The sequence below is a fragment of the Lolium perenne genome, chromosome 3 (genome assembly GCF_019359855.2).
Source record: "Lolium perenne isolate Kyuss_39 chromosome 3, Kyuss_2.0, whole genome shotgun sequence".
Taxonomy (NCBI): Eukaryota; Viridiplantae; Streptophyta; class Magnoliopsida; order Poales; family Poaceae; genus Lolium; species Lolium perenne.
In genome coordinates, this window is record NC_067246.2 from 5368516 (window position 1) to 5440604 (window position 72089).

General features: G+C 44.8%; 1 long non-coding RNA gene across 2 annotated transcripts; it reads right to left on the reverse strand.

Annotated features, from left to right (window-relative positions):
• Positions 1–37585: 37585 nt before the first annotated feature.
• LOC127325556 (uncharacterized) lies at positions 37586–40526 on the reverse strand. 2 transcript variants are annotated; one of them, XR_007867230.2, is made up of 4 exons: positions 39882–40526; positions 39701–39790; positions 39120–39204; positions 37586–37810 (listed from the first exon to the last, which is right to left on the reverse strand). It is a non-coding gene; the product is annotated as an uncharacterized lncRNA (long non-coding RNA). The 2 variants fall into 2 exon arrangements; XR_011754488.1 differs by having other exon boundaries at positions 39701–40522.
• Positions 40527–72089: the final 31563 nt, after the last annotated feature.

Genomic DNA, 72089 nt, shown 5'->3' on the forward strand with positions numbered 1-72089 from the left:
CATAAGCATAGTCATTATATTAATTTTAGTGGGAGCAAATTCAATAAGATAGCCTTCATTATTATTCTCATCACCATAATCATCATATATAGGAGGCATATTGTAATCATAATTAATTTTCTCCTCAATAGTAGGTGGACTGAAAATATCATATTCATCATTGTAATCATCATAAATTGCAGGCATGGTATAATCATAATAAACTTTATCCTCCATAGTAGGTGGCACCAAAATACCACTATCATTATAATCATCATAAATGGGAGGCAAAGTATCATCAAAGAAAATTTTCTCCTCAAAACTTGGGGGACTAAAAATATCACAACCAGCTTCCCCAAGCTTAAATTCTTCCATAGCATTAGCAATAATAGTATTCAAAGAGTTCATGCTAATAACATTGTTACAACTATTTTGCAAACAAAGTTCCATGGGTTTTTTAATTCTCTCTTCAAACACATCATGTCCTAATTCAATATAAAGTTCATAAAGATCTCTATTTTTGTTGTTGTTTTCCATTAAGCCTAACTAGTGAAAATAAAAACAAGAAACAAAAAGATATAATTGCAGGATCTAAAGGAAATACCTTCGAGCACTCACACACCGGCAACAGTGCTAGGAAATAGCTTAGTAGTCGGAGGATGTGAATACCTTTTACCTTACCTCCCCAGCAACAGCGCCAGAAAATAGCTTGATCTCTACGTGTGCTTCTATTCTTGTAGACAGTGTTGGGCCTCCAAGAGCAGAGGTTTGTAGAACAGCAGCAAGTTTCCCTTAAGTGAATCACCCAAGGTTTATCAAACTCAGGGAGGTAGAGGTCAGAGATATCCCTCTCAAGCAACCCTGCAATTAAGATACAAGAAGTCTCTTGTGTCCCCAACACACCTAATACACTTGTCAGATGTATAGGTGCACTAGTTCGGCGAAGAGATAGTAAAACGCAGGTGGTATAGATGGTGGTAAACGGTAATTGTGATCTCAAATAAATATTGCAGGAAGTAAAGATGCAGTAAAACAGTAAATAAGCGATGTTTGCAGTATTTGGAAACAAGGCCTAGGGATCCTACTTTCACTAGTGGCCACTCTCAACATTGAAATCATAATTGAATATAAATATAAGCACTTCATCATACTACTCTCCTGTTGGATAAAGAACTCAAATTCATTGGGCAAGTTTGCAAAAGCACACCTCAAAGGCGTATTCCCAAGTACTAATAAACACCCCACACTGTCACCGTGAGCATTCATAGGAGGTACTAACACACCACAATTCATAAGGGAGTTACACACGGCGCACACACTGTCACCATTACACCGAGGTCACAGTAACTCCAAAGTTCACATAATAAAACACTTGAATAGCATATGACATCTAGATTGCAAAGCCTATGATCACATAGATGAACAAATAAGTGCTACTCTCAAACACTCTCTTGTTGGATAACAAACACCATTCATTGCGTAGGGCTACAAGAGCACACCTCAAGCCGGAGTAAACAATCTCCACAACATCCGGAGTTCATATTAAAGTAACCTCTAGAGTGCATAATAGACAAGAGTAACATCTACATATTCATAAAGATCACACCATGGGAAAGAGAGATGAACCACATAGCTACCGGTAGAGCCCTCAGCCTTGGGGGAGAACTACTCCATCCTCATCATGGGAGACAGCAACGACGATGAAGATGGAGATGACTCCGGGGGCAATTCCCCGTCCCGGCGGTGTGCCGGAACAGAGACTTCTGTCCCCCGAAACGGAGTTTCGCGATGGCGGCGGCTCCCCTGGAGTCTTTCTGGAGTTTGATCGATTGATTTAGGGTTTTCCGTCGCGAGGGAATATATAGGCGAAAGGGCGGCGCGAGGGGGTGCCCGGGGGGCCCACACCATAGTGGGGCGAGCCCCCCTCCTTGGCCGCGCCGCCTGGTGGGGTGGCCCCCTCGTGGGCCCTCTCCGTATCTCCTTCGGTGTTCTGGAACCCTCCGAGGAAAATAAGAAGTTCGGCTTTTGTTTCATCCAATTCCGAGAATATTTCCTGTGTAGGATTTCTGAAACCAAAAACAGCAGAAAACAGGAAGTGGCGCTTCGGCATCTTGTTAATAGGTTAGTGCCGGAAAATGCATCAAAATGATATAAAATGTATATAAAACATGTGAGTATTGTCATATAACTAGCATGGAACATAAGAAATTATAGATACGTTTGAGACGTATCATCCGGCCACCCCAAGACCACAAGTTGGCCGCACCCCCTTGCCGGCGCCCCAAACCCTAGCTGCTCCCCAAACCCTAGCCGCCTCCTCCTCCACCACAACTCCCGCAGTGCATAGGTGAAGCCCTGCCGGAGTTCTCCACCACCACCGCCACCACGCCATCATGCTGCCGGGATTCCGAGGAGGATCTACTACTTTCGCTGCCCGCTGGAACGGGGAGAAGGACGTCGTCTTCATCAACACCGAACGTGTGACCGAGTACGGAGGTGCTGCCCGATTGTGGCACCATCAAGATCAAGATCTTCTACGCGCTTTTTCAAGCGGCAAGTGATCGAGTACATCCACCCCGAGATCTAATCTCGTTAAGCTTTGCGAATCTTCGAGGGTTAGTCTCTTCATCTCCTCGTTGCTACCGTCTACTAGATTAGATCTTGGCTTGTGTTTCGTTCTTGCGGTAGGAATTTTTTTGTTTTCTATGCTACGAATCCCATCATTGATGTTGTTGAGTGTTAAAATGGTATAGGGTAGTGATCCAACCATTCACACCAAGTCCTAGGATCAATTCTCAAATTCATCAATTTGGCTATCTACTCTCATATGCCTCTATGGACATTTTTATTTTCTTTTGTTTCACCTTGGATTTGATTGGTTGAGTACTAGGTAGGGTTTCTTAATAGTATCAAAACATCTAGCAAAGGTAGATCATGTCCTAGACCTAATTTTCAAATATAGCCATAGGCTCATATGTACGTGAGGCTATTTCTATTTTCTCTTTTTCTTAGTTGTTTCTCTTTGATTTAAATGATCATGGTTTAGGGTTTAGTGGGGTCTAACGATGGTTCAAAACCATGTGATAAAGTAACTAGGGCCAAGGTCAAGATTTGCATACTAGGGCTTCATGCCCACATATGTCTTTTTATTTTATTTTAGTTTCATCATATTTGATCCTATTTGGTTTTGAGAAGGTTAGGGTTTAGGGTTTTGGAAATATGTTCAATGCAATAAATAAACAATCATGGCAATAACACAAGGATTAGGTATGAGCACTAAGCATAGCACATGATGTAATAAAAGTTTTTGTTGGTTCTCATTTTTGGAAAAAGGAAATTTATTTTCTTCTTTGTTTGAAAATTTGGGATGTTACAGTTTGGTAGACTGAGCCTGATTTGAGGCTCACTGGCGCAGTGGTGCGAGAACACCTTTGCATTCGGAACGAGCCACGGGCTAGAATTGACGTGTTGTTTCGTAGGTCGGGCTGCATGATTTAGGCCAAAAAGGACTTTTCGGTTGTTTGCCTGCAGCTAACCCTAAATCTCGATGGAGATGAAACTACACATGTTTATTACCATCTAGACAAGTATAAGGCCACTTCTTCTCTATAACGGGTAGCCTTACGAAGCTAGCAGTTCACGAAATCAGTCCTAGTAACTACAAATGGTATTTCATAACGATGCTCTCTAGCTACTACGAATGACAGTTTATCAGCATGGGGTAGTCCAACATACGGGGATCAAATTGGGGTTCGACAAATAGGGGATCAAATGTGGTTCTTCTTCTTCACTCTTCTGCATTTCTTCTTCAGTTTTTCAATTCACTTCTTCACTTGTTCGTCTCCTTCTCAAATGGTGGTGTTGCCTCTGGCTTCTCACATAGCGTATGCCCACTCTTTCCTCTTCTCCTTCTAGGCTTCATTGTAGCCTGCCTCCATGCCATGGCGTATCTCAACTTCATCAAAAGTGATAACCTCTGGGAAGAAGTCATCCTCGCCCCAACCTAGGATCCAGTTGTGAAGAATGCAGCAAGCAAGAACCAGCTTTACTTGAGTGTCAAAAGTGTGGAATGGTTTTTGTTCAAGGGCCTTGAACATGTTTTTTAATGCATCAAAGACCCTCTCAATGGTGACTATATGGACTGAGTATCTCAGATTGAACAACTCTTTCGTATTCTGAGGTCCAGGGGCGGAGCTAGGAAATTTTGTCGATGGGTTCACTCAGTATTTGAGCATGCGCCGGGGCGAAGGACCTTTAGTCCCTGTTTTTAACACGAACCGGGACTAAAGGCTATTTCGAGTTAATTTTTTTAATTCATTTGGGTTTCTAATTATTTTGCACTCCCTCTTTTTTTTTCTTTTTTTTCAGAATTTCTACTATTTCAGTTATTTGCATAGTTTAGTCTCTATCTCTAACTACACTTATCTCTAGTCAAATTACATACTCGTGGTCAAACTTCCCGCTCGGTCACCCATCCTCCCACTACTCTAGCACTAGCACGCTTAACTTCCGAGTTCCATCCCGTTCCGCATCCAAGTGCTTCGCGCGCATGTATGTGATAGTAGTATCATATCAATCCTATTAACATGTTGTTCGATGTCACGTTTCTTTATTGTTTGAATTTCAAATAATTCTTTTAATAAACAAAAGTAATGATGTAATAATAATATTGAATAAATAAATAAACATTAACTTTTTAATTTGTATTATTTTTAATTTTATTAATTAAATAAATATTTTTTTGCCAAACCTAAAACCTAAAATTTTGAAAATCTAAAAATTGGGTAAAAATGATAGTAATCTTTATGCAGGATGCAATTATTTTAATTTTAGGTTTTAAAAAAATAAAAAATATATAAAATCCGTAATTTATAGCAAAAACTAAAATCTTCCTGCTTTTGTATTTCCATTTGGAATTTTGAGAATCTAAAAATTGGCTAACCGGGTAAACCACGGTGAATTCGGATGTAACTTTTTCCCACGATGATTTTGATATATTATACGTTTTTTCCGACGTCGTATGCAAAAGTTAATACGGTTTTACCATTTTTCAAAACTTTTTGCAAAAAAAGTGAAAATTCGAATTTCTTAATTTTCCCTAACAGTAGGTTGCGTAACATACAGGAATCTCAAAAGATTTTATTTTTTGAATTTTCTATCATTTTTGTTTCTATTTTACAGAGTTAAAAAGGCGATCCAGGGGGTGTGTGAAGGGTGCGTGGGGAGTAAAAACCAGAAAATAACCTTTAGTCCCGGTTGGTGTTACGAACCGAGACTAAAGGGTACTCTTTAGTCCCGGGCTGGAGCATTAGTCTCGGTTCACGAGGAGAACCGGGACTAAAGACCCATTAGTCCCGGGTCAAAATATTTGGAGACTAATGGGTTGGGATGGAGGGCATTTTTTCTACTAGTGAAGTAACTATGCTATTGTAAAAATTTAAACCATGTCAAAACAGAACCATACCATTCAGCAGAACATAAGAAAATGAATAGTTTGTGTTGTACTTCTATTAAAACTAAATGGAGGAGACATACCGAGTAACGGAAATCCAAAACCATGTGTTTACATATTTAATATAGAGTAGTAAAATACTTTATAACTTTAGAAGCAGCTTCCGTCTTCCTCTGAAAAGTAACCAAAATGACAAGTTAATTTCAAGAGTTCTAAACAAGTACAATTAAGTGAAACATGTTTAGTCACTCACATTTCAAAGTTTCCCTTGTCCATCTTTCATCTTCTTAAAAATATTAAACACTTCCACATTAGTAATGGTAGAAAACATGTCTTTCTCCACATAGAAAATTAGACAATCACTCATAAACTGATCACTCATTTTATTGCTTAACTTTTTTCTTCGCAACATTCATAGCTGAGAAGCATCTCTCCACCGATTCCGTGGCGACCAGCAATATAAATACTAGTTTCAGAAGATGTATTGGTCAATAGAAAAGTATAATATACTTATTTGTCTACACCATTAATTCTTGCAAGAACTAAGGGAAAATGGATGGGACTCATTTCTAGAGAAGACATCTGATTGCTTGTATCTACTGGGTGGCTGTGAAGTACCTTCATCTTTATCTGAATTTAATGGTCGTTTTGCTTTTCCAAAATACCGTTCCATCACCTATGATGAATCAATGTTCAGAGAAAATAAATCATGACATTAGGGCTAGAAAAAAATATTTACAAGAGGAGGAGCCTCGAAAGGATTTGATCTCGTACCAAAATCGTGGACAGTGATTGCCGGCTGGAGGCGCGATGTCGAGGGTGCTCCTCGGCAATGCCCTCCGATAGGGGCTTGATGGCGTGTATTTCACACGTTCGTTGGGCAACCCCAAGAGGAAGGTATGATGCGCACAGCAGCAAGTTTTCCCTCAGAAAGAAACCAAGGTTTATCGAACCAGGAGGAGCCAAGAAGCACGTTGAAGGTTGATGGCGGCGAGATGTAGTGCGGCGCAACACCAGGGATTCCGGCGCCAACGTGGAACCTGCACAACACAACCAAAGTACTTTGCCCCAACGAAACAGTGAGGTTGTCAATCTCACCGGCTTGCTGTAACAAAGAGTTAACCGTATTGTGTGGAAGATGATTGTTTGCAGAAAACAGTAGAACAAGTATTGCAGTAGATTGTATTTCAGTAAAGAGAATTGGACCGGGGTCCACAGTTCACTAGAGGTGTCTCTCCCATAAGACGAACAGCATGTTGGGTGAACAAATTACAGTTGGGCAATTGACAAATAAAGAGAGCATGACAATGCACATACATATCATGATGAGTATAGTGAGATTTAATTGGGCATTACGACAAAGTACATAGACCGCCATCCAACTGCATCTATGCCTAAAAAGTCCACCTTCAGGTTATCATCCGAACCCCCTCCAGTATTAAGTTGCAAGCAACAGACAATTGCATTAAGTATGGTGCGTAATGTAATCAACAACTACATCCTTAGACATAGCATCAATGTTTTATCCCTAGTGGCAACAGCACAACACAACCTTAGAACTTTCATCCTTTGTCCCAGGTGTCAATGCAGGCATGAACCCACTATCGAGCATAAGTACTCCCTCTTGGAGTTACAAGCATCTACTTGGCCAGAGCATTTACTAGTAACGGAGAGCATGCAAGATCATAAACAACACATAAGCATAACTTTGATAATCAACATAACAAGTATTCTCTATTCATCGGATCCCAACAAACGCAACATATAGAATTACAGATAGATGATCTTGATCATGTTAGGCAGCTCACAAGATCCGACAATGATAGCACAATGGGGAGAAGACAACCATCTAGCTACTGCTATGGACCCATAGTCCAGGGGTAGACTACTCACACATCACACCGGAGGCGACCATGGCGGCGTAGAGTCCTCCGGGAGATGATTCCCCTCTCCGGCAGGGTGCCGGAGGCGATCTCTGGATCCCCGAGATGGGATCGGCGGCGGCGGCGTCTGCGGAAGGTTTTCCGTATCGTGGTTCTCGGTACTGGGGTTTCGTCACGGAGGCTATTTGTAGGCGGAAGGGCAGAGTCGGGGCCAGACGAGGGGGCCACACCATAGGGCGGCGCGGGCCCCACGGGCCGCGCCGCCACGTGGTGTCGCCACCTCGTGGCCCCACTTCGTGTGTTCTTCGGTCTTACGGAAGCTCCGTGGAAAAATAGGCCCCCGGGCTTTGATTTCGTCCAATTCCGAGAATATTTCCTTACTAGGATTTCTGAAACCAAAAACAGCGTAAAAACAAAGAATCGGCACTTCGGCTTCTTGTTAATATGTTAGTTCCTGAAAATGCTCGTTTATGACATAAAGTGTGGCTAAAACATGTAGATAACATCATTAATGTGGCATGGAAGATAAGAAATTCTCGATACGTCGGAGACGTATCAGCATCCCCAAGCTGAGTTCTGCTCGTCGTCCCGAGCAGGTAAAACGATAACACGGATAATTTACGGAGTGACATGCCATCATAATCTTGATCATACTATTTGTAAAGCATATGTAGTGAATGCAGCGATCAAAACAATGTGTATGACATGAGTAAACAAGTGAATCATATAGCAAAGACTTTTCATGAATAGCACTTCAAGACAAGCATCAATAAGTCTTGCATAAGAGTTAACTCATAAAGCAATAATTCAAAGTAAAGGCATTGAAGCAACACAAAAGAAGATTAAGTTTCAGCGGTTGCTTTCAACTTGTAACATGTATATCTCATGGATATTGTCAACATAGAGTAATATAATAAGTGCAATAAGCAAGTATGTAGGAATCAATGCATAGTTCACACAAGTGTTTGCTTCTTGAGGTGGAGAGAAATAGGTGAACTGACTCAACATTGAAAGTAAAAGAATGGTCCTCATAGAGGAAAAGCATCGATTGCTATATTTGTGCTAGAGCTTTGATTTTGAAAACATGAAACAATTTTGTCAACGGTAGTAATAAAGCATATGCATCATGTAAATTATATCTTATAAGTTGCAAGCCTCATGCATAGTGTACTAATAGTGCCCGCACCTTGTCCTAATTAGCTTGGACTACCTGGATTATCACCGCAATACATATGCTTTAACCAAGTATCACAAAGGGGTACCTCTATGCCGCTGTACAAAGGTCTAAGGAGAAAGCTCGCATTTGGATTTCTCGCTTTTGATTATTCTCAACTTAGACATCCATACCGGGACAACATAGACAACGAGATAATGGACTCCTCTTTTAATGCTTAAAGCATTCAACAACAATTAATTCTTTTCTCATTAGAGATTTGAGGATGTTTGTCCAAAACTGAAATTTCCACCATGGAACATGGCTTCGGTTAGCGGCCCAATGTTCTTCTCTCACAATATGCATGCTCAAACCATTCAACTCAGAGTAGATCGCCCTTACTTCAGACAAGACGAACATGCATAGCAACTCACATGAAATTCAACAATGAGTTGATGGCGTTCCCCAGTAAACATGGTTATCGCACAACAAGCAACTTAATAAGAGATAAAGTGCATAATTACATATTCAATACCACAATAGTTTTTAAGCTATTTGTCCCATGAGCTATATATTGCAAAGGTGAATGATGGAATTTTAAAGGTAGCACTCAAGCAATTTACTTTGGAATGGCGGAAAATACCATGTAGCATAGGTAGGTATGGTGGACACAAATGGCATAGTGGTTGGCTCAAGTATTTTGGATGCATGAGAAGTATTCCCTCTCGATACAAGGTTTAGGCTAGCAAGGCTTATTTGAAACAAACACAAGGATGAACCGGTGCAGCAAAACTCACATAAAAGACATATTGAAAACATTATAAGACTCTACACCGTCTTCCTTGTTGTTCAAACTCAATACTAGAAATTATCTAGACCTTAGAGAAACCAAATATGCAAACCAAATTTTAGCATGCTCTATGTATTTCTTCATTAATGGGTGCAAAGCATATGATGCAAGAGCTTAAACATGAGCACAACAATTTCCAAGTATCACATTACCCAAGACATTTATAGCAATTACTACATGTATCATTTTCCAATTCCAACCATATAACAATTTAACGAAGGAGAAACTTCGCCATGAATACTATGAGTAGAAACCAAGGACATACTTGTCCATATGCTACAGCGGAGCGTGTATCTCTCCCATAAAGTGAATGCTAGGATCCATTTTATTCAAACAAAACAAAAACAAAACCAAACCGACGCTCCAAGAAAAAGCACATAAGATGTGATGGAATAAAAATATAGTTTCAGGGGAGGAACCTGATAATGTTGTCGATGAAGAAGGGGATGCCTTGGGCATCCCCAAGCTTAGACGCTTGAGTCTTCTTGATATATGCAGGGGTGAACCACCGGGTGCATCCCCAAGCTTAGAGCTTTCACTCTCCTTGATCATGTTGCATCATACTCCTCTCTTGATCCTTGAAAACTTCCTCCACACCAAACTCGAAACAACTCATTAGAGGGTTAGTGCACATTATAAATTGACATATTCAGAGGTGACACAATCATTCTTAACACTTCTGGACATTGCATAATGCTACTGGACATTAGTGGATCAAAGAAATTCATCCAACATAGCGAAAGAGGCAATGCGAAATAAAAGGCAGAATCTGTCAAAACAGAACAGTTCGTATTGACGAATTTTAAAATGGCACCAGACTTGCTCAGATGAAAATGCTCAAATTGAATGAAAGTTGCATACATATCTGAGGATCATGCACGTAAATTGGCTTAATTTTCTGAGTTACCTACAGGGAGGTGGACCCAGATTCGTGACAGCAAAGAAATCTGGAACTGTGCAGTAATCCAAATCTAGTACTTACTTTTCTATCAACGGCTTAACTTGGCACAACAAAACACAAAACTAAGATAAGGAGAGGTTGCTACAGTAGTAAACAACTTCCAAGACACAAAATAAAAACAAAGTACTGTAGGTAAAAACATGGGTTGTCTCCCATAAGCGCTTTTCTTTAACGCCTTTCTTCTAGGCGCAGAAAGTGTGTATCAAGTATTATCAAGAGATGAAGTGTCAACATCATAATTTGTTCTCATAATAGAATCAAAAGGTACCTTCATTTTCTTTCTAGGAAAGTGTTCCATACCTTTCTTGAGAGGAAATTGATATTTTATATTACCTTCCTTCATATCAATGGTAGCACCAACAGTTCGAAGAAAAGGTCTTCCCAATATAATGGGACAAGATGCATTGCATTCAATATCCAAGACAACAAAATCAACAGGAACAAGGTTATTGTTAACGGTAATGCGAACATTATCAACTTTACCCAAAGGTTTCTTTGTAGAATGATCAGCAAGATTAACATCCAAATAACAATTTTTCAGCGGTGGCAAGTCAAGCATATTATAAATTTTCTTAGGCATAACAGAAATACTTGCACCAAGATCACATAAAGCATTACAATCAAAATCTTTAACTTTCATCTTAATGATGGGCTCCCAACCATCCTCTAGCTTTTTAGGAATAGAGGCTTCACGCTCTAGTTTCTCTTCTCTAGCTTTTATGAGAGCATTTGTAATATGATGCGTGAAAGCCAAATTTATAGCACTAGCATTAGGACTTTTAGCAAGTTTTTGCAAGAACTTTATAACTTCAGAGATGTGGCAATCATCAAAATTCAAACCATTATAATCTAAAGCAATGGGATCATCATCCCCAATGTTGGAAAAAATTTCAGCAGCTTTATCACAGGCAGTTTCAGCAGTTTTAGCAATTTCAGGCAGTTTTTCGCGCTTTGCATTAGAAGTGGAAACATTGCTAACACCAATTCTTTTATTAGTATGAGTAGAAGGTGCAGCAACATGTGTAGCATTAGCATTACTAGTGGTGGTAATAGTCCAAACTTTAGCTATATTCTTCTCTTTAGCTAGTTTTTCATTTTCTTCTCTATCCCACCTAGCACGCAGTTCAGCCATTAATCTTATATTCTCATTAATTCTAACTTGAATGGCATTTGCTGTAGTAGTAATTTTATTATGATGATTCTCATTAGGCAAAACTTTTGATTTCAAAAGATCAACATCAGCAACAAGACTATCGACTTTAGAAGCAAGTATATCAATTTTCCCAAGCTTTTCTTCAACAGATTTGTTAAAAGCAGTTTGTGTACTAATAAATTCTTTAAGCATGGCTTCAAGTCCAGGGGGTGAACTCCTATTATTGTTGTAAGAATTTCCATAAGAATTACCATAGCCGTTGCCATTATTATAAGGATATGGCCTATAGTTGTTACTAGAATTGTTCCGGTAAGCATTGTTGTTGAAATTATTATTTTTAATGAAGTTTACATCAACATGTTCTTCTTGTGCAACCAATGAAGCTAATGGAACATTATTAGGATCAATATTAGTCCTATCATTCACAAGCATAGACATAATAGCATCAATCTTATCACTCAAGGAAGAGGTTTCTTCGACAGAATTTACCTTCTTACCTTGTGGAGCTCTCTCCGTGTGCCATTCAGAGTAGTTGATCATCATATTATCAAGAAGCTTTGTTGCTTCACCAAGAGTGATGGACATAAAGGTACCTCCAGCAGCTGAATCCAATAAATTCCGTGAAGAAAAATTTAGTCCTGCATAGAAGGTTTGGATGATCATCCAAGTAGTCAGTCCATGGGTTGGGCAATTTTTAACCAGAGATTTCATTCTTTCCCAAGCTTGAGCAACATGTTCAGTATCTAATTGTTTAAAATTCATTATGCTACTCCTCAAAGATATAATTTTAGCAGGGGGATAATATCTACCAATAAAAGCATCCTTGCATTTAGTCCATGAATCAATACTATTCTTAGGCAGAGATAGCAACCAATCTTTAGCTCTTCCTCTTAATGAGAAAGGGAACAATTTTAGTTTAATAATATCACCATCTACATCTTTATATTTTTGCATTTCACATAGTTCAACAAAATTATTGAGATGGGCAGCAGCATCATCAGAACTAACACCAGAAAATTGATTGTTCATAACAAGATTCAGTAAAGCAGGTTTAATTTCAAAGAATTCTGCTGTAGTAGCAGGTGGAGCAATAGGTGTGCATAAGAAATCATTATTATTTGTGGTTGTGAAGTCACACAACTTAGTATTTTCAGCGTTGGCCATTTTAGCAACAGTAAATAAAGCAAACTAGATAAAGTAAATGCAAGTAACTAATTTTTTTTGTGTTTTTGATATAGCAAACAAGATAACAAATAAAGTAAAACTAGCAACTAATTTTTTTGTATTTTGATTTAGTGCAGCAAACAAAGTAGTAAATAAAATAAAGCAAGACAAAAACAAAGTAAAAAGATTGAGAAGTGGAGACTCCCCTTGCAGCGTGTCTTGATCTCCCCGGCAACGGCGCCAGAAAAAGAGCTTGATGGCGTGTATTTCACACGTTCGTTGGGCAACCCCAAGAGGAAGGTATGATGCGCACAGCAGCAAGTTTTCCCTCAGAAAGAAACCAAGGTTTATCGAACCAGGAGGAGCCAAGAAGCACGTTGAAGGTTGATGGCGGCGAGATGTAGTGCGGCGCAACACCAGGGATTCCGGCGCCAACGTGGAACCTGCACAACACAACCAAAGTACTTTGCCCCAACGAAATAGTGAGGTTGTCAATCTCACCGGCTTGCTGTAACAAAGAGTTAACCGTATTGTGTGGAAGATGATTGTTTGCAGAAAACAGTAGAACAAGTATTGCAGTAGATTGTATTTCAGTAAAGAGAATTGGACCGGGGTCCACAGTTCACTAGAGGTGTCTCTCCCATAAGACGAACAGCATGTTGGGTGAACAAATTACAGTTGGGCAATTGACAAATAAAGAGAGCATGACAATGCACATACATATCATGATGAGTATAGTGAGATTTAATTGGGCATTACGACAAAGTACATAGACCGCCATCCAACTGCATCTATGCCTAAAAAGTCCACCTTCAGGTTATCATCCGAACCCCTACGGTATTAAGTTGCAAGCAACAGACAATTGCATTAAGTATGGTGCGTAATGTAATCAACAACTACATCCTTAGACATAGCATCAATGTTTTATCCCTAGTGGCAACAGCACAACACAACCTTAGAACTTTACATCCTTGTCCCGGTGTCAATGCAGGCATGAACCCACTATCGAGCATAAGTACTCCCTCTTGGAGTTACAAGCATCTACTTGGCCAGAGCATTTACTAGTAACGGAGAGCATGCAAGATCATAAACAACACATAAGCATAACTTTGATAATCAACATAACAAGTATTCTCTATTCATCGGATCCCAACAAACGCAACATATAGAATTACAGATAGATGATCTTGATCATGTTAGGCAGCTCACAAGATCCGACAATGATAGCACAATGGGGAGAAGACAACCATCTAGCTACTGCTATGGACCCATAGTCCAGGGGTAGACTACTCACACATCACACCGGAGGCGACCATGGCGGCGTAGAGTCCTCCGGGAGATGATTCCCCTCTCCGGCAGGGTGCCGGAGGCGATCTCCTGGATCCCCCGAGATGGGATCGGCGGCGGCGGCGTCTCTGGAAGGTTTTCCGTATCGTGGTTCTCGGTACTGGGGTTTTCGTCACGGAGGCTATTTGTAGGCGGAAGGGCAGAGTCGGGGCCAGGCAGGGGGCCACACCATAGGGCGGCGCGGGCCCCCCCGGGCCGCGCCGCCACGTGGTGTCGCCACCTCGTGGCCCCACTTCGTGTGTTCTTCGGTCTTCTGGAAGCTCCGTGGAAAAATAGGCCCCTGGGCTTTGATTTCGTCCAATTCCGAGAATATTTCCTTACTAGGATTTCTGAAACCAAAAACAGCAGAAAACAGCAACTGGCACTTCGGCATCTTGTTAATAGGTTAGTTCCAGAAAATGCACGAATATGACATAAAGTGTGCATAAAACATGTAGATAACATCAATAATGTGGCATGGAACATAAGAAATTATCGATACGTCGGAGACGTATCAGGGCTTAGGGTTGATGGAATCCTGCAAGCTGACACGAGACATCGGTACACAGACAAGCGGGGAGAGCGATTTACCCAGGTTCGGGGCCCTCGATGAGGTAAAACCCTTACGTCATGCCTGTCTGTTCTTGATTATGATGATAATGGGTTACAATGGGGTGCCGAATAGTTCGGCTGAGATCTAGTCGAGATGGCTAAGCGCTAGGGTAACCTAGGTCTAAGCTTCTGTTGGCTAAGTTCGCTAAGATTGATCGTGTCCCCCGATAGCCCCTCTCCTGGCCTTTATATAGGAGGTAAGGTCTCGAGCGGTCTAATCGAGTACGACTAGGTTTACAGTAGATCTATCTCTAAACTTTCCTTGTTCGGCTCCTTCCGCGTCTTGTACTTCAAGGAACCTTCCGCCGCACCGTCCTAGTGGTCCATCTTGCCATCGAGTACCTTCATGGGCCTCCAGCTGGGCCGTATAGGGTAGAGCAACATTGGTTACCCGAAGGGTAATGCCCACGACAGTAGCCCCCGAGTGTCTAGCCGAACATAGTTCGGGTAGAGACTGAAGCATGTCTTCTTCCGATGTCCTTCTCCTTGATCATTCTTGCTTTCCTTTTGTCTGTACCATTTTCTTCTATCGGGTGCGCGTCTAGCGATCCCGATGGGAGTAGCCCCCGAGTCTAGGTACGGATGCTTGCAATTCGTGCGTAGACTCAAGTTGTACCACTCGAACGTTTTCCTCTGCCGAAGGTTTTCCTGCAAGCCTTTGTAGGTCATCCGATATATTTTCCTTATGCAAGGGATAATGAATAACGTGCCCAACTTTTGTTGGTTAACTGCCGATGGCAAAACAACGTTACCCTACACAGAATCAAGTCCCCGGGCATGATCCTGGAGTGCGAAAAAAGTTCTGTCGGGTGCGCGTCCAGCGCTCCCGATGGGAGTAGCCCCCGAGTCTAGGCATGGGCGCTTGCGCCCGGGTGCAGGCTCGAATCAAGTTTTTCCTTTGAGTCCTCATTCCGTCGGGTGCGCGTCCAGCGCTCCCGATGGGAGTAGCCCCCGAGTCTAGGTGCAGATGCATTGCAGTCTGTGCATAGACTCAAATTGAGCATCCGATAGCTTTTTTTTCTTCGTATGCAATCATTCCACATGACGTCATTAATGACGTTTTTCTGACACCTCGATTCTGACTGATAAGACGCGACCCGCCGGCCCTTTTTTCGAGCAATTCCTGCTCCTTTTACACAGTTACCAAGGCACCTCCTCGATTTCTGCAACCATTAACTGAAGAAAAGGTCCACTAGAAGTACGGGGTCTTCCTTAAATTTTCCAAAGGATGAAAATCCCCAATCTTCTCCTCCATTCGTCATAACATCCCTTCAGCGCTCTTCCTCTTCTCCCTTTTCGCAACTGCTGCGTCGCCACCACCGCTTTCCAGTTTTTTCCCAGATCTCGCGATGGTGAAGAAGAAGAACCCTAGCGCCGCCACCAATTCCACGAGCGGTGGTGCCGCCGCCAAATCTTCCTCGATTGCTCCAAAGGAAGGTGCCCCAAGCGCTCCTCCCCCAGCTCCGGCGCCGCCGGCGCCACCAAGCTCAGTAGCTAGGCCTGGAGATTGGATAGCATCAACCGTCACCAAACGTGACGAGAAGAGATCCCGAAGCCTGGGATTGATCTCCTCCGATGAGGGGAATGTGATCTTTCCAGGTGCGATTTCTCGGCCTAATCCCCCTGCTGGCTTTACCGTGATGTTCTTGTCGTTCTTATACCGTGGTCTTTCGCTTCCCGCTCATGAATTCCTCCTCCATCTCTTGCGGACTTACGAGATCCAATTATGGCAACTTACTCCCAACTCCATCCTCCACGTTGCTGTGTTTATCACCCTTTGCGAGGCGTTTCTGGGCATTGAGCCTCATTTTGGGTTGTGGAAAAAGATCTTCTATGTGAAGAGATACAGCAATAGTAATGGATCCTTTGTCACCGGAGGAGTAGGATTTGTAGCTCGTTCGGATGTCAACTACTTCAATTTCCCAATGAGAGAATCCGTGCAAGGGTGGAGATTGAAGTGGTTTTACGTCAAGGATTCCTTGTCATCCGAATCCCAACTTCCTTGCTTTGTCGATGTCCTTGAAGCCAAGCCGAAGAATTCCTGGAAAAATATTCTCTCTCCCGACGAAAAAGTAGCAGCCGATGAATTATTTGCCAAATTTCTTCGGATCAAGGAAGCTGATGGCCAAACCATGGTCGGCACAGAGGTGGCGGCGGTGTTCCTGAAACGTCGAGTCCAACCAGTCATGGCCAGAGTTCACCCGATGTGGTTGTATTCAGGCCAAAAGGATGAGACCAGGATTAATGCTGCCGAACTGTCGGAAAAGGAACTGCTCGATGAAGTCCGTCGCCTTACTTTCTTTAGCCAAGAGGACTCGATTCCATTGACATCTTCTTACACTCCTTTCGATGTCGAACATCCACCGCCAGAGGTAACTTCCCCTTTCAAATTCTTATTATGCTACTCTTGCTTAAACAACATGAGTACCATTGTTCTCATTTATTTTTCTTCGACAGGTCGCCATAGCCTTTGGAGACTCGCACGACTCACCAAACGACATTTCTGAGGGGAGAGGCTCCTCAGTACCCATTGACTTTCAAACTGTCGATCATATAAGCCCGGAAAGCGATTATGATGATCCGATAGATTCAGAAACTGCTCACACCAATCTCCCTCCTTCAGCCGATGGTGCTTGCGACACAGAGGGATCAGTGCGTGATGATGACGCTGATCGTGATGCCTTTGTTAATGCAGCTGTGGAGGAGGCCAGGGTTCCGCCTGTGAAGAGATCAATCGGTGGTTTTGCTGACGAGGACGATCTTCTCGACATGTAAATAACCTTCTTCTTCTTTACTATATTTTGTCCTCTTGTTTCTTGCATTCTCTACATAACTTCTGTCGACCGTTCCCTTTTTGTAGTGACGAAGGTTTCATCGAGCCTCCGTGTAAGAAATCCAAGTCCTATGTTGTTCCGCCGGCCGTTGCAGCTTCCGAAGCTTCGGCTCCTAAGGCAGCTCCCACGGCCCAGGCGTCGACTGCTTCCTCCCTTTCCAAGGGGAAAAGCATTCCTGTCACCACCACAATTCCTTCTTCAGTAAGTCCTTTTTGAACACAGCGCGAGTCTTTTGGAGTACGCCTTGCCTAATGATTCTTTGTAAAACATCCTTTTTCCCTTAAGGACCTGCATGGTGTGATATCTTCTTTAGAGGCCTTTGCCTCCCAATTTACCTCTCTGGGGGCGGACAACGTTCGACTGCAGGAGGAAGTTAAATCTTCCTCTTCAAAGTTGGACGGCACCATTAAAAAGGCCGCCACAGCTCGCCAGGAGGTTGACTCCCTGAAAGAGGAGCTGAACAAACTGAAGGAGAGGCTGAAGGAGGCACTAGTAGGAAAAGCCTCATCAGTGGCGCACGAAAATTCGATTCTGTGGCGCATGGAGGGTGCGCCACAGAAACGTCGCCACAAAAATAAGCTTTCTGTGGCGCATCTGGCCGTGCGCCACAGAATTAAGGTTTTTGTGGCGCACTTGGGCCGGTGCGCCACAGAAATAAGTAGTTCTGTGGCGCATGTGATATAGCCGCGCCACAGAAATAGGTGCGCCACAGAATTATTTTTTGGTGCGCCACAGAACTATCTACAGGTATACTCGATTTTGTGCTCCCTGGTGTATTATACAGGTTTTATACTGGTTTTATACACAGTATACAGGTTATATACTGATATAATATAGACAGATATAATATGGACATATATAATCATCACATCATCATCACATTACTTAGAGCCCGATCGAGTTATACATATAGCTCCATACAACTCATAATCCATGCAAATTAAGAAAGTTCTCATCATCTCTAGATACAAACGAAGTGACACCGGCCGCCGCCTACACTAGGATGAAATAGAGTACCGCCGCGACGATGGTGAGCAAGAGCGAGAGCACAAGGAAGGCCTTCATCTTGCTCTTGTTCGCTTGGTGCGCCCTCCACTTGGCAACCGCCTCGTGTCTAGTCGGGTACCCTTTGTAGCAGTTGCCGCTGAACTTGTGCACCTGTTTCTTGCACTCCTCCCACTCCTCGTACACTCCTGGAACCCGCCCCTCGAACACGACGTAGTACGTCATCTCTATGGACACAAGGCATATTAGTATATAACGCAATGGAAAGAGTTAGAGGGTTCACATGCATACATATTCACAAGAATTAAAGCAAGGAAATAATAATAAACCTAAAAGAAATATAGCATCGGTATCACATAAGTAATATGGTTCAACGATAACGACTACAATAGAAATTGAAGTCCAACAACGACGACCACCGTTTCGAGCAAATTAAGCAAGTTTAGTTTACAACACGGTACAAATTGTCTATCGATTCAAAGTAATGCTAGCTAGGCACACCGGCCTCGGTCAACGAGACGTCTGCTTGTGCGGCTCCGGGAACGGCTTGTACAAGTCCTTCGTCGTCCACGTCCTTCCATCACCCTGCCTATGTAGGCGTTCTTCGATATCCCTCTTAGGCAATGCTCTGGCTGCGTGTAAGAGCCCCGATCCGTTGGATACATCTTGTAAGATAATTTCCGAGAGCTTTACTTGGATGCGATGGAAGTCTTCTCTAAGATCATCATCACTGATTTCCCCCGACATTTTAATGGTGTCTCGCTTACTAGGTGGCAGAGACATCATCTCTGCATCCTCGACAAACCCTTTAAGGTGATGGAGGACATAGAAGGCCTCCTTAATGCTGCCAGCTGGCTGCTTGATACAAGGGAAGTTGATCACGTGCTTGAACCCGATCTTTTAGTGTCCGGCCTGATATATTGCCCATTCTTGTCGAAGGTGCCTCCACTTTTGGAGTAGCCAAGGATAGCCTCATCGAGAACACCCCTTATTCTCGTGTAGTCTTTCTTCGTCGTCGTACTCGACGAGTCGAAATACTGGGCTAGTGACCACTTTGGATCTAGGATGATGAGTGTGCAGTCGTTGTCCCTGCTCAACACTGGCCCTTGAACTGGACTGTTGGACATGATCGGCAAGGGAAGAAATATATAAGAAAGCATAAGTTACGACGGCCGTGAGCGGATGTGTACTTACTCGGGAAAGACAGGCGAGAAGAATGGTGTTGCTCTCTTTGTGCATGAGCATGAAGTTACGGAGGTACCGCACCGCCTTGGTCCGTGTCCTTGAGCCGTCCTGGAGCTGGCTATCGCGCATGTAGTAGGGATCCGCTACCGCGATGTGGCGGGGTCTCTCTCTGTTGATCTTCATCTGAAGATTGATCGCGTATAGGCGCACCAAGTTATAGTCGAGCCGTTTCGAGTGAAATAGATTGAAGACGTCCTCGAACGCTATGAAGAAGATATCCGCGGGGTCTTCATTGACGAAGCTCTGGTCGGACGGCACCTTGTCCGAGAACACCGGGTAATTTGGATCCTTTTCTTTAAGAAGGACGCTCTCTTGATAATGAATAGAGTGCTGCAAAGGGAGCATTTGTCCACTTGCGAGGTGTTCCATGTCCGGAGGCAGTATAGGTTTACCAGCCTCATGACACCGGGGCAAGCCATCCGGGGTAGGTGGTACCATGTCGTCGGCCCGGATCCTCTTAGGAGCAGGCTGGCTCGAAGATGCGCCCTTCTTGGCTCCTCTCTTCCTTCCCTTCTTCACCTGACCTACTGGGGGTGCTTGTGGTGCTGATGGTGGTGCTTCGGGTGCTGGTGGTGCTTCTGAGGTTGCTGGGGTTGATTTGGGTGGCTCCCCGATGATCGTCTTACGCAGCGTGTTAGGGCTGAAAACGGTAGCAGGCTTGACTTGAGCTGGATTGCCAGCCTCCGGAGGAGTGTCTTGAGAAAGACCCGTGAAGACCAGGCGCTGCTTCGTGACTGTAGGGGGACGAGTAAGTTGATCGCCGTGTGTGCGGAAGGCTTGTTCATCCATAGGAGGCATGTACATATCTTGGCTGCAGGCGCCAGTGTTGATGTAGGCATCGATGTCATCATCATCATCTACATCGTTGCCATCAAGTGGCGCCATGTCCTGGACCTTAGGTGGTGGCGGTTGCGATGCCGCCGCTTGGCGTACCGCGTGTCTAGTAGACGGTCGTTGCGGTAGCGCTCCCAACAACTGTTTGTGGTGTCTGGTGGTGACGGCGATCGTCGGTTCCTTCCGGGTGGCGGCGGCGACCGCCGGTTCCTTCAGGGTAGTGGGGGCGGCGACCGCCGGTTCCTTCAGGGTAGTGGGGGCGGCGACCGCCGTTTCCTTAAGGGTGTCGTCGGCGCTGGCGATCTTGGGCCGGATGATAGGGGAGGTGGCGCCGGTGCTTTTCTTACCACTCGGAAGACCCCCCCCCCCAGACGAATCTGGTTCTTCGGCCATGTCATAAGCCATGAGGTGCAATCCCCAAGGGGGAAAACGTCGCCTTCGTCTGTGCCCGGAGGTTGAAAGGGGGGGATGGCGTAGCGGTACTTCGGCACTACCATTACCAACTTGACCTTCGCCACGTCTTTCGCCAATGTAGTGCCGTGCATAACGCGGGAAGCCATGACATAGCCGCTAGCAACTTCCACCAACTTGCCGCCGGGCTCCACCGTTTGCAGAAGTATGCATTGTTCATCCTGAGTCAGGGGCGCCATGTTGGGCATCGTGAGATGGCAGTCACGAAAGGCATATATAGTTAAAGAAGATGACGCGAAGGAGTAACTAATGAGTTTACCTCCTTGATGGCGTCGATCTCGGCTACTGTCGATACAAGGGTGGCGGTTGGGGGTGTCGATGCGACCAGTTGGAGCTGCGGCGGCGGTTGGAGCTGCGGCGGCGTCTGGTGGAGCCCCGACGCCGGCGTCGGGTGGAGCGGCACCGTCGGCGACACGTGGAAGCTTGAGTTGCTGCCGCTAATGCTGGGCACATGTATCGGCCCCACTTGACCTCCCGCATTCCAAGCAGCTAACCCCTCCATCAACCCAGGGGGGATGATCTGCCGGATCTTCTCGTCCAATAACTTGTTCATCATCTCCGTGTTCTCCAGAGGCTTTTCGGCCACCAGCTTCTCTAGTGACTCCACCTTCTTCTTCAGCTCCTGAACCTCGGATTTATCCTTTGCCGATGACCTCCTCTCCAGCTTTCTCGTCTTGGCATCCGATCCGTAGTACTCGGATAGCTTCATACTTGTGCCAAAGCCGGACACACGGCCACCCGACGTCGGTGGCTTGTCTAGCTCCCTCTCCTTGTATTTGTTCATCGCCCTGTTGAAAGGCGTGTCCCATGGTTCCGTCGACCCCTGGGACGACGGGCCAGCCTTCGTCAACTCTTCATCCTTCAGACAAAGGAACTTAAGGTTAGCCCATTTGGCTTCATTGCCTAATAAGATGAGCGAAATAATATAGAACTATCCTTACCAGGTACTTCTCGAAATCCTTCACATCTTCGTGATCCATAATAAATTCCCCCGTCTTCCAGTCTAAGTAGTAGCGGGACCGGACAAAGTTCCTAGCCTGTTCATCCTGGATTTTGTGCCAGGGGTTTTCTTTCCCCAGACGTACCATCTCGGCATCCTCCTTGTCCCAAGTGGGCTGTTTTCCTCGGTAACCGCCGCTTCCGCAATGGTGGGTCCCTAAGTTCAAATCCCGCATTTTCTTCCCCCAGGCGGTCCATTTTTTAACATCGTCACTCTCTAAGTAAGACTTGAATGCATTAAAGTCTTGTAAGGAGAGCGACGGTTCTTTGGTACTTATCCTCTCCCAGCTTTCACCGGCGTCGATCTTTTTCTTCAGCCGGTTCTTCCAGCTGCTCAAGGCGGTGCTCATCTTCGTGAGAGCTAAAGAGTCCACCTTCTTATTGAACGGCTCCGGGAACGTGTATCGTTGGTGAAGCTTCTGGAGGAGGGATTGGACGATAGCCTCGTTCTCCTTGCTTCTGAGGTCATGAGTTAGGATCGGCACGGTTTCACAGACGATGCACCCTAGTTGCATGCCGTACCCTTTGGCAACCCACGAAGGCTCCATCGGTAGGCCACTTGGGGAGACTACCGTGACAACATCGGTGATGTTGGCGAGCACTTGCGGCCTCCGATCCCTCCTCGCCCTCCTCGCCGTCCTCTTCTTCTTACCCTCCTGAGGGTTGCCGCCGCTATCACCTTCCGTGCGGTTGGCCGCGTTCTCTTCACCGGTCGTCTCTTCACCGGTCTGGGCGGCGTCGTCCCAGGTATCGTCATCGTCGCCGGTGTCGGCGGCGGCCCCCCGGCCCTCTCCCTCGGAGGCAGTGTCCCGGCCCTCTTCCTCATCGTCGGGCGACTCGGCGGCGGCCTTCCGGGGCTGCTCGTAGTCCTCCCAGAAGTCCTTGTTGGCCTCTCTCGCTTCTTCGTTCTGGCTCCTGGGCTTAGAAGTGTTGCCCGACATGTTTATTTTTGCACTTCATTAAAAAGAGGCAACAAGTTAGTACAAAAGTGAACCAAAAAATTCGGCATGACCTTTGCTATTTTTTCTACGTAGGAGTGCCCATTTCTCAACCGAAACGGAAGTTAATCAACGCTTCGGGAGAAATGGGCAACTCAATGAAATCCCTGCAAAAATATCCACCATATACACCATATATCCACCATATACACCATATATCCACCATATCCACCATATCAGTTAGTACTACAAACCAGAAAACCTGGACATATATTGCTGGACATATATAGTTCCTATTTTTTTTAACCTGGAGCACTACAACAAATTAACCTGAAGCATCTACAATACATCAAACAAAACCTGGAGCATCAGTACAGGAGGCATTATTAACCTAGAGCATCAATACAACAGATATTATTAACCTGGAGCATCTACAGCAAATTAACCTGGAGAATCTACAATACATCAAACAAAACCTGGAGCAATCACCTGGAGCACTACAACAAACCTGGAGCATCTTTTTAACCAACTGTTAGCATATTTAGTGCAGCCAAGGCAGTAGCTAATGACTTAGAAAAATGACTTCAATAGTAGGCAGTAGCATTTCATTCAAAATCAACTAGGCAGTATCATTTCATCATTAGCTTGTTCATTTTTTCATTTGTATTAAAAAACCTATTGCATTGTATTAAAAAACCTACTTTGCATTGTTCATTTTATTGAACCATGTACATCAACAGAGTAGTAGCAGCTTCATTTTAATTTTCATTTAAACAAACTTCATTCTTTTTCAGAGAACTTCAAGAACTTTATTAGCTCTACTGCATTTTCTCAACGAACACAGTTCATATATACTATATATACTGTATATATACTGCAACCATCTATGCATTTAATCATGTATTTAATTAGTGGTCATATGTGAACTAAAACCATCTATTTAATCAGGGGCCAAAGGTGAACTAAAACCATCTATGCATTCTTATCTTGCAACTAGGAAGCATGAGCATGATCATTTCATAAATGAATTCAAAACATAAAATGGCAGCAGGAGACACAAGTGATTCACTAGCACATGCAACACACACATGATCACTAACTCTCACCCTAATTCTGTTCTTACTAAATGACAAGATTAATATCTACATTTCTCTGCCAATTCGAAAACTAAATCACATTCAAAACATTACCTAGCAGTAGTAAATTTGTATCTACATTCACTAACTACATTCAAAACCTAAATCAACCAATTCACTAACTACATTCACTAACCAATTTGTATCTGCCAATTCACTAACTACATTCAAAACCTAAATCAACCAATTATTTGTCCTAAATCAACCAACTTTATTAGCTCTAGTGCAAGCAATGAATTAAAAAAAACAGCAACCAATGAATTAAAAAAATAGCAAGAACTTTCTACATCTAGCTATGGAGCCCCTGAATTTCATCACATAGAAAGAATATAATGCCATAACCAAGAAATTAGCTACTGTTAGGATCATGGCAATTCTTTGATGGCTTGGATGGCTTGGATCATGGCAATGCAAACAACAAGAACATGAGACAATACAAAATCTGACCAATGTTGCCCTTCTTCTCCGAAATTCGGGCACAAGACAGTGGGGAGGGGGACAAGGGAGTGGGGAGGGGGAGAGGGACTCTCACCGAACGGCGGCGGTGGCAGGGCGCGGTGGTGATGGCGTTGTACGTCCTCCTCCTCTGCGGCGGCGGCTCGAGCTGCGCGTCCTCCTCCTCGATCTGCGGTGGCGGCTCGGGCTTGGGCGTCCTGCTCGGCGGTGGCGTGCCCGTCCTCCTCCTCCTCCTCCTCGGCGGCAGCAGCGCTAGGTGGCGGCGTGGCGGTCCTCCTCCTCCTCCTCTGCGGCGGTGGCTCGGGCTCGCGCGTCCTCCTCCTCGATCTGCGGTGGTGGCTCGGGCTTGGGCATCCTGCTCGGCGGTGGCGTGGCCGTCCTCCTCCTCCTCCTCCTCCTCGGCGGCAGCAGCGCTAGGTGGCGGCGCTTGGCGGTGGTGGTGGTTGCAGTGGCGCTAGGGTTGTCGGGGAAGGAAACTGCTGTTGTGAGTGTGGGGAAGAAAGGGTCGATCGATATTTCACCAAGTGTCTAAATTCTGTGGCGCACCCCTCCATGTGCGCCACAGAATTAAGCATTACGTGGCGCACCAGCTCGACATGCGCCACGAATCCCTTAATTCTGTGGCGCACCTATAGGGGCGTGCGCCACGGCGTTTAGGCACTTAGCAAATCATAATGGGTTGTTGGTGTGTACGGCGCGCTACTTAGCACTAGCCCAGTGGTTAAGGTCAATGTTAGCCCATTAGTAGCCAGGTTCGAACCCTGGCTGCCACACAATTTTTCTTCCTTTTTTTCATATTTTAGTTACATTTCAATAAATAACACAACATTATTTAGTAATTAGTAGAGTATTATAAATTAATTGTCTCATACAAACATGTACGTTCTTGTTTCTCTCACACACACATGGATGTACTTGTCTAACACACACTCACACACATGTGATAGACCAAAAAAAGATCTTCTTCGTCCCGGCTTCGAGCTCTAGCTAGCGTCTCTTCGCAATCTTCTTGCCCTTTCGGTTGTTGGCGGTTGAATACTTTATGCCGGCCACCTTGAGATTTCTTCACGTGAACGGACAACCTTTAGAGGGTAGGGAGGTCTTCCTTCTTACTTTACTAGTAGTAGGCATGTCGAAGTGCCTGTCGAATTCCTCCTCAATCTTCGGGTCACCGTTCTTGTCCAAGTCTTCCTCGTTGGCGTCTCCTTGCATTCCTATGATGCTCCTCTTGCCCCTCCTGACGACAACACGGCTAGGCCTCGACGGATCGGTGATGAAGAAGCATTGGTCAACTTGGCTACCGAGTACCCATGGCTCATTTTTCGCGGATGCGTTCTTCGATTTTGCATCGGGTATAACCATGGTTGTGAAATATCGGCCTTCTTTTTCGACCTTCTTGGCCCATCTCACACGAAACATTGGCACCATCTCTCCACAGTAATTGAGCTCCCATATCTCCTCGATCCTTCCAAAAAATCTTTCATTGAAATTAGTCTCGTCATCGGCGTATGACAGCATAGTTACTCCTGAGTTTTGATTTTCACTATTTCTGTCCTTTTCCTCGGTGTAGAATCTGTAACCGTTGATGTCGTACCCCTGATAGGTCCTTACGTTATGCGCGGGTCCCTGTGATAAGGTGTATATGAGTTTTTCATCTTCGGTAGAAGGCGTATTTCTCTGTGCTTCAAGCAGTTGAGTTTGCTTGAACCAACGCGTGAAGCTGGAGTTGTGCTCTTTGGTTACATCTCCCATCTTCCTCGGCCGGCCCATATCGATGTAATTCTGCTCGACCATGCTTTTGTGCTCTTGCACGAAAGGTTCGATCAGTTTTAAGTGTTGTAGCGCGACCCGGTGAGCCCTGTCAAAGTCGTCGCGTCGATTTTCAATGCCGACATGGACTGAGCGGTAGCCCTCGCAGTGACCGACTCCAGCGAGCCTCCCGAGGTGTGTCCTGGGGGGTAGACCAACATGATCCTCGTCGTCCTCGGTGCTTAGATAATTCTGGCAGAAGGAGATGCACTCGTAGGTTAGAAACCCCTTGGCCATGCTTGCGTCTGGACGGGCCCTATTGCGAACGTATCCTTTCATGACACCGTTCTGCCTTTCGAAAGGCATCATGTTGTGGAGGAACGTTGGGCCGAGCTGCTTGATGTCTTCAACGACATGGAGAAGGAGATGGACGCATATATCACAGAATGCAGGCGGGAAGTTAATGTCGAGCTCATATTGTATCACCAAGATCTCATACTTTAGCATCTTGAGCTGCCTCACGCCGATCGCCTTCCTGGTGATAACGTCAAAAAATTGCATAGGCCAAACAGCGTATCACGGACGTGCTCGTCCATTATGCCTCGGATCGCAACGGGAAGTATCTGCGTCATTAGCACGTGGCAATCGTGAGACTTCATCCCGGTGAACCTCTTCTTCGCTACGTCCAGATATCTGCTTATATTCCCAGAGTAACTGTGAGGAACTTTCACTCCTAGGAGGCACCTGAAAAACTGCTCGAGCTCCTCCGGACTCGTTGTGAAGCAGGCAGCGGGAAGCTGCACCGCGTTCTTCTTAGCCCTTTTACGGAGACGTTGAGTCCCTTCCGTCTGATCATCATCATCATCATCATCGTCAGTATCGGGGGCTTGAAGATCTTTCCTGATGCCAAAATGTTTAAGATCGTATCTTGCTTTCGGTCCATCCTTGGACTTTTCTGAGTTGCAAAGAGTGCCAAGCAGACTCTCGGTAACGTTCTTTGTAATGTGCATGACATCGAGGCTGTGGGGCGTGTGGAGGACCTTCCAGTACTCCAAGTCGTGGAAAACAGACCTCGCTTTCCATACACCGAGCAGCGGCTCTGGCTTCGGTCGCTTCTTTCCCGGCGCTGGGCACTCCTTCCAATTTTTCAGAAGATCATCGATTTCTGCGCCGCTCCTCGGGCGTGGGGGTCCATCGGGCTCATCTTTACCATTGAACAGATCACCGCGTTTTCTCCACGGGTGATCCAAGCGAAGCCACCTTCGAGCACCTGGGTAGACGGTTTTCGAGGACCCGGGATCCCTTGGTAGTTGTAGATGCGGGGTATCGTCCATGCACTTCACATAGCCGTTGAATCCGTGGCCCACCTGGGCAGATACATATGCGTAACCAGGATAGTCCGTGACCGTCGTGATCAACGCGGCTCTCATATCGAAATAAGTTCTAGTGTAGGCGTCCCACGTACGGGGTGGCGTCTTCCACAACGTGTCTAACTCCTCTTTCAGCAGCCCGAGATACAAATGCATGTCGACACCTGGTTGTTTCGGCCCCTGAATGAGAATACTCAGGTGTATGTACCTTTGCTTGGTGCACAGCCACGGGGGTAGGTTGTAAGGCCATACAAACACAGGCCAGGTGCTATGCGTGCTACTCTGGTTGCCGAACGGATTGAATCCATCGGTGCTCATACCCAGCCTGATGTTCCTTGCGTCGCCCCCGAACCTAGGGAAGGCGATGTCCAATGTTTGCCATCCCGGCGTACGAAGGGTGTGTCGGCATATAGCCCATCTCCGGATCTTCTTCGGGCTTACGCCTTTCCGTGTGCCATTGCATGAGCTTTGCTTCCTTAGGGTCCACGAAATACCGCTGCAGACGGGGAGTGATAGGAAAGTACCATACCACCTTTCGAGGTACCTTCTTGTTCCCAACCTTGTACCGTCCGTGGCCACACACCGGACATGTGGTTCTGTCCTTGTACTCGCACCTATAAATCACACAATCATTAATGCAGGCGTGGTATTTTTCGTGCGGTAGGTCAAGGGGACACACGACTTTCTTGGCCTCCTCGGTACTACTTGGCAATGTGTTCCCCTCCGGGAGACGATCGTGCCAGAATTTTAAGTTCTTGCTGAAGCTGGAATCGGTCCACTTGTTCTGCGTCTTCATCTGCAGGTAATCAAGCGTTACATGCAAGCGCGTATCCTGCGGACGACACCCGTGAAAGATCGGAGTCATCCCGTCTTTCTCCATTTGCGACAGCTTGGCTCTCTCTCTAGCTGCAACTCTATCGTTGCTCGTCTCCTGGAGGAGAAGATCTTGAACATGAGAGTCCCGCAAGGCCGAAATTAGCGGGGTCGCGCCGGAATCTTCTTCTTCATCATGATGATGTTCTCCGCCGGCATCTTCTTCTTCATGATGATCTTCTCCGCCGACTTCTTCTTCATGATGATAGTCCCCGTCGGCATGATGATAGTCTTCTTCATGATGATAGTCATCTCGCTCGACATGGTCTTCATGCGCACCATTTGATGGGGCCGGCCGCGCTGGTTGTCTTGCATGAAACCGCGCCTCAGCAGGTGCTCCTCCAGTTGTCCGGAATCAGGGTTGATCCAGTGCTCGAGTTTGCATGATCGACACGGACATCTTATCTGGCGCCTATTGTTCCGAATCATGTCCTCCTTCGCGTCTATCTTGTATCTAGAGATTCGAGCGGAACTCATCGAGAGGACCATGCTTGCCTGCAAATGGTATACATAGAACAGGAAATTAGAACCGCACCAAATGCACACACATGCATGGGCCGTACCTCTCCTCAAGGTATTACATGGAGCGGAAAAATTCGGCATGACCTCTCCTCAAAGTAGGACATATGGGTAGTGCAAAACTTGCCGAAACGGAAATGAATCAACATTTCGGCAAACATCCATGCACCACACCGACACACACAAGCGCTTCACCTGCAACAAGCATCCATACACACGACGGCCACACAAGATCTACAAGCATATGCATGTCTCCTCCAAACATATGTATGTCTCCTCCAACTACTCACCTTCTAGATTCGATACCGAGACGAGACCGCGATCGATGAGTTCGAGAGGAGGAGAGAGTATGGAGAGCCTTCTCCTCAACTCCAATTAAGTATCAACCAAAGTAAGTGCAATAAATACCCAAGCAAGTGAAAAGTAGAGTCAAAATGGTATGAGAGAGAAGGGGGGGGACGAGCTAGATGGAGGAAGAAGAATGACTTGTGTAGTGTGGTAGGTGGGAGGTTGGCTCACTTTTGTATATCTGGTTCGCTAATTCTGTGGCGCACCTGAACAAATGCGCCACAGAATACCTTATTTCTGTGGCGCACGAGCCAAGCTGCGCCACAGAATAGCTTATTTTTGTGGCGCACCGTGGCCGTGCGCCACAGAATATCTTATTTTTGTGGCGCACTGCGGTACGTGCGCCATAGAAATAGTAAAACCAATGATTGGGGGTGTCAGCTGGTGGGGCCCACCAAGTTTTTGTGGCGCAGGGTTCTTTGGTGCGCCACAAAATTAAGCTATTTTTGTGGCGCACCTTGCCTGGTGCGCCACAAAAAAAGTTTCTGTGGCGCATTTTTAGTGGTGCGCCACAGAACTAAGCTTTGCCTATAAGGGTTTTCCTACTAGTGAGGAGGAAGCTCGGGCAGCTGAAAAGGATGAGCTCCTTCGTCAATCTGCTTTGGCTCTGCTTGGTAACCCCTTTTTCGTATATCTCTGTTGAATATTACTCTTATGGATTCGTTTCTTCATCAATGATCTTTTCCAATCCGATTTCTTGCAGAAGCCGCCAGCATCCCTGCTGCTGCCTTGGACAAAGTTCCGAGCAACTCTCCGGCAAATGGTGTGTCGATGGCTCTCGCCTCCCACCAGCTTACCCAGGAGCTTCTTGAAAAGGGAAAGGGTGCCCTGGCGCGGATGCACTCGATGATTTTTCCCAAGATCAAGCAGGAGAAGACTCTGGGGCAGCTGATTGATGCCTTCGCGGTTGATACCAAGGAGGTTATCGAGGTATTCAAGCGTACTTCGCGTACCTATGGTGCCCTCCTTGCCTTCCAATTTATGATGGGTTACGGCTTTAAGGCTGACATTGAAGAAATGACTAAGGAGCTGCCGAAAGAACAAGATGGGCGATTTGTTGACTTAAGCGCCTTTAAAACGTCTGCCCTCACTTGTGCTCGTCAGCTCCTTGAATTAGTCTCGTCAGGGAAGACATCGACTGGACCTAGTTTGTCGAATCAGACCCAGGCCCCTTGATTTTTGTAACAAACTTATCTTCGAGCTGATGCGAAACATTGCTCCTGTTGCAAAACTTTATGTTTGTAATGAACTCCGTGCTGGCAATGTTGCTGGCACACCTTTATCATATTATTTTCACTTGCACTTCTCCCGATGGGAGTTACGTTGGGTGTTCAATTTAGCCGTATCCGACATCCTTTTTAACGTTGTTTCCTGCAGGTTTTCCCGGTGCCCTCATTTGTCGACGACTCTTCGGGTGTTCTTCCCGAAGGTGATCGGATCCAGCGAATGAAGGATCGGATCACCCAGATGGAAAAGGACCTGCGCAGCACTTATGCCTTAGCTGCTATTGTTAATAAGAAGAGCGAGATTGCAGTCGACATGGAGCGGTACGCTCTTACTGAGCTGCATAAAGCTACCGAGAGTTTGAACTGTGAGTTTCTTGATCTCTGCGCCCTTTTGTCAACAGCGCCTCATCTGATCTTTCATTTATTTCTTTGCTAGTCATAGCTCTGAACCATGCGGAAGAGAACAAACGGATTCACGAACGTGTGCGTGCGTTAACCCAGCTATCCTCAGCCGAAGAGATTTTCTGGCGGGAACACTCGAAGGCTTCGGCTGTCGCGCAATTTCAAGATCGGGTTCAGCAAGTCCACCACTTCTTCGACAAGTGCTACAAGGCTATGAGGGTGGTTTGGAAAACGATGTTCCCTTTGCACGCGATTCCCCCGACGCTCCTAGCTTTGATGTCTGAGTTTGGTAATGCCAAGAAGATCCGAGACTTGGTGCGTGTGCAAGTTTTTGCAGGGGCCAGGTTTACACTTGCTCTTGTACTCGCCCGTTATCCCTCAGCAAGTTTGCTGTCGATTGCCAACGCAACTGGAGACTTGGAGGCACTGTATCCGAAGGTATTGTTGCCTGCCAATATAATTGTCGACAGACTTGAGGAGGACTCAAAGGTACCTGAGGAAAGGGAAACTCCGCAAGGGTAATTTCAGGGATTTAAGGTTTGTTTTGTAAATAGATAATTTGGCTACTTCATCCAAGTGTTTGGATTATGTAATGATGCCTTTTCATTCGGTAGATACATGCATATGTACTTTTACCGTGCTAATGCCGTTGGCAAGTTTTGACTGAGCGAATCTGAGTTACTCGTTTAAATGTATGTGTATTGGTTAGTTAGCAAATCATTTGAGTGATCAGCTCGTGTTGCAGGTTTTGCTAAACCTGTTGTATGCGCAACTTTGCTTTCAACCGATGTATGTTTCGACAGGCACTCCCGAATATTTCGGGTGTAGTGGTTCTGCCGATGAGCCCGTTGTTCCTTGATATTTCCATAAGTAAAATATCGAACGTGGGTTGTGTTTATATGTATTTCCGAACTCTTGCTATTTACGGCACTCGTAGAGACATCTATAGCAGAGGGAAAGGTAAATGTCTTTTAGCACTCGTAGAGGCTTTTTTTTTGGAGCACGATCTTCTGCCTCGTACTATGTTTGCATAGTGATGGGGCTTAGAAGTTTGTAGTTACTGCAATGCTTAACAAAGAATCGAAGCTTAGGTTCTCATTAATAAGGTAAGCACGAGGCTAGAGGGCGAAGAAGGGAGGGCCCTGTTTAAAATAAAGGGAAAAAGAAAATAAAGGCTGATAAATTGCTTAAGCAAGGAAGGGGTTCTTCTCTTCTTCTGGCTTCTTCACCACGTTAGTGGTGGCTGCAGCGTTGCTGGTTTCATCAGGGGTTTGGGTAGTGGTTGCCAGCGTCTTGTTGTCTCCTATGCCTTCTGTGCCATCAACTGCCGAACCTTTTGCTGCCGAGGCTTCTGCTGCCGAAGCTTCTGCTGTCGAAGCTTTAAGGGCAAGAGCAGCTGGCTTCTTCTTGGGGTCCCTGACATCTTTTTCTTCCTTGATTTCTCGTAATGACAACTTGGGCAGAGGGTCAACGATTTCTTGCTGTGACCCGAACTTCGCAGCAATCCTCTGAAAGTCGCGATCACAATTGTCCGAGCGTGAAAAACTTCCATAGACTGTGATGTTTGTCCCGTTGTTCCCAGGCATTTTCAGCTTGAGGTATGCGTAATGCGGCACAGCCATGAACTTGGCATACGCTGCTCTCCCGAGTATAGCGTGATACTGTGACTCCCAGTTCACTACTTCAAACTCGATCTTTTCCTTCCTGAAATTGTCGGCTCTGCCGAAGACAACATTCAGGTAAACTTTGCCAAGAGAGTAGCCCGGTGCGGTTGGAAGGATCCCATGGAAGCAAGTGTCTGTTTCTTCCAGCATCCTCATGGTGATCCCCATACTTCTGATTGTGTCGATGAATATCAGGTTTAACCCGCTTCCACCATCCATGAAGACTTTGCTCATCTTGAACCCCCCAATTTGTGCTTCAACTACTAAGGCAGCGTGTCATGGTTTTGGTATGGTCATCGGGTGATCTGCTCGACTGAACGTAATGTTCTGAGAAGACCACTCGACATACTCGGGGATGTTCGCCATGATGCTTTCTGCCAAGTTGATTTCTCGGGTGAGCTTCTTCATGTCTCTTCTCGAGACACCTGTCCTATGGATCATGCTCATCTGCCCACGTGGTGGTGGAAACGCCTCGTTGGGTTGATGAGGTTGAGCCTGCTGAACTTGATGCTGCGGTGGAGGTGGGGGTGGTGGTGGTAGCTGTTGCTGGCCTGACTGCTGGATGAGTTTGTGCATGTCAAGGAACTGCCGACAGTCCCTGAGCAGGTGACTCGACTTCGTTTTGCCGTCCTTGGAATCGACATACGAATGCAGGTAACAGGGGGCGTTGATCTGCTCAGCGTAGGGTAATTCGGGAGCCCTCTGCTGCCGTGGTTTATAGTTGCCACGGTTCTCAGAGTTGTTCCGATTACCGTCCTGTCGATCGTCTCTTCTCTCGTCGTATCGATCGTCCTGTCGATCGGAATATCCTGCGGCTACCAGGTTGTTATCATCATAGTTGCGGTTCTTCCTTCTCTTGTGACGATCCTTTCGGCCACCCGAGTCGTGCTTCGGCTGGTCATCGTCTTCGTCGTCACTGCGCTGTCGTGGCCTTCGTACATTGTCCTCGCCATCAGCCCAACTGTTGGCGATTTCCATTAACTTGGTTATGGTTTTTGGCTTTTTGCGCCCGAGTTCTTCTATGTAGCTCTCACGCCGGACGCCATCGCTGAAAGCGTCGATTGCTCTGTCGACAGATACGTCTTCAGCAGCGTTTAAGAGTTTGGTGAATCTCCCGATGTATGAGCGCATCGACTCATTCTGCTTTTGCTGGCAATTCTGTAACTCTTCAATCCCGACGGGTCTCTTGTATGTTGCTTGGAAATTGGCAACGAATGCATCTACTAGGTCGTCCCATGATTTAATGGAACCTTTCGGCAGCCCTCTTAGCCAGGCTCGCGCTGAATCCTTCAAGTAGAGCTGCAAGCACTGCATTGCTGCTATCTGATTTCCCTTGTGCAGGATCACAGTCTGCAGGTAGTCGTCTATCCAAGATCTTGGTTCCTGCTGCCCATCGTACTTGGCAGCTTCGGTAGGGGTAGGCTTGAACTTTTTGGGCGGCCTCGTCTCACGGATTTTGTAACTTAGACAGTCGGCTCCCCTGAGTTCGCCGTCGTACTCCTGATCTTCATCCGAAGAATCGCTATCGTTGTCCTTTTTAGCGGCGCATCGTCGCCTTGCTTTGTCAATCTTGCTCTGGGTGATTTCATCCCGAGCATCTCTCGCATGATGTTTTGAACCACTGCCTTGCACCGTGGTCTTTTCCTTTTGCGGGACTAGGTTGTTTCCCAATATCGCGAGACTCTCCAGGGCACCTCGATGAGCTTGAGCCATGGAACCTTCGGGGCGCTGGTTGATGAGGTATGCGGCGAGGTTGGTCGTTGCTCCTGCAACGGTTTTCGGTCGTGGCATGCCCGCGGTATCCATAGTCATAAAGGATTTAGTCAGGCTCGACGTTATCTCTCTAGCATCATCTTCCGAAAGCCTGGATAGTCTCGACCGGTGCTTGCCTGTTCCCTGAGTGTTCCGGGAGGCACTCCCTTGTGAGCCCCTTCGCCGTTCACTGGATCGATCTGCCGTAGATAGGCGTCTCTCGAGGGTGGCCTGCTCTTTCGACAGGTGCTCCCGGTTTTTCTCTAGTATAGAGCGATAAGCATTGAGGGTTCCAACCGAGGTTCCTGCGGGGAGCGGTGTGTTGTTGAGTACTGCTGCCCTGGCTGCTGCCCACTCCTCGTCCGCGATGGTGTAGTCTCTATCGCGGTTGCTGGCGCTGTTTTCAAAACTTGCCCTTCTACTGGAACGGGGAGTATGGTCCCCATCTCCTCTGCGCCTTGTGTTTCCCGTGTTATTGGCGACATAAACCTGATGGTGTGCCGTTCTTCGGGTGGTTCCCTGGATGATGCTGTCGATAATGTCCTCTCCCGATGAATACTGGGTATTGCAGATGAACGGTGTGTCGCTCGATCCCAGCCCGTGCCTGGTGTCGCAGTTCAGGCAGTAATACGAAGTTAATTCTGAAGACGTGGGATCGTCGGATCCTACCGACATAGAAGACACGGAGCGCGGAGTCGAAGACTCGGGCGAACACGTCGATCCTGTCAGACCAGCCGATAGGACGAGTGACGATGACTCGCTTGAACTCGTTGATCCGGAAGTGGGCGATTCCAACAATCGAAGGATTCCTTCCGCGTTGACGTTGTAGTGGACGCTGCCGAAGGTCATCTCCATGTTTCCTTGTAGATCCGAAAAGTTCGAACGGGAGGAATCGCTGTGCGGAGTAAACTCGTAGGAGCCGAATCGAATCGGGCTTCCCAGGATTGGCGATGATGGTGTCGATGAAGCTGCTGATGAAGTTGCTGGCGAAACCACCGGTGTCATGATTGAATCTGCCGATGACCGATCTTGTGCCGACAGGGTTCTCACAGACGGCGCCAATTGTCGAGGGTGCTCCTCGGCAATGCCCTCCGATAGGGGCTTAGGGTTGATGGAATCCTGCAAGCTGACACGAGACATCGGTACACAGACAAGCGGGGAGAGCGATTTACCCAGGTTCGGGGCCCTCGATGAGGTAAAACCCTTACGTCCTGCCTGTCTGTTCTTGATTATGATGATAATGGGTTACAATGGGGTGCCGAATAGTTCGGCTGAGATATCGTCGAGATGGCTAAGCGCTAGGGTAACCTAGGTCTAAGCTTATGTTGGCTAAGTTCGCTAAGATTGATCGTGTCCCCCGATAACCCCTCTCCTGGCCTTTATATAGGAGGCCAGGTCTCGAGAGGTCTAATCGAGTACGACTAGGTTTACAGTAGATCTATCTCTAAACTTTCCTTGTTCGGCTCCTTCCGCGTCTTGTACTTCAAGGAACCTTCCGCCGCACCGTTCTAGTGGTCCATCTTGCCATCGAGTACCTTCATGGGCCTCCAGCTGGGCCGTATAGGGTAGAGCAACATTGGTTACCCGAAGGGTAATGCCCACGTCACGCGACGTCCGAGCGGAGGCGAGCTCGTCTGCAGTAGAGTAGCTACTGCACCGGTACAGTACTTGATTGATCTACCGTTCGATTGTATCCATCGGTAATCTGAAACACTCAGCAAGGCTCTTAATTCTAGCGACCTTAACATCTTCTTCCTCCCTGCGTATCAACCTACAGAGCCGCACTACCTGCCTACATCAGCACGCGCTCCGCGCGTATCAACCTACAGAAGCGCACTACATGCATACATCAGCAAGCGGACAGCTGCTCTCAAGTCGTTGGACAATCGGACATTCGGACTGAACCTCTTCATCACGAACCTACTCTTCCATCGCGCGGACGCCAGCCTGAACGCGCTCGCCTTGGTCGACGCCACCACGGGGCACGGGCTGGTCCCTTACTTTCGTGGCGCTCCACTCCGCCAGCCGCTGCACCGACTTGGCGCTCGCCACCTGCACGGGGAGGCCGGAGGTCTGCCCCAGGGACGCCGTGCTCCTCATCTCCCCCAACTACCTCCTCTACCCGGCCTGTGCGTCTTCGCGGCCACCGCGCTCGGTGTCGTTGCGAGCACCGCCAAGGCGCGAACCTGCTCTACACCTCCCAGTCGATCGTCAAGCAGGCCACCGACGCCCGCGTCAAACTCCTCATCACCGTGCCTGACTTCCTCCCCACCGTCGTCAGCCTCAGTCCCCCACCTCCACCACCCACAACTTCACCGTATACACCGACATCGTCTTCGGCGCGGCCATGGCGATGACCACGAGCACTTGCACCGGTTGTGCACTTGCACCAGATGACCAGTTGAGTAGCTGCCCGCGCGCTGATGTATATCCAGGTAGTGGATGTTGATACTATGATATATTTGGTATAGGTATATTAGGTAGTCTAGGATTTGTAATCTCTACCTACCATATCTCTAGGAGAGCTATCTTAGCCTCTAAGTCTTGTACCACTATATATACTCGGCCGAGAGGCTCAATACAGCATCCAACATATTCCGCATATCTCTCTATCCTTTCACATGGTATCAGAGCGGCACGCTCCTTGACCTATCCGCCGCAAAGTTTCCGCGTTGCGCCGCCCCCGGGGAGGTCGATCTCCATGATCTACTCCGGGGGCCGCGCAACCCGTATGAGGGTTCGTTCGCCGATCGGTTGATCGGCTGCCCTCGTGTCTTTTTTTTTCGATCTTTAGATCGGTTTTCTTTCTTGCCCGCCGGTCGCTCGACTGGCGTTTTCTTTTTTGGTTTACCGATCATAGATCGGCTTGAGTCGCCCATCACCGTCGTCCACTTGCGCCTCTACTCTGACAACAGCATCGACCTGCACCGGCCATCAACCGCACGGCACAGCCGGACGTGCCACACACGGGGCGCCCCTACGTGCGACGCAGCAGGCTGTTTCGCCTGCACGGTCTCCATCGCCGGTTCGTCTTCGCCATCATCGCCCAGGACATCACCGACAACGTCGCTGTGACGCCCCGGAACCGGTACCATGAGGATCCCAGCGATCCCGCCGAAATCCGCACAATATCGATCCAGAGACGCCCTCCGACACGACGTGCGCGACGAATCACACACGTGATGCCAGAGGAATTAACACGAGCGGTAACATTACAACAGGATTACAATAGAGCCCACAAGAAACATATATTACAACAACGACTCCAACGAGTCAAGATACAAATACACAATACAAAGATCCGAATCATACAGAAGATCAAATACGTCCGAGTACGGACAAAATACAAATTGGACTAAGAGTACTGAAGATAACCAGTGACGTCCATAACCCTGCCCAGGCCAAGCCGGAAGGGTAACCTTGCTAACGTCGTCTTCATCGAACATATCTTCATACCTGCCCGGTTAATTCCCGTAGAAGCAGCAATAAGTACGGGTTCGTACTTAACAAGACTTCAAGACGTATAAGCATTCGTCAACCAGTCGTCCTTTGTACTTGAGGCACGCAGGGGACTTAGAGAACGCAAGAGGAACGTCATAGGCAATATGGTGGGGTTAAGCGGCAGCGCGCAAGCACTCAAAACCTATAGAGACACTCTATAACATTCGTCTAAACAGAGAAGGTGAGAGAGCGCACAACTAACAGTTCTATACTCTGCAAACATAACCCAACCGATGTGTTCCCCCCTCGCCAGGAGGTACTGGCAAAGGCACTCACACGGTTGTCAAGTTTCAACCATTTATTAGTGAAGTTGTGCTAACTTACTACGCAAGTTATTTATAATAAACAACAGGTGTAAGTTTTCTATGGTCGAGTCATACAGCTCCAAGTCGTCCATAACCGCGGACACGGCTTATCGATAAGATTGTAACCCTGCAGGGGTGCCCAAATGTGCCCACATGCACGATCAACCCACTTACAACAGGTGGATATCACGACACGCACTCTCCTTCACTACAACAATGTCCAGGAAGCCACCTAACTAAGTTAACCCGTTTCGGAGCCCGATCGAAACTCCGACGCGGACTTAGCTGTTTGCGTCTACGGCTTTCGGATGGAAACAGTGCCCGCAGGGTGAATCCATCTTCAGCAATACGTACTGCATCCTACGAGCGTGCAAGAGACAACGGGGTTACAAGGCAACATGGCTTCCTCAAGAGTAACATCATATCATCTGACCACAAAGAAACAAGCTTGCACACCCGGGAGAAACAAAACAAACATCCAAACTAGTTGTGGCCACTGGACAAAGCTGTAGATTCCGGCAGTGGTCGAGGGGAGACCCGGTAAGCATACCCATGTGTGGTTAGAGCGCTCAGTCTCGGAACAGGTAACAAGAACTCGGGGTCCTAAGATATTTAGGAAACACAAGTGAGTCGTCACAAAACGAGCAGCTAACCCACCGATGCCTCCGCTAAACAATGTCAACAACTAAAGTAACCATGATTCTTCCCAACATATAACCCGATAAGATAGCAGTAACGGTAACGAGGTAAAACAGCACTAGCATGCACTACGACTCGCAAGGCAGACCCGATAACCAAACAATAGCTGTAGGAGGTGGTGGTGGCAATATGGGCTGCTTGAGGTAACAAGTGAAAAGGACACGTGACAAGAACGCAACTTAAGGATAGCATGAGAGAGAAGGCAAAATAAAATAGGTAAGCGACTCCTGCAGAGACAGGAGTATAGGGGAAATGCTTGCCTGTTAAAGCTTGCCGAGGAACATCCGGAGAACTCGTCGTATCTCACCACACCACTTCGCGATCCTATCCGGGAAGAAGCAAATGCTACAACAAACGTGTGCAAGTCTTACTACTACGGATAAAGAAGAATCAGCATGAGCAAGATGGTATGCATGACATGGCAGAGATGGTGCAATGCAATTTATCCAAGTTAATCGGAGTCGGAACCCCGGACAATCAATTAGAGTTGGAGTTGCATTTTCTACCGATAAACTTAAGGGTGGATTAGCATAGCAAACATGGCAGGGGTTAGCTACATCAAAGTTAAATGGAACCGGGACAACATTTATATAATATCACACATATTCCATATGTTACATATTAGGTGGTAATGCAAACTAGCACGAAATTATATGATGCATGAAGCAACAGTAAGCATGGATGGCATATTCATGATCCTCGTGTTTTTCTGATCAATTTTCATATATAAAATATTTTATTTGGAGTTTCGGTTTATAAAAGATATTAAATAGTCAGATTTGCAAAATAAGTAGAAGATAGAGAAAAGGTGTTGGGCCCGATCTGGGAGGTGGCCTGCTACCTGGCGGAAGAGGCGGTGGATTGGAGCTGGGCGCGCGGGGCAACGAACTGTGCCGGGAAGATCTGGGCCGAGGCCCGTCGGGCGCCGGATCTGAGCAGTGAAGGCCAAAAAGGTTGGGATTAATACGTCTCCACAGGGATTTGAGCACACGATCAACTGTGTGAGGGATCAACAGACAAACCATTGCGCTGCTAATACAGATTGTGTTAAGAGGAGGGCGCGGCGTAACTTAACCAAGTCGAATCGGAGCTCAGGGGCCAAAACATCCATGGCGGAGCTTGCAGACGAGCACGGGGACGATGGGGAAGTTCGAACCGAGATGAGGCGGCTGGTGTCAGAGCTGCGCCTTGGCGCGACGGATCAACGACGGGTAGGAGGACGGCCGGAGATTCGCCGGGGCATCGCCGGCGACATGTACGTGTGGAGAAGAACGGCGGTCAACACCGGCGGCGCGTCCATGAGAAGAAACGGGAAGAGCAATTTTGGTCTGGGAGACGCGGTTTCTCACCAGGAACGCGTTGGTGAGCTCGGATGGGCTAGGGGAGGTCGAACGGTGCCGGATTTTGAAGAAGACGCCGGCAGCAAGAGGACGGAATCGGCGATTTTGTGGCCGATTGGAGAGGTTTCGGTTCGATTCCTCGCATGAGGATGGAGAGGACGACGAGGCGCATCCGCCGGTGGTCTCAGCTCGGCGAGGGGTGACCTGGTTCGACGGTGCCAAGGAGGGGAAAGTGCGGTGGTGTACAGGGGTTTCTCGTTTGTTGTTCTTCGTGGGAAAGAAACAGAGAAGGGAGAGGGGAAATGGCGGCGGTACGAGAGGGAAAGGAAACTAGGGTTTGTGGAGGGATTTAAGGGAGAGGGGAAAGGAGCAGTTGGTGGTGCGGCGTGGTCCTTGTAGCCATGGCGATGGCGACAGGCACGGGGGCTTCACGCCTCTCTCGTGAAGGGAAAAAGGACGAACAGGAGACTCGGTCTCCACTCGAAGGGGTAAGCGGGCTGGAACCAACACAGGCCAAAAGAAAGAGAAGGGAAGGAGAGAGAGGTGGGCCGAGCTGGGCTGGAAGAGTTGGCCCGCCGGGAGAGAAGGAAAAAAAGCCAGGAAGGGAGAGGGAGAGCCCAGGGAGAAGAAGAGGGTTTTTCTTTTTCTGTTTTTATTTATACCTTTTGAAATCAAACTCCCTTTCAGTTTTAAATTTGAAACAGGGATGGGATGAGAGAAAGAATCAAAACTAGTTTTAAAATATTTACTTTATTTGTAATCATAGCAAAGCACATTTATATTCAAGAATGTATTTGTTGGAAGAACTTAATTATAAAATAAGAAATATGAGAGGGGAGAATAGAGTAGGGTTTTATTTAAAAGAAAAGACCAGAGGGGGTTATAAAATAATTTTATTTTGTTGAAAAACATGGATGATATGATGCATATGCCATGATGATGCATAAACGAAAAACACAAACAAAACTAATAGGGGTACTACCCTGGGCCGTTACAATCGCCAACGACTCCGATCTGCGGCGCGTCGTCCACGCCATGGCACGTGTAGCGCCACCGTCGGTCTGATCAACCGACCCCGGACACGTCTACGACAAGCACGTCCCCGAGCACGCGCCTACCACCGATCAAGCATCGGGTTGCCGCTGCGTCGCCCCTTCGGGCCGCATCGCCGCCGCCTTTGGTCCACGCTACCGGCCTCTGACGCGCCTTCTGAGGCGTGTACGTCGCTGGTGGTCTCCCGCCGCTGCACTGACTCGCGCTCTGCAGCTACTCCAGCCCCTCGGGCCGTGGCGTCGCTGCACGCGGTCACCTTCGCCGTCCACCGCGCATCGATGTCTGAGGCCAGCACAGCGCCACCCCTTCGGCGCGGGTCGCCTCCGTCTGCGCATGGTCTTCGTCACGCCGCCGGGTCTTCCTCGCCAACCTCGTGTACCGCCGCCGCGCCTCCACCCCAGGTCGCCGCTGGGCTCGCCAACCACTCCAGGTCGCGCTGGGCTCGCCGACCACCGTAACGCCCGTCTTCTACGTCTTCGTCCACTACATCTCCGCCGCCAGCGTCCTCGCATCTTCCCCGACTACGACACCTGCTACTCTACTCCGACAACCGTCGTTGAGTCTTCCTCTCCTAAGTCTACTACGACATGGCGCGCCATTTGTACTGGTCCCGTCCTACGCATGCACGGTGCTGGCAACACCGCCGCGTGCCTTCGTCCCCGATGCGTCCCCTGGCCTGGCAAGCTCGGATCGGCGCCTCGCCTTCCTCGAATTCGTCTTGCGTACTCGGTTCTGGCAAAACCGGAGTATGCCTTCGTCCCCGATGTGCGCCTAGTTCTGGCAAAACTAGGGCAGCACCTCGTTCTCGACGGCTCAGACTGCTTCGACTTCGGCATCGACCATCTCCACGACTGCCTCGACGCGTCTCCGTCACCCTCCTCGCACACCACCTCGCCTGCGGCTACATCGACACCGGCACCCGGCCACGACATCGACCACGGCAATTCCTCGCGCGGCTCCCTCGACCAAGGTTGCAGCACCCACGCTCTCGGCTACCTCGACATCGGCACAAGGGCTACCACCTCGCAAGAGCACCTCGGCTTCCTCTACAGTCCAAGCATCCGCGACGCGACATTGTCCACGACGCTCCCGCTACGACTGCGGGGGAGTGTCAGCCCGTTGGTTCATACCTTCGGCTTCTCTCCAGTCTGACCGTCCGCGACGCTAGTGTTGTTTACGTCACTACCGCTACGACTGCGGGGGAGTGTTAGAGATATATTTGGTATAGGTATATTAGGTAGTCTAGGATTTGTAATCTCTACCTACCATATCTCTAGGAGAGCTATCTTAGCCTCCAAGTCTTGTACCACTATATATACTCGCCCGAGAGGCTCAATACAACATCCAACATATTCCGCATATCTCTCTATCCTTCCACAGATACGCTGGAGGAAGAAGACGTTGCGAAAAGAAAAGTGGCTGGAAATAGGAGCCAAGTTCGTTGTTTCAGATCATCCTTGGATACAATTTAACGGTGGATAACTTAATTACTGTACCTGTACAGTAGCTGCTCTACTGCAGACGAGCTGCGCCCGGAGAGATGAGAGGTAATAGTTCAGTTAGGATGTGTCTTCACTTTGGATTTGCGGTGGCGGCGGCGAGGGACTTGGAAAGACGCGAGTCGGAAAAACATGCAACTATACGTTCATGTCTACGGACCCATTCGATTTAATTTAGAGCGTGGGCTGTTAGCTAGCTAATACTGATAGCCTAATTCTAGAATATATTATTCATGGGCCTCTAGTTAGTTCAGCTGAGTTGTGAGCACTCGATGGGTTCAGACGTGATTTTTGGATGGGTTCAGCCTGGTAAAATACGTATAGCATGCTCCATGACCGGCTAAATCCGTTGGTGGCATTTGCACCCAACGCTTCTACGCTGGCTCCGGCACTGCTGAGGTCGGTTTCTTGGACTTGATGAATGAAATGCTTTATAAAGAAGAGATGCTCTGGCTTCAGAGATCTCGAATTCAGTGGCTAAAGGAGGATGACCGCAATACAAAGTTTTTTCATCATAGAGCGGTTTGGCGTGCTCGTCGAAACAAAATTCTGAAGTTGATAGATGATGATGGAATGATACAAATTGTACCCACAGACATGCAAAGAATGGCGGTCTCATATTTTAAATCTCTTTTTACCAGAGATCCATCTCTTAATTGCACGGAGATTATTGATATTACTCCGGAACAGGTCTCTTTTGGAATAAATGAGCAGCTATGTAAGGAATTCACGGATGAGGAGATCTCAGACGCTCTTTTCCAGATTGGGCCGATTAAGGCTCCGGGCCCTGATGGATTTCATGCCCGGTTCTACCAGAGGAATTGGGAAGTTATGCGCTTGGAAGTAATTAATGCAGTGAAAGTTTTCTTCATTACTGGTCGCATGCCTGAAGGTACTAATGACACTTCCATAGTTTTGATTCCAAAAATTGATAATCCTATTGATCTTAAGGATTTTCGACCAATTGGATTATGCAATGTGCTCTATAAAGTTGTGGCCAAGTGCTTAGTGAATCGGCTACGTCCCTTTCTAGGTGATATTATATCAGAGAATCAAAGCACTTTTGTTCCCGGACGTATGATAACGGATAATGCTCTCTTAGCCTTCGAGTACATGCACTTTATGGAACATGGTACTACTATGAATTCATCTTTTTGTGCTTATAAGCTTGATCTGTCTAAAGCCTATGATAGGGTGGACTGGACCTTTTTGGAGATGACAATGCAAAAGATAGGGTTTTGTCACCAGTGGGTACAATGGATTATGGCATGTGTTACCATGGTGAAATATTCTATAAAATTTAATGGAACTCTGTTGGAAGCTTTTTCTCCTTCGCGAGGTCTCAGACAGGGGGATCCCTTATCCCCCTTCCTATTTCTATTTGTGCTGATGGTTTATCAACGCTCTTGAAAAGATAAGTGGATCTTAATAGAGTTACTCCGATTAAGGTATGTCGAAGGGCTCCGGGCATCTCCCACCTCTTATTTGCCGATGATACTTTATTGTTCTTCAAGGCAAGTGATATGGAGGCTCAGCGGATCAAGCATACTATTGACACCTATGCTAATTGCACGGGTCAGATGATTAATCCAGCAAAATGCTCTATTTTATTCAATGACTCATGTCCTCAGAATATACAGGAGATCATCCGTACTACACTACAAGTTGAGCAACAATGCTTTGAGATGAAGTACCTTGGGTTGCCGACACCTGATGGTAGGATGAGGAAAGGTAAATTTGAGAATTTACAATCCCGACTCAGCAAAGTAGTGATGGAGTGGGGAGATAGTTTGTTAGCTCAAAGCGCACGGGAGATTCTTATAAAAGCTATAGCACAGGCTATTCCGACATATGTCATGGGGGTATTTAAACTTACAAAGTTGGTTCGTGATTATTGGTGGGGTGCCCAACAAGGACAAAGGAAAACTCATTGGCTAAGCTGGTATAAATTAAAGCGATCCAAATCTCAAGGGGGAATGGGCTTTCGTGATATGAGATTGTTCGACCAAGCGCTACTTGCTCGTCAGGCCTGGAGGTTATTGGCTTTCCCAGAAAGTTTGTGTGCTCGCATGCTCAAGGCAAGATATTATCCAAATGGGGAATTGGTTGATACAGTCTTTACAGGGAATCCTTCTTCGACCTGGACAGCTATATCTTTCGGTTTGGAGCTGTTAAAGAAGGGTATTATCTGGAGAGTCGGCAATAGAAGTAAAATTAGAATATGGAGGGACAGTTGGCTTCCTAGGAACACATATTACAAAACCCTGACTTCTCGGCCAAACAGGAGACTTCGAAAAGTTTCTGACCTTTTAGACGAAGAAGTGCTGTGGAAGGTTGATCTTATTCAGAGGAATTTTGCACCAATTGATGCGGAGGCCATTCTGTCTATTAAACCCTCTCGGCGTCATGATGACGACATATTGGCCTGGCACCTAGAGCCGTCTGGTATATTCTCAGTTCGTAGCGCATATAAGTTGGCTTTTGGAGAAACTTCAGCGCAGTGTATGTTCGCTACGTCAAGTGGTAGACCAAGCGGCGATAACCCGGTCTGGGCAAAGATTTGGCATGCTAATGTTCTCCCCAAAGTTCAAAATTTTGCGTGGAAGGCGATGTCCAATGCTCTTGCAACAGAGCAGAATAAGTTGTCACGTAAGTTCAGAGTTACTGGTTTATGCAATATATGCAATATGGAGATTGAGGATGTAGCCCATGCGCTGTATAAATGCACTCATGCTTCACGCCTGTGGAATGAGATGAGGAAAGTATGGAGTCTGCCATGGCATGTTGATCTTCAACATCACCCGTCCATGTGGCTCCAATCAGTTATTCTGAATATTCCTGATCATATGATAGACACAACACTCCTGGTTTTCTGGAGAGCTTGGTACTCTAGGAATGAGGCGACTCACAATAAACCATTGCCGCAAGTGGAGACTTCAAAGAGATTTTTATGCAGCTATTGGAGTCTGCTTAGAAACATTAAAACTTTGCCGATGGAGGAGGTGATCAAGGGGAAGAGCATCCAGGTCCAGTCAACTGTGAAGGAACAAGCTACTATTAAAGATAAGCCACCGGACAAGCCTTGGAATCGGCCACCGCCGGGTACCGTCAAACTCTCAGTCGATGGCTCTTTCCATGCCGGTGATCACATAGCTGGAACGGGAATGGTGCTGCGTGATGACCAGGGGAATACTATCTTTACAGGTTGTCGATTTCTAGAGCAATGTGACGGTCCCTTGGAAGCAGAAGTTTGGGCGTGCATCGAAGGTTTGGAGTTGGCTCTCCAGCAAAGTCATCTCCCAATAATTGTTGATACTGATTGTCTCCAATTAGTTGCTGCGACCAAGAACAAATACCAAGATAGATCACCTTTGGCATATCTAGTCTATGAACTTAGATTACTAGCTAGTCATGAAAGAGTTTCGGTTATTGTAAAAGTGGAGCGATCTCAGATCAGGGTTAGCCACAACCTTGCTAATTTGGCGAGAGTTGATCTTTCTACTGCCTTTTGGTTAGGCTCGGGACCTGATGCTATTCTTCAGATCCTGGAGCAGGACCGCCGTGTAACCCCCTCTGAGTAATAAAGCTCCTTTTTTACCCGCAAAAAAAAAGAAGTGGTACCTTGTTTTTCTGAAGGGAGGTAAAATACCAGGTTGGCATGCATATCCAACATCTCTAAGGTAGAACTTACCCTTAGTGATTTGCAACCCATCAGGCCTTGACAAGCTATCGGATATGATGCTTGCATCATGAGATGAACCCTCCTAGCCAGAAAGCACCTATGTAAACCTCATATCGAAATCCATAGATGCTAGCACGTTTTGGCTGATGTAGTGCTTCCTCCCGCAGAATGCTGCAGATATTGATCTCGGTACCTTTGCAGTTACATGAGTACTATCAATAATCCCGATGCAATCCTATCAAACAATTAGCATACAGTCTCCAAGGTAGATGTGTAAGTAGGCAATTCCTCAATACAAATGAGTACTTGCGTTTACAAAAAAGTTTGGTTTATTTTTATAAGCACCTAGATAAGCACCACACATTTTACAGATCCATAGCCATCCCATCAAAGATAGGATCGCCGACCCCTTATCCCCTCTCTTTACATGGGTACCTGGTGGACCTTGTATAGTTCTTCGCAAGGGTCAATGGTGAATGAGTGCAGCACACGTGTGTAAACAGATATTCCTTTAAATCATCTTTAATAAAAGGCCACGTGCATCATCACGGTGCAGAAGCCGGGGCACATCCCCATTTTGAAAAAAACACGTGTGTAGTGTCAAACATCTGATAACACTTCATCAAAATCTGATAACAACATGCAAAAAACCATACAGAACGTTGGCACGTCGCAACACTCATGCGTATGTCGGATCACAAAGGGAGATAGTCCCGTGTCTCATGGGTACCTAATTGCCAACATTAAGCAACAATAAAATTAAGCGTACCTAGGAGCCACCACATGGACTTCACGCTCTTAGACGTTGGATGGCGGTCGTTCAGATCTACGAATTGCCCCAAGTCTTCGTTTCCACTTTCACTTTCACATTGTCACGGGTTCCCCAGTCCCGCTGGAGACGGCGTAAACTGGTACTCCGAAAGTCAATGCAGCTGGGTTGTGATAAAACGGGCTCTTTATCCTGGTATGTGGCACACGTCTTATACCTAATATAATAATATAATAAAGGAGCTAATGTTTCTGCCAAAAAGTTTCGTCAACGTTTTTTTTGAACTGTTTTGCCCTCCCACCAAAACGCATAATACATCAAATTGCCATGTACCGGTTATTTATTCTCTGTTCTTTTCCCCTACCGAACTCGACTTCCACGACCCAGATCTGGCTCCTACCACGTCGATCTGGGGCTGCAGGCGACCTCCAACTCCAGGTGCAGCTCGCAGCTAGGAAAGATGACGTCGAGCCACTACCGAGACTGATTGGAGGAGCTCCAGCCGGCCGAGCTCGCATCGAGGCGCTCGCGCTGAACGGGACATGCAGGCAGGTAGAGCCGTAGAGGAAACCGGCTCGATTGGGAGCTGCCAAGGCTCGACGAGGTGTCCTTTGTGTCTTTGGTAGTGCTCCAGGATGGCGACGTGGCTATGGAGGTGTCCAGGCGCCGGAGATCGGCCGGCGGCATATCCAGATGTCAGGGCGGCAGGGTGCGGACGTTTGTGTTCGTAATACAGTCGGTATTGACCCGGAAATCCTCCTCTACATATACGTGGGGGTCCGTGGCTTATCTTTGGCCGTCCATTTATGCTTCAAGATCCGTGCAGCCTGCTGTGTACTTTGCAAAGAACCCCTCTATCATATTTTTCTGTTCAATACGAAAACAACTTTAATCTATGGACTATTTGGTGTGAGATCCCTCGGGCTGCTACTCGTTCCATAATCCATGCTACTTTCTTGCCCGTACAGGTTCATTAGATAATCCGTATGTAATTCTTTCGTTAGTTATTTTCCATAAAATTATGTTAACTGGACGTGGACCAAAAAAAAAATTTGGACAATAATTTTGCATTAGTTGGACCTTCTCTTCGACACTTCGTTTCATTTTTGGGGAAATCTTCCACTGGACTTCTTCTTATCAACTTCCAAGAAAAAGATTATGTTTGTAATGACTCCTTTTTAACAACAAGAAAGCATAACAAGATTTGGAAAACGGGAGTGCCATCAACAAAGTATTGAATTTATTAGATCTGTACCAAAAAATTAGTATTTAATCCTTTCGTTAACATACAATAATTGGATCTGGACAAAAGAAATCCAGTAAGTTGACTGGACTGCTTAATTTTGTTGAGCACAAAAAGAAAGATGGAATACGTAAAGACACTATCGGATCAAATAAAACCACATCAAAGCACCCATTATTCGAAGAACGGCAGTAGTGGTGGCTTGATCCATGGTCAAAGGGGATTCAGATCCATGGTCCATGGGAATGGGGATGGACTACCTTGAGAGAGAGCAGGTCGGCAGGATCTGGTGGGGGCATAAAGAAAAATAGGAGTAGCTAGATCCAGGTCGGGAGAAAATAGGAACAAACTCCATTAACAGGAAGGAAATCTCCAAATAAAATCCCGATCGGAAACGATGAGCGGCTGCCTCCCTCCCCCTCGGCCGCTGCTTATCGTCGTATCGCCGGCAGCCTCACTCCCATCAATGGCGGCGGCTGATCCAGTTCCAGGAGAGGAGGTGGTGAGAACGTGAGGTGGGGCGGGTCGGGGGAGAATGCGTGAGAGAGGAGATTACTAGAGAGAATCAGGGACAGGCAGGAGGACAAAGTGTGCGTGTCCAACTTCGTTCCTATAGGGGCAAGAAACCTACAATGTCAAGGTTGCTGGTGTAAAATGGTAGACACGAATCTTGAAGAAGCCTTAACCGTTGGATAAGACAGGGACACCCACGCCAATTCCAATATGTTTTAATTACACTTCGTTGCACTTTTATACATTTCCCGACACTTTCCCTGTTTTCTCTGTTGTTATGTATTTCAGAAAAGTTGTACAGTAAATATTCTCGGAATTGGACGAAACAAAAGCCGAAGTCAATATTTTACCGTAACGAAGATAGAGTCCAGAGGGGGAATGAGGAGGCGCCACAGGGCGGCCAAACCACCCCATGGCGCGGCCAAGAGTGGGCCCGCGCCAAGGGGTGGTGTGGGCCACCTAGGCATCCACTGACCTCGTCCTTCCTCCTATTTATTCACGATCTCGAGAAAAACCTAAACACCCGAGCCTCTATGCACGAAAAGTTCCGTCGCGGCCGCCATCGTCAACCCTAGCTCGGGAGGGTTCTGAAGCTCTTCCCGGCACCCTGCCGAAGAGGGAGATCATCACCGGAGGCCTCTACATCGCCATGCCCGCCTCCGAAGTGATGCGTGAGTAGTTCATGCCTGGACTATGGGTCAATAGCTAGATGGTTGTCATCTCCAATTTGTGCCTCATGTTAAGATCTTGTGAGCTGCATATCATGATCAAGATCATGTTTATGTACTGCTACATGTTGTGTTTGCTGGGATCTGATGAATATGGAATATTATGTTGAGATCGATTATATATACTTGTCATATGTTATTTATGATCTTGCATGCTCTTCGTTGCTAGTAGATACTCTGGCCAAGTAAATTCTTGTGACTCCAAGAGGGAGTATTTATGCTCGATAGTGGGTTCATGCCTCTAGTTTTCTGGAAGAGTGACAATAACTTCTAAGATTGTAGATGTGTTGTCGCTACTAGGGAGAAAACAACAATGTTTTATCCAAGGGTAATTCTATTGTTTACTTTACACATATTGCTTAACACGATAATCTGTTGCTTGCAACTTAATACTGGAAGGGGTTCGGACGATAACCTGAAGGTGGATTATTAGTCATAGACGCAGTTGGATTAAAGAACATAGGGGGCTACTGTTGTGGATATTTGATACATCGCAAATGTATCTACATTTCCAAGTCATTTGCACGATGATTTTCTTTGGAATCTTGCCATACTTGGATAAAACTGCTGAATTTGACACTATTTTTAGCAAAAGTTTCTTTCTATCTGTTTTTTTTGCAGGAAATAAAATTGAGGAAAAATACCACGGCGATTTTTCACCAAAAAAAAGAACCCAGAGAATTGGAATCACACAAGATGGTCCATGAGGCCCAAACAAGCACATGTAGCGTGCCCCTGTATTGAGCACGCTACCCATGCCCTTTTGGGCCTAGAGTGTCGTCTCAGCCTCTCCTTTGGCGTACCCCCATATATACCTATAGAACACAGGGATCCAGAAGCACGAACCCTTGCGAAATAAAGCGCCACCACATCCACAATATTGGTTTCTGGGGTCAACTTGGTCCTGCTCTCCACGCCGAAGAGGGGGATTTCTAAGTCTTATCCACCATCATCGCCACCAACGTCTTCACAAACAACCATGTGCTCACTCTCCATCATCATGTGTGAGTAGTTCTGTGTAGGCATGTGAGGTGGAAGTGCATTAGACGAGATGGTCATGTAATCATCCATATGTATTGAGATTTGAGGTATTTGTGTTGAGTATATTCTTGTATGAGTGTTGGTACATGATGAGCGCAGATTGCACGCCGTTGGGGAACCCCAAGAGGAAGGTATGATGAGCACAGCAGCAAGTTTTCCCTCAGTAAGAAACTAAGGTTTAATCGACCAGTAGGAGAAAGGCGTGACTTCTGAAGGTGTTGCTAGCAGACTAGTGGCAGGGCACACTACCGGCGTCAGCAACAACGTGGAACCTGCACACAACACAACCAAAATACTTTGCCCCAACTTACAGTGAGGTTGTCAATCTCACCGGTTTATTGAACACAAAGAATTTGATGTATCGAGTGGAAGGAGATGTTTACAGTAATTAAAGAGAACAGAGCTTTGCAGTAAGTAAACAGAATTGGATTGCAGTGGTTGAATTTATCAGTGTAAAGGGAATGATCGGGGTCCACAGTTCACTAGATGTGTCTCTCCATAAAGATAGGGTGAACAAATTACAGCTGGGAAATTGACAGAATACCGACCATACATGAGAAGATGATTACTATGTGATTCGTTTGGGCATTACAACATAATACATAGACCGTAATCCAACTGCGTCCATGACTAATAATCCACCTTCCGGTTATCGTCCGAACCCCATCCAGTATTAAGTTGCAAGCAACAAATTATCGCATTAAGCAATATGTGCAAAGTAAACAAAAGAATTACCCTTGGATAAAACATTGTTATTTTCTCCCTAGTAGCAAGAATATATCTACAATCTTAGAAGTTGTTGTCACTCTTCTAGAAAACTAGAGGTATGAACCTACTATCGAGCATAAATACTCCCTCTTGGAGTCACAAACATCGACTTGGCTAGAGTATCTACTAGCAATGGAGAGCATGCAAGTCAAATAACATATGACATGAATATATAATCGACCTCAACATAGTGTACAATATTCATCGGATCCTAGCAAACACAACATGTAGCATTACATAAAAGATGATCTTGATCATATAGAGCAGCTCACAAGATCTAAAAATGAGGCACAAATTGGAGAAGAAAACCATCTAGCTACTGCTATGGACCCATAGTACAGGGATGAACTACTCATGCAGGACTTTGGAGGCGGGCATGGTGATGTAGATACCTCCGGCGATGATTTCCCCCTCCGGCAGGGTGCCGGGAAGAGCTCCAGAACCCCCCGAGATGGGTACTGCGATGGCGGCCGCGACATTACTTTTCGTGGATGGAGGTTCGGGTATTCAGGGTTTTCCCGAGATCGTGAATAAATAGGTGGAGGGGTGTTGTCGGTGGAGGCCAGGGTGGCCCACACCACCCCTAGGCGCGGGCCAGGGCTAGGCCGCGCCTAGGGCTAGCGTGGCCGCCCTGTTGCCCCCCTTCGACTCCCCTCTGGACCCAGTCTTCGTTACGGAGAAATATTGACTTCGGCTTTTGTTTCGTCCAATTCCGAGAATATTTCTTGTACAATTTTTCTGAAATATAAAAATAGCAGAAAACAGGGAACTGGCACTGTGGCATCTTGTTAATAGGTTAGTGCCGCAAAATGTATAAAAGTGCAACGAAGTATGAGCAAAACATATATGAATTGGTGTGAAAATAGCATGGAGCATCAAAAATTATAGATACGTTTGAGACGTATCAAGCATCCCTAAGCTTAACTCATGCTCGTCTTCGAGTAGGTAAGTGATAACAAAATAATTTTTGAGGTGATATGATGCCAACACAATCTTGATCAAGCATTGTAAAGCCTTGTGAGCTGGGATCAAAGTACTCTAAACATAGGCATGATAGATATAATTTAATAGAACTTAGCAACTATGTTATAATATGAAAAGTAAATCAAACAAAGGATCATGAATAATAATACATTGAAATCAACGGGTTTTTTATGAGCATAGAGTAAACATAACAAAGTGGTACTCAACATGTCCTTTATGAAGTAGCAAAACATAAATGCTAGGACACCTTCAAATTCAGAGGTTGACTAGATACAAGTAATTTAAGAACAAGCAATAGCAGATTCATGAATCAATCAATAATAATTTTGGTACTATGCACATGGCACTAAGAATGACAACTATGCTCTCTTAATTGGTGCATAAAGTAGAAGATGAATACTCAACATAAAAATAAAAGAGAGACTCTTTGCAGAGTAAGCAAGATAAACAAGTTTTATAAACCTTCCAAAAAAGTATGGTACTCATTAGTTTTGAGCTCTCATTGCCCCTATCATAAGCATCTTGAATGGTTAAAGTTAATGTGAATCAAATGTGAGCTATATGCTTGCAAATCACAAGTTGAAAATCTCATGCCCCTTGAATACAGGTACCTAAACCTCATGCTACTCAACTTAGGTCCCAAATAAGTTATTGTCATTGTAAGTATACATGTATCATCGAGAATCGCCAACGGGGTAACTCTTGCCTGATGATATCGAATTACTCTTGTAGGAGCAATCCCATGCCAAAATGACAAGACAAACAGTCAATTTGCATCTCAGCAATTTTTTTATTTACTATGGGTATAGCTTTTTATTGAAAATGCTTCATAGAATGCTCACTATGGTTCGATGTAAATTTCCACCATAAATGATGCATAGCTTAGATTAGCGGCCCATGGACTTACACGTTTCCATTTTATTTAGCACCGCTAGGCATCCATAAACAAAAGAACATGACATCAACTAAATATGAATAAGTGCAATGCTGAAAGCATGGTTATGCTAACTCCCAAACACTACAAGAAAAGTTCTGATACTCAATGTCAATTTTTCGTAGGTATGGCCCCTTTTTCGTCGCATATGGGCCTAAGCCGACGATATGGGTTCTGTGGTCCAAGCTGCTTCAGGCAAAGGCCTGCCACGATTTTTTGGTGCGTCGCGTTTGGGCGCCCTTTGGCCACGGAAAATCGGACCGTTCCTGAAGAGTTTTCCGTAGGCCGTTGACTGCTGACGTCATGCAAACTGACACATGGCAGACGCCGTTAACGCCGTTAACCGACTGAAACCTCGTGGTAGATGGTAGGCCCACACAAGGCCTGCCACGCCTTAAGTGGGCCGGTCCATTTAGTTTGCGGACCGGGCCAGCTGACTTAGTTTGACCGGTCAACTCTATAACTGGACCGGTCTATTATGTACGTGGGCCGGGCCTAACCTCTAAGGTTGACTGGTCAAAACTTAAATGGACCGGCCCACTAAGCACGTGGGACGGGCCGAATGCCTTCGTTTGACCGGTCAAAGGATAGCTGGGCGGGCCCACTGAAAAGGTGGGCCAGACCAAATGTCTTCGTTTGACCGATCAACAAGATATATGGGCCGACCCACTAGTCAAGGGCCGGCCCGAATGTCTTCCATTGACCGGTCAACACGATAAACGAGCCGGCCCAATAAGCATGTCGGCCAGGCTCGATGTCTTTATTTGACCGGTTGATACGTCTCAAACGTATCTATAATTTCTTATGTTCCATGCTAGTTTTATGACAATACCTACATGTTTTGTTCACACTTTATATCGTTTTGATGCGTTTTCTGGAACTAACCTATTGACGAGATGCCGAAGTGCCAGTTCCTGTTTTCTGCTATTTTTGGTTTCAGAAATCCTAGTAAGGAAATATTCTCGGCATTGGACGAAATCAACGCCCAGCATCTTAGAATTCCACGAAGCTTCCAGAACACCACAGGGCCACCAGACAGTAGGCCGGCGCGGCCCAAGGGGGGGCGCGCCCCCTATTGTGTGGCGCCCCCGTAACCCTTCCGACTCCGCCTCTTCGCCTATAAGAAGCCCCCTGACCTAAATCTTCGATACGGAAAAGCCACGGTACGAGAAACCTTCCAGAGCCCCCGCCATCGCGAAGCCAAGATCTGGGGGACAGGAGTCTCTGTTCCGGCACGCTGCCGGGACGGGGAAGTGCCCCCGGAAGGCTTCTCCATCGACACCACCGCCATCTTCATCACCGCTGCTGTCTCCCATGAGGAGGGAGTAGTTCTCCATCGAGGCTAAGGGCTTTATCGGTAGCTATGTGGTTAATCTCTCTCCTATGTACTTCAATACAATGATCTCATGAGATGCCTTACATGATTGAGATTCATATGAGCTTTGTATCACTATTAGTCTATGTGCTACTCTTGTGATGTTATTAAAGTAGTCTATTCCTCCTTCACGGTGTAATGGTGACAGTGTGTGCATCGTGTAGTTCTTGGCGTAGGCTATGATCATAATCTCTTGTAGGTTATGGAGTTAATTATTACTATGATAGTATTGATGTGATCTATTCCCCCTTCATAGTGTAAAGGTGACAGTGTGTATGCTATGTTAGTACTCGGTTTAAATTGCAAAGATCTATTATGCTCTAAGGTTACTTAAATATGAATGCCGAATGTTATGGAGCTTGTTAACTCCGGCATCGAGGTGCTCTTGTAGCCCTACACAACGAATGGTGTTCATTATCAAACAAGAGTATATGTAGCACAAAGGAAGAGAACTTATTTATTATGTGATCAATGTTGAGAGTGTCCACTAGTGAAAGTATGATCCCTAGGCCTTGTTTCCAAGCACTGAAACTCCGTTTATTTACTGTTCTGTTGCATGTTTACTCGCTGCCGTATTGTATTCAGATTGCTATTACCACTCATATACATCCATACTACTTGTATTTCACTATCTCTTCGCCGAACTAGTGCACCTATACATCTGACAAGTGTATTAGGTGTGTTGGGGACACAAGAGACTTCTTGTATCGTGATTGCAGGGTTGCTTGAGAGGGATATCTTTGACCTCTTCCTCCCTGAGTTCGATAAACCTTGGGTGATCCACTTAAGGGAAACTTGCTGCTGTTCTACAAACCTCTGCTCTTGGAGGCCCAACACTGTCTACAAGAATAGAAGCACCCGTAGACATCAAGCACTTTTCTGGCGCCGTTGCCGGGGAGGAAAGGTAAAAGGCACTCATACTTCGGTCCCAGGTAACTAAGTACTTTTCTGGCGCCGTTGCCGGGGAGGAAAGGTCAAAGGCACTCATACTCCGGTCCCAGGTAACTAAGTACTTTTCTGTTGCCGTTGTGTGTGTGCTCGAAGCTATTTACTTTAGATCCTGCAATTGCATCTTTTTGTTTCTTGTTAAACACTAGTAAGGCATAATGGAAAACATCTGTGAGCTTTTTAAACTATTTCCTGAGTCAAGACATGAATGGTTTAATGCGAAAATTAAAAAACCTATGGAACCTTATTTGCATGCTAGTAGCAATGATATTAGTATGAACGCTTTGAACACCATTGTTGCTAATGATATAGAAAATTCTAAGCTTGGGGAGGTCGGTTTTGATGAAAATGATCTCTTTAGCCCTCCGGGTATTGAGGAGAAATTTTATGTTGATTATGATATGCCTCCCATATATGATGATTATAATGATAGTGGTATTTTGGTGCCACCTACTATGGAGAGTAAATTTTATTCCGATTATACTATGCCTCCTACACTTGATGAGAATAATAATGATAGCTACTTTGTTGAATTTGCTCCCACTACAACTAATAAAATTGATTATGCTTATGTGGAGAGTAATGATACTTTTATGCATGTGAATAAGAATGCTTTATGTGATACTTATATTGTTGAGTTTGTTCATGATGCCTCTGAAAGTTATTATGAGAGAGGAAAATATGGTTGTAGAAATTTTCATGTTACTAAAACACCTCTCTCTATGCTGAAATTTTTGAAGTTACACTGGTTTTATCTTCCTATGCTTGTTACTTTGCTCTTCATGAACTTGTTTATTTACAAGATTCCTATGCATATGAAGCATGTTAGACTTAAATGTGTTTTGAATTTGCTTTTTGATGCTCTCTTTTGCTTCAACTCTTATTTCTTGTGAGTGCATTATTAAAATTACTGAGCCCATCTTAATGGCTATAAAGAAAGCACTTCTTGGGAGATAACCCATGTTTTTATTTTACTACAGCAACTTTTGTTTTCTATTTGAGTCTTGGAAGTTGTTACTACTGTAGCAACCTCTCCTTATATTATTTTATTGCATTGTTGTGCCAAGTAAAGTCTTTGATAGTAGGGTTGATACTAGATTTGGATTACTGCGCAGAAACAGATTTCTGTCTGTCACGAATTTGGGCAGGGTTCTCTGTAGGTAACTCAGAAAAATCTGCCAATTTATGTGCGTGATCCTCAGATATGTACGCAACTTTCATTCCATTTGAGCATTTTCATCTGAGCAATTCCAGTGCCTCTAAAAAATTCGTCTTTACGGACTGTTCTGTTTTGACAGATTCTGCCTTTTATTTCGCATTGCCTCTTTTGCTGTGTTGGATGGATTTCTTTGTTCCATTAACTTCCAGTAGCTTTGTGCAATGTCCAGAAGTGTTAAGAATGATTGTGTCACCTCTGAACATGTGAATTTTTGATTATGCACTAACCCTCTAATGAGTTTGTTTTAAGTTTGGTGTGGAGGAAGTTTTCAAGGGTCAAGAGAGGAGGATGATATACTGTGATCAAGAAGAGTGAAAAGTCTAAGCTTGGGGATGCCCCCGTGGTTCATCCCTGGATATTTCAAGAAGACTCAAGCATCTAAGCTTGGGGATGCCCAAGGCATCCCCTTCTTCATCAACAATTTATCAGGTTTCTTCTCTTGAAACTATATTTTTATTCGGTCACATCTTATGTGCTTTACTTGGAGCGTCTGTTTGTTTTTGTTTTGTTTGAATAAATTCATGCTTGTGTGGGAGAGAGACCCGCTCCGCTGTTGCGTATGAACACATGTGTTCTTAGCTTTACTTTTAATGTTCATGGCGAAGGTTGAAACTGCTTCGTTCATTATTATATGGTTGGAAACAGAAAATGCTTCATGTGGTAATTGGTATAATGTCTTGAATAATTTGATACTTGGCAATTGTTGTGCTCATATGGATCATGTTTAAGCTCTTGCATCATGTACTTTGCACCTATTAATGAAGAACTACATAGAGCTTGTTAAAATTTGGTTTGCATGATTGGTCTCTAGAGTCTAGATATTTTGTGGTTAAGGTGTTTGAACAACAAGGAAGACGATGTAGAGTCTTATAATGCTTACAATATGTTCATATGTGAGTCTTGCTGCACCGTTTTATACTTGAGTTTGCTTCAAACAACCTTGCTAGCCTAGCCTTGTATTGAGAGGAATTCTTCTCGTGCATCCAAATCCTTGAGCCAAAAACTATGCCATTTGTGTCCACCATACCTACCTACTACATGGTATTTCTCTGCCATTCCAAGCAAATACTTCATGTGCTACCTTTAAACAATTCAAAAGCTATTATCCCTTATTTGTGTCAATGTTTTATATCTCATGAGGAAGTATGTGGTGTTTATCTTTCGATCTTGTCATTTACTTCGGACGGACTTTCACCAATGGACTAGTGGCATATCCGCTTATCCAATAATTTTACAAAAAGAGCTGGCAATGGGGTGCCCAGCCCCGATTAATTAACTTGCATTAATAATTCTCTTCACATGTTTTGCTCTAATTTATCAGTAAGCAACTTAATTTTGCAAATAGACACTCCTCCATGGTATGTGATGTTGGTAGGCACCCGAGGACTCGGTTAGCCATGGCTTGAGAAAGCAAAGGTTGGGAGGAGTGTCATCTAACAAAAAAACAAAAAAATATAAATGAAACTAAAGTACATGTGTAAACAAAAGAGAAGAGGGATGATCTACCTTGCTGGTAGAGATAACGTCCTTCATGGGAGCCGCTCTTGAAAGTCTGGTTGACGAGGTAGTTAGAGTACCCATTACCATTCGTTGACAACAACAAACACCTCTCAAAACTTTACTTTTATGCTCTCTATATGATTTCAAAACTTAAAAAGCTCTAGCACATGATTTAATCCCTGCTTCCCTCTGCGAAGGGCCTATCTTTTACTTTATGTTGAGTCAGTTTACCTACTTCTTTCTATCTTAGAAGCAAACACTTGTGTAAACTGTGTGCATTGATTCTTATATGTTTACCTATTGCACTTGTTATATTGCTTTATGTTGACAACTATCCATGAGATATACATGTTACAAGTTGAAAGCAACCGCTGAAACTAAATCATCCTTTGTGTTGTTTCAATGCCTTTTACTTTGAATCTATTGCTAATGAGTAACTCTTATGCAAGTCTTATTGATGCTTGTCTTGAAAGTACTATTCATGAAAAGTCTTTGCTATATGATTCAGTTGTTTACTCATTGTCTTTACCATTGCTTTGAATCACTGCATTCATCTCATATGCTTTACAATAATGTTGATCAAGATTATGTTGGTAGCATGTCACTTAAGAAATTATCATTGTTATCGTTTACCTACTCGAGGGCGAGTAGGAACTAAGCTTGGGGATACTTGATATGTCTCAAACGTACCTATAATTTCTTATGTTCCATGCTAGTTTTATGACAATACCTACATGTTTTGTTCACACTTTATATCTTTTTGATGCATTTTCTGGAACTAACCTATTGACGAGATGCCGAAGTGCCAGTTCCTGTTTTTTGCTGTTTTTGGTTTCAGAAATCCTAGTAAGGAAATATTCTCGGAATTGGACGAAATCAACGCCCAGCATCTTAGAATTCCACGAAGCTTCCAGAACACCCGAGAGGGGCCAGAGGAGAGCCACAGGGCCACCAGACAGTAGGTCGGCGCGGCCCAAGGGGGGGCGCGCCCCCCTATTGTGTGGCGCCCCCGTAACCCTTCCGACTCCGCCTCTTCGCCTATAAGAAGCCCCCTGACCTAAATCTTCGATACGGAAAAGCCACGGTACGAGAAACCTTCCAGAGCCGCCGCCATCGCTAAGCCAAGATCTGGGGGACAGGAGTCTCTGTTCCGGCACGCTGCCGGGACGGGGAAGTGCCCCCAGAAGGCTTCTCCATCGACACCACCGCCATCTTCATCACCGCTGTTGTCTCCCATGAGGAGGGAGTAGTTCTCCATCGAGGCTAAGGGCTGTACCGGTAGCTATGTGGTTAATCTCTCTCCTATGTACTTCAATACAATGATCTCATGAGCTGCCTTACATGATTGAGATTCATATGAGCTTTGTATCACTGTTAGTCTATGTGCTACTCTTGTGATGTTATTAAAGTAGTCTATTCCTCCTTCACGGTGTAATGGTGACAGTGTGTACATCGTGTAGTTCTTGGCGTAGGCTATGATCATAATCTCTTGTAGGTTATGGAGTTAATTATTACTATGATAGTATTGATGTGATCTATTCCCCCTTCATAGTGTAAAGGTGACAGTGTGTATGCTATGTTAGTACTCAGTTTAAATTGCAAAGATCTATTGTGCTCTAAGGTTACTTAAATATGAATGCCGAATGTTATGGAGCTTGTTAACTCCGGCATCGAGGTGCTCTTGTAGCCCTACACAACGAATGGTGTTCATTATCAAACAAGAGTATATGTAGCACAAAGGAAGAGAACTTATTTATTATGTGATCAATGTTGAGAGTGTCCACTAGTGAAAGTATGATCCCTAGGCCTTGTTTCCAAGCACTGAAACTCCGTTTATTCTTGTTACATTTGCATGTTTACTCGCTACCGTATTTTATTCAGATTGCTATTACCACTCATATACATCCATACTACTTGTATTTCACTATCTCTTCGCCGAACTAGTGCACCTATACATCTGACAAGTGTATTAGGTGTGTTGGGGACACAAGAGACTTCTTGTATCGTGATTGCAGGGTTGCTTGAGAGGGATATCTTTGACCTCTTCCTCTCTGAGTTCGATAAACCTTGGGTGATCCACTTAAGGGAAACTTGCTACTGTTCTACAAACCTCTGCTCTTGGAGGCCCAACACTGTCTACAAGAATAGAAGCAACCGTAGACATCACCGGTCAACAAACAAATGGGCCAGCCCAATAAGCAAGTGGGGTCCACTTTCCTATTATCGGGCAGGCCCAGTTAGAAAGTGGGTCCACCTTAAAGCAAGTGGGCAGGCCCAATAAGTTAGTGGACCGGCCCAAAAATAAAAGTGGGGCCCATTATCCTGTTATCGGGCCGGCCCAGTTAGCAGTGGGGTCCACCTTAAAGCAAGTGGGCTGGCCCAATAAGCACGTGGGGCCCACTTTCCTCTTATCGGGCCGGCCCAAATGGTATGTGGGGTCCACCTTATAGAAAGTGGGCTAGCCCAATAAGTAAGTGGGGCAGCCCGTTTAGTTGGTGGATCGGCCCATTTTCCCACTAAATAATATATATGTGGGCCTAGTAAGACCCAATAGTCTTGTTGGGCCGAGGTGCGTGAACCTCGTTGTTACTTATTGGGCCGGCCCATCTGCTATTTACTATGTTAACATGTCGGCCTATAAGGCGCTTCAGGATTTTGCGGGCTGACCCATATATGATTTCGCTTAATTGGGCCATTGCCGGGATGGGAATTTGTGATTTAGCTTGCGCCAACAGCGGCCGGTTACATACTGAGAATATTTACGCAGCACATGATTTGAGTCGGATAGCTTCACTTACCACAAGCTCCATAGAAAGAATGCGCGAAAGAACCGTAGAAACTTTATTGTACATAGATGATGACATGTGGGTCCCATGAGCCAACGGCTTACTCAACGTTTCAGAGGCGGCATGAGATCGAAAGAAAAAGTAAAGTGACCAAATATCAGGAGCAAAAAATAATCCAAGAAAAGAAACTTTTATTGTACATAGAGGATGACATATGGGTCCCATTTTGCAGCAGCGGTCTCAACGTTTCAAAAGCAACATGAGATCGAAAGAAAAAGGCAAGTGACCAAATATCAGGAGCCAAAAATAATCCAAAAAAAAACTTTATTGTACATAGAGTATGACATGCAGGTTCCATTTTGTAGCAGTGGTCTCAACGTTTCCAAGGCGGCACGGGATCAAAAGAAAAAGGAAGTACCAGAAATTAGGGGTCAAAAATAACTCCAAGAAAGGAAACTTTTATTCTACATAGAGGATTACTTGCGGGATCCACGAGCCAGTAGCTTCCACAATGTTTCAGAGGCGGCATGAGATCGAAAGAAAATGGCAAGTGACCAAATATCAGGTGCCAAAAATAACTCCAAGAAAAGAAACTTGATTGCACATAGAGGATGACATGCGGGTCCCATTTTGCAGCAGCGGTCTCAACGTTTCCAAGGCGGCACAGGATCAAAAGAAAAAGGAAGTAACCAGAAATCAGGGGATCAAAAAATCCAAGAAAAGAAAGAATATTCGTTCATAGAGGATGACATGCGGGACCCATGATCATGCATCGTAAACGGCTCGATCAGAGATGGTTGAACGAGATGGCGCGACCGAGAAAAAAACAATGCTAGAGAGGCTGCCATCTGGGCCCTACATCCCTGGGCTGTGCGGATTTGCGTTGACTCGGCTGGAGCACCCGAGAATTCATCATGCACCACGTCCCGGGCCACCATACGCGACGTTTTCCACGTTTTTGTCGGGGTAGGTGGCCTCAAAAACGAGAAAAAAAAAGTTTTGGCATGCACCACGGAGAGAGCAAAAATCGTCGGCCATGGTGCATCAGCAACCACGGCGCGACTTTCAATTCGTCGGCTATGGTAACTTTTCTTGTAGTGAAATTGCAATTCGCAAACATATAAACTTCATAAGATAGTCACAATAATAAAATTTATTAGGTGCAAGAAAGTAAATATGACATCAAGTTCGTGAGAGCTTTAACTAATTTTCTCATGCGAAAATTTAATTTGGAGGATAAAAAAGCATGATGAATTTACTTGGAATAGAAATAATGCTACTAGGTAGATATTGTGGACACAATTGGCAAACTCTGGTTTATGGTAGTTGGATGCACGAGTAGAGCTCATACTCAGTACAATCGGAGGCTAGCAAAACACTGGGAGGGACCAACTAAGAGAAAAATAAAGGTCATAATCATGCATAGCGACAAAACATTATCAAAAACAAAATTGTCATAGAGGCATTAGTTGACTGGTTATAGTCATAACATGGTATAAGCATGCGCCAAGTCAACCCAAATAAGCATCAAAGGAGAATACCAAAATATTATGCTTTTATGATGGAAACAACACATGATTCTTTCAATTACACATTATGCACTCTCAGCTATTTGAGACAAGTCATGCTACAACAATAAATACTAAGCATATGACAAGAATAACATCCAACATGACATGCCAAAGTTTATGCCATGGTCTAGACAAGCTTCCTTTTGCTTCACTATAGACATGAAACATTTTACTCGTCCCCAACACCAATCAACTTATTTGAAATAACTCTCAGAGATGAAAAAAAATATGGACCAGAGAGCTAATTATAAATAAATAAACAATACTAACAAAAACTAGAACACTCGTAGAACAATAACATCGAAAACTAGAGTGTTCTATGCAATTAAAATGGAGCGGATCTTTCTCCAAAAAAAGTGTGTCGGGATCCAACATATGCTACAACAAACAAAAAAAAACTAAACTACAAACAAAAATAAAGATGCTCCAAGAACAACACATAGCGTATGAAGCAATAAAAAATATAGCGCATAGAAAGATGACCTGTTGCTTTGTTGATGAAGAGGGGATGCCTTGGGCATCCCCAAGATTTGACGCTTGTAACTCTTGAATATTTTTTGGGGTGCAGGGGCATCCCCAAGCTTGAGATTTTGTCCATTCTTTATCTCATCACATCATTCTTCTCTCTCTACACTTAAAAACTCCCTTCATACAAACATTTACACAATTCTTTATTTGCAGCATTAGTACAATCAAAATAAACAAATCCACTTAGGTTCAGTTATAACATATATCAAATATATATTAAAGCATTAACTACTGTAGCAACTCTTCAAAAAACTCTTTGATCAAAATAACTCAAAAAGAAAGAGATTTAAGAGGCAAATGCAAATAGTGCAGAAATCTGTCAAAACAGAACAATAGGTAAAATAGATTTTTCCTAAAATCTTCTGTTGCTCATCTCGAAAAGTGGTCAACTAACTAACGTTAGATAATAATCTGGGGCATATTCATAAAAAATGGAAGCTCAAAATTCCGCTCTAGCTATTTATAAGAATTTGTATGGTGATAGCACAGAATCTGTTTCTGGACAGCAACTTTCGCAAATCTTACTTTCTTCCTATTAGAGGCTATTCTTGGCACACAAAAACGAAATAAAAATGATAAGAAGATGTTATTACACAGGTAATAATTTCCAATACTCTACAAAAGAAAAATTACATAAAATAAACATGGGTTATCTCCCAAGAGTGTTTTTCTTTAACGTCTTTCAACTAGGCATAGAAAAAGAGCTAGCATCAAGTATTATAGAGTGAAGAAGCATCAACATCATAATTTTTTCTAATAATAGATTTATAATGTGACTTCTTTCTTTTTCGAGGGAAGTGTTCCATACTTTTCTTGAGTGGGAATTGGTATTTAATAATCCCATCTCTCATATCAATATCAGCACCAATAGTTCTAAGAAACGGTCTTCCCAAAATAATTGGACAACAACCATTGCATTCAATATCCAAAACAACAAAATCAATCGGAACAAGGTTATTATTAACCATAATAAGAACATTATCAACTCTCCCAAAGGTCAGCAATATCAACAAGATGAACATCCAAATAACATTGTTCCAACGGTGGCAATTCAAGCATATCATAGATTTTTCTAGGCATAACAGAAATACTTGCACCAAGATCACATAAAACATTGCAATCAAAGCCATCTATTTTTATCTTAATGATGGGCTCCCAGGAATATTCTAAATTTTTAGTAATATAAGCTTCACGCTTTAATTTCTCTTCTCTAATTTGCATAAGAGCATTTGTAATGTGCTTTGTAAAAGCCATATTTACAACACTAGCATTAGGACATCTAGCAAGCTTTTGTAAGAAATTAATTACTTCAGAGATATTGCAATCATCAAAATCAAAGTCATTTTTATCAAAGGTGAAAGGACTCTTGTCTCCCATACTCCGAAAAATTTCAGCACACTTATCAGGAGCAGTTTCAGTGGTTCTACGCAATTTTGTAGATGGAGCGAGAACTTTCCCTACACCAATTATTTTACCATTAATAGTAGGAGTGTGGATAGCATTTGAGACTTCATTACTACTGGAGGTGGTGATGGTATAAACTTTAGTAATAGTATTCATTCTAGCAATTTCATCTTCCCTTTCCCACCTAGCATGCAATTCCGCCAACATCCTAACATTTCATCAATTATAACTTGAATGGCATTTGCAGTAGCAAAGGGATTTTCATCCATAGTTATTGGTTTAGCAGCCATTTTATTAATCAAATAACTTTGTGCTTATGACAAGGAGGGAATACTAGTTTCACATTTGAAATTTTGACTTGCAAACCAGAAATTTCCCTATTTAAATTCTCAAGTTGATAACTAATATTTTTCAACATACCAGATTGTTCTTCCATGGTTTTAGTGAACACTTTATTTTGCTCATATCGCATTTGCATAAAGTTCTTAGTGGCCTTTTCAACTTCTAAAATCTTTCATCACTAGGCATAGATCTACCATAATAACCATTGCCACTATTAGAAGGATGTGTCATATAATTGTTGCTACCAAAATTATTCCTATATGCATTGTTGTTGAAATTATTGTTTTTAATAAAGTTCACATCAACATGTTCTTCTTGAGCAACCAAAGAATCTAACCGAATATTATTTCGATCAACATGTGCTTTACCATTAACAGGCATAGACATAATAGTATCAATCTTATCATTCAAGGAGGAGGATTCTTCGACATAATTTACCTTCTTACCTTGTAGACCTCTCTCAGTGTGCCATTCAGAATAATTTATCATCATATCATCAAGGAGTGTTGTTGCAGCCCCAAAAGTAATGGAAATAAAGGTACCTCCAGCGGCTAAATCTAGAAGGTTTCTTGAAGAAAAATGTAGTCCTTCATAAAAAGTTTGGATGATCATCCAAGTAGTCAGTCCATGAGTCGGACAATTCTTTACCAAAGATTTCATTCTTTCCCAAGCTTGAGCAACATGTTCATTATCTTATTGTCTAAACTTCATTATGTCGCTTCTCAAAGATATAATCTTAGCAGGAGGATAATATTTTCCAATAAAAGCACTTTTGCATTTAATCCAAGAATCAATACTATTTCTAGGTGACATAGGTATGCCGAATAAGACACCCGGGTTATCTGGAGAGGACGTGAAGCCCGAAGAACCCAAAGCTTTGAAGGCCCAGAAGACCAGAGAACTTTGGATAAGGAAAGTAGAGTTGTTTTAGGAATAATGTAGCAATATAGGAATGGCCCAATAAGCCTCTCATATTTTGTAACTTACACGGCACGAAAGCCTCGGCTCCACCTCCTATATAAAGGGGAGCCGAGGGAAAGAGAAGGGATCGAATCTATTGTCAACACACCACCGCAACTTTTGAATCGAGCACCTTTTCGGCTGAACCTTCAATATCTACTTGCCCTCTACTTTCTACGAACCCTAAGTCTACAACCCGTAGGCATTGAAGAGTTAATCCCTTGTCAATTGGCTCCGTCTGTGGGAATTGGAGGCTGCAAGCAGGTAATCTCATTGGCATCGTCAACATCATCATCTATTGCAAGCAACGCGATGGACGGAGGTAAACGAGTCCAACCTGGTCTCGCCGATTTTGTTCCTCACCCTCCCGCCCGTTTGCATGCATACGCCGATCTGGAGGGGTCGACGGAGATGACGTCCGGGAGCTTCTGCTTCCTCTTCGGGAAAGAAGGATCGCATCGTCTTACGACATCGATTTTTTCGGGACTGTCAGCAGCCGATTCCGATTTCTCGGGATCATCAGCATCATCCATCGAGTCAGGCGACGAGGTACTCGCCAATCTGTTCGGCGACATGACTTTTGGGTCGTTCAGAAATTGCGATCTGGATAGCGACTCGTAAAGCTTCGACAACGTCGGCTTCACCAACTTCGACTTAACCAATAACTCTACTGCTACATAGCAACCAATCTTTAGCTCTACCTCTAAAAGAGAAAGGAAACAATTTCAGTTTTATAATGTCACCATCTACATCCTTATATTTTTGCATCTCACAAAGTTCAACAAAATAATTAAGGTGAGAAGCGGCATCTTCAGTACTAACACCAGAAAATTGCTCTTTCGTAACAAGATTTAACAAAGCAGGTTTACTTTAATAGAAAGCTGCTTCAGGAGCAGGTGGAGCAATAGGTGTGCATATAAAATCATTGTTGTTTGTGCTAGTAAAGTCACACAACATAGTATTTTCAGTGGAACCCATTTTAGCAAAATTAAAACTAAGCAACATAAATAACAGCTATAATAGAAACTATTTTTTGTGGTTTTGATATGAAGACAACTATAAATGAAAATATTTTTTGTGTGTTTTTGATATGATAAAGCAAACAAGACAAAATAAAATAAACTAAGAAAAACAATAACAAAGTAAAGAGATTGGAGATGAGAGACTCCCCTTGCAGAAATCCTCTTTCTCCTCGGCAACGATGCCAGAAAAAGAGCTTGATGAGCGCAGATTGCACACCATTGGGGAACCCCAAGAGGAAGGTATGATGAGCACAGTAGCAAGTTTTCCTTCAGTAAGAAACCATGGTTTAATCGACCAGTAGGAGAAAGGTGTGACTTCTGAAGGTGTTGCTAGCTGACTAGTGGCGGCGCACTACTGGCGTTAGCAACAACGTGGAACCTGCACACAACACAACCAAAATACTTTGCCCCAACTTACAGTAAGGTTCTCAATCTCACCGGTGTGCTAAACACAAAGGATTAGATGTATCGAGTGGAAGCAGATGTTTGCAATAATTAAAGAGAATAGAGCTTCGCAGTAAGTAAACAGAACCGAATTGGAGTGGTTGAATTTATCAGTGTAAAGGAAAGGACCGGGGTCCACAGTTCACTAGAGGTGTCTCTCCATAAAGATAAATAACATGTTGGGTGACAAATGACAGTTGGGCAATTGATAGAATACAGACCATACATGACAAGATGATTACTATGAGATTCGTTTGGGCATTACAACATAATACATAGACCGTAATCCAACTGCGTCTACGACTAATAATCCACCTTCTAGTTATCGTCTGAACCCCTTCCAGTATTAAGTTGCAAGCAACAGATTATCGCATTAAGCAATGTGTGTAAAGTAAACAATAGAATTACCCTCGAATAAAACATTGTTGTTTTCTCCCTAGTAGCAACAACACATCTACAATCCTAGAAGTTATTGTCACTCTTCCAAAAAACTAGAGGCATGAATCTACTATGAAGCATAAATACACCCTCTTGGAGTCAAAAGCATCTACTTGGCCAGAGTATCTACTAGCAACGGAGAGCATGAAAGATAAAAAATAACCTATGACATGAATATATAATCGACCTCTACATAGTATACAATATTCATTGGATCCCAGCAAACACAACATGTAGTATTACATAAATATGATCTTGATCATTTAGGGAAACTCACAAGATCTAAACATGAGGCACAAATTGGAGAAGACAACCATCTACCTACTGCTATGGACCCATATTCTTTATTAAGCTTTCGAAAATCAATGCACATTCTATACCCTACAACTACTCTTTGAGGGATGAGATCATCATTATCATTAGGTACAACAGTTATTCGTCCTTTCTTAGGAACACAATGCACATGACTAACCCATCTACTATCAGCAATAGGATATATAATACCAGCTTCAAGAAGTTTCAATACCTCATTCCTTACCACATCCTTCATCTTAGGAATTAGACGACGCTGATGTTCAACAACAGGCTTTGCATCATCTTCCATGTTGATGGCATGTTGGCAAATAGAGGGAGAAATCCCCTTCAAGTCATCAAGAGTGTAGCCAATAGCTCCTCGGTGTTTCTTCAATATTTCCAATAATCTTTCTTCCTCAAAATCTGAAAGCTTAGCACTAATAATAACAGGATATGTTTTCTTATCATCAATATAAGCATACTTAAGATTATCAGGTAACGGTTTCAAATCAAAAACAGGATCTTCCTTTGGTGGTGGTGTTGTACCTACATCTTCGACCGGTAAGTCATGTTTAAAAATGGGTTGATGATACGTCCAAAACGTATCTACCTTCCCGAACACTTTTGCTATTGTTTTGCCTCTAATTTGTGTATTTTGGATGCAACTAACACGGACTAACGCTGTTTTCAGCAGAACTTCTCTGGTGTCTTGTTTTTGTGCAGAAATCCAACTTTCAGGAAAATCCTCAGAATTTATGCGAAAGGTCCTATTTTCCCAGAATATTGACGGAGCTAGAAGGGCAAGCCAGGTGGGGGCCCGAGGCCCCCACACACTAGGCCGGCGTGGCCCAGGAGGGGGGCGCGCCGCCCTATTGTGTGGCCGCCTCGGCTGGCCCCCGACGCCCTCCTTTGGACTACTTAACGCCTTCGACCTAAAAACGCACGGGGGATAGTCGAAGTCGCCAGAAACCATCCAGTACGCCGCCACCATCGCGAAACTCCGTCTCGGGACCAGAAACTCCGTTCTGGCACCTCGCCGGGACGAGGAATTGGAGGAGATCATCGCCATCATCATCACCGACGCCTCTCCATCGACCAACCATGTTTCCCCCATCCATGTGTGAGTAATTCCCCCGCTGTAGGCTGAAGGGGATGGTAGGGATTGGATGAGATTGGTCATGTAATAGTCATAAGATTGTTAGGGCATGGTGCCTAGTATCCGTAGATGTTACTTTTATGATATTGTTGCAACTTGTTATGCTTAATGCTTGTCACTAGGGCCCGAGTGCCATGATCTCAGATCTGAACATGTTATTGATTCATGAAGATATTCGTTGTTTATGATCTTACCTGCAAGTTGTATACACGTATTGTTGTCCGGAACCCGAGGCCCCAAAGTGACAAAAATTGGGACAACCGAAGGGGAAGGCGGTGATATGAGGATCACATGTGTTCACGGAGTGTTAATGCTTTGCTCCGGTGCTCTATTAAAAGGAGTACCTTAATTTCCAGTAGATTCCCTGGAGGCCCGGCTGCCACCGGCTGGTAGGACAAAAGATGTTGTGCAAGTTTCTCATTGCGAGCACGTACGACTATATATGGAACACATGCCTATTGATTGATTAGTACTTGGATACCGTTTTATTATTATCTGCAAATGCCCTGCTTTGATTGTTACATGAGTTTCTCTCATCCATGCAACGCCCGTTCATCCATCCCTGTGCCTACAGTATTTTAATCCTGCTGTTTACTATAATCACTACTGCTGTCTTTATTACTCTGCTGATGTTATTTCACTACTGCTACTGCTATAAAACTGTTACTACTGATAAACTCTTGCGAGCAAGTCTGTTTCTAGGTGCAGCTGAATTGACAACTCCGCTGTTAAGGCTTTCAAGTGTTCTTTGTCTCCCCTTGTGTCGAATCAATAAATTGGGTTTTACTTCCCTCGATGAGTGTTGCGATCCCCTATACTTGTGGGTTATCAAGACTATTTTCTGGCGCCGTTGCCGGGGAGCATAGCTTTATTTGGAAGTTCACTTGGATTGATATTGTTCGCTGCAAATTCTCCATCATGGGTAAACCTCGCGATACTAAAGTCGCCATATTACCATCCACTACAAGAAAAGATACAACTCTGAGTACCTCCGCTGCTCTTGATTCACCATCTGTGATAGATAAACTTGTTTCACCACCACAAGCTTCACATGCTGGTACTTCTGCTGAATCTGAAAATTCCTCTTATAATTTTGATGATGCTTCTGCTGTGCTTGATAATGATGGTTCGTTAGGATCTTTTCTAGATGCTACAATTGCTAGGTCTAGACAAATTGAAAATACTGAAACTCCTAATGAAAATGCTGCTACACCTGTTAATTCACCTGAGTCTGTTGAATACTCTAGTGATGATCCTGATGAAGATTATGTGGAACTTGATGATGATTTTATTGATAAATGCAATGCTACTACTGATGCAAGAAAAATTAAAAAGTTGCTTGCACATCATACTGTTAGATATAAACTGTCTCCTGATCCTAAATTTGCAACATCTCCTATAAACATTAAGGATAAGGATTATGATTTTTCTCTTGATTTATCTCATATATCTATTGTTGAGAAAACACCTTTTTGTGGTACTGAAAAAGAAAGTGCTGTAGAACACATGATTGAGCTGTCTACTCTGAGTAGCTTGTTTTCTGATGATGTTAAGAAGCGTACTTATTTCATTGCTAAAAAATTTCCATTCTCATTAAAGGATGATGCTAAAACTTGGTATAATAGTTTGCCACCTGATTCTTTTAATAGTCCAAAAGAATTGCTTGATGTTTTCTTCCGGAAATACTTTCCTGCTAGTGCTCAACATATTGCTTTGCAGAGAATTTACAATTTTGATCAGGAAGATGGGGAGAAATTGCCTGAAGCTTGGGCGAGATTTTGCTCTCTTATTAGAGCTCGGCCTGAACATGATTTGGAAAAGCATGATTTACTTGTTATATTTATAGTGGACTAACCATTGTGTCTAGGGAATACCTGGATAGCTGTGCTGGTTGTGTTTTCAGGAAAAGAACTCCAGACGACGCTGAAGAATTATTGGCTAGAATAGGCCGGAACCATGATGATTGGTCTACACCTAAACCAACTCCGACACCAATATTGAAGAAGAGAGGTTTAATTAAATTAAATGATGAAGATATGAGGGAAGCCAAGAAATCTCTTAAAGAGAAGGGTATTAAATCCGAAGATGTGAAGAATTTACCTCCCATAGAAGATTTATGTAAGATAACTCCCCCTTCATCCATGATTGAGGTACACTCTCTTGAACGCTTTACTAGGGAAGATATTCCGTATTCAAAACCTCCTGCTCAATGCTTAGATGAGTTTGATAATTATATTGTTAAGCAAGAAAATTTTAATATGAGAATAGATAATCATTTAATGGAAAATTCTCAAGCTATTAGTGAATTGCATGGTATTGTGGAGAGAACCTCCAATGATGTTAAGATGCTTTGTAAACATTTTCATATGGTGCAAACTCAAATTGATCAACTCACTAAAGTGCAAAATGACTTGTTGAAAAATAATTCTAAAGAAAAACATGCTTACGAAGTAACAACTAGAGGCGGTGTTTCTACCCAGGATCCTCTATATCCTGAAGGGCATCCCAAAAGAGTTGAACAATATTCTCAACAAACTGAAACTAGTGCTCCATCTAAGAAAAAGAAAAAGAAACATAAAACTGTTGTAGAATCCTCTGAGCCTGTTAATGATCCTAATAGTATTTCTATTTCTGATGCTGAAACTGAAAGTGGTAAGGAACATGATAAAGATAACGATAAGAATGATGC